A 70,476-nucleotide genomic window follows, 5' to 3' on the forward strand; every position below is an offset into this window, starting at 1 on the left:
CCCTACCGAGGAGGAAGAGGTTCTAGAGTTTCCCTGTTCCTTCCCAGAAGCAAGTGTAGTTCCCTCCCTTTGAGGGATGAGCTTGGCAGGGGTTGGGGGGGTAATGTTTATCTTTCAGTCTTCCCTCCCTGGTTTCCTGCACTGGGAGGGAGAGAAGGAACCCCTCTCTACCACCTGGGAGGGAGAGAAGGAACTGGGGGGGGGCAGGTTCATTAATAAAGGGAGTATGTGGCGAGCAAGGCTCTCGTGGATCATCTGTCTTAGGTCAGGCTTGGCACTGCAGGGTGACAGGGAGGGATGCTGAGTGGCCAGAGGAGTTCAATCGGGGATAGCCCAGATGGCCCCAGCCCCATGAGGGCAGGAGGACCTAGATCTGTGTGGCCTAATGGAAGGTGAGGTGCTGCCCTCCCACTGTGGGAGCATCCGTAAGGCAAAGCTGGCCCAGAAGAACAGGGTGGAAAGGCATCAGGGCTTTCCGCTGAAGGCCCTGGACCAGCCGCTGGAGAGAGGTGAGCACCCCATCCCGGGGGCTGGGCCGTCCTCAGCCGGAGGGCAGCAGAAAGCATCCTGTAGGTGTGGGGCAGGGAGGGATGGCTAGAGGGTCTCTGAGTCCCCTCCCATTCCATGCAGAAAGTTGGGAGCCTGGTGAGTCACCGCTGGCTCCGGTGTGCTGACTGATGACGCTGTCTTCCTGTGTGCTTGGCGCAGTGGCTCACCGGAGGACACGGCTGCTCTTGTCTGTTCCCACTGCCATCAGTCACTGGGCTGATGGGGCCTGAGGAGGGCCTCCCCAGTATGGAAGGGGGAGCGGACTCCCCGCTAGACCAGGTATCTGTCACACACCCATTCTTGTCAGACAGGACTCCAGTAGTCTCTGCTGTGAGAACTTGGGAAGTATCTCCCCCTCTCTGGCCTCAGTCTCCCCATAGGTAACTCAGTAGTAATAATGGAAGGTGGCCTTTAAAGCCCATATCAGGTGTGAAATGCTGTGTCTATAATTCACTCTTCCTAAGCAAGGTGTTTCAGATATAGAAATATGGGCAAGGGGTAGCAGAAGTTCTGATAAGTCCCCAAAGGTGTGAGAGGGATCACTAGTAACATACAGATGAGTTCTGAGCTGATCTTTCTCTTGCCAAAGGCAAAAAATAGCAGGAGTGTAGGGAAGGCATGCACAGGCTATGGGGCCAGGTTGCTTGGGTTCCCTTCCCAGCTCTACCACCTATTTGCTGTGTGACCTTGGAGAAGTTACTTAGCCTCTCTGTGCCTTAGTCATCTCAGCTATAGAATGAGGATAATGCTAGTGACTACCTCAGAGGTTTGAGCAGGTGAAAGGAGTTAATGCAAATGTATCACTTGGAAGAGTGCCTGGCACATACTGAGTGTTTAATAAATGTTAATCATCAGCAAATAAAGGTACAGCAGTCTGGCCATTCCCGTTTGGAATGTCACACAGGGCTATGGGGATAGAGGTGATACCAAGAGGTGCAAAAACTTGGACACAGGTAGTAAGAAATTTAATAATGGTTAACGCAGGTATAGCCCTCACTGGAACCAGGCTATGCTATATACTCTGTAGTTTACTTACATGAATCTGGTGGTATCACAGAGTAATAGCTCTGAGGTAGGTATTATGATTATTTCTATTTTACAGTCAAACTGAGGCACAGCAAAACTGGCTCGCTTGAAGTCCTAAGGCTAAAACCTCTAGCAAAACGGTCCCCAAGTCCACCACAATAAATGCCAGGGAGCAGAGTTGAATTGTTCTCAGATCAGTTGTAAAAGCCAGTGGCCCCAGCAGAGCCCGGACCCAGGAAAGCGAACCTGGGAATATCAGTGACCAGGTCATCCTGAGTCCGCCATGTGGCTGGGCCAAAAGAGCCCAGTGTCCGTGCTCAGGGAGGGGAGAGTCCAACCCCAGACCACAGTGGCCAGGCCTGACCTTGTCCTGTGTGAAGGTCACTGGCAGGTTGGAGGAGTGCAGAGGAGGGAGGCAGCCGGGACGAGGGGGAAGAGGAGCAGCTGACAGGGCTGCAGGTGGCAGACCCAAGGGACGCATGTCAGAGGGCAGGGGAACCGTGCATGTGGCCCACAAGAGGAGCGGGTTTGGGGCAGGTGGCCAACAGCTGAAGACTCTGAGCACCGTCCAGCGAGGGTGGTGCAGGTGGGTGTCAGGGTATGGATGGGGGGAGGGCAGGAGTGCCAGGAGGGGCTGAGGAGACCTTCGTCTTGCAAAGGCTGGAGGAGGTGATCCCTGAGGTCTCCAGCTGAGGTGAGGGAATGGGAAGATCAAGGCCTGGGAGCTCCCACCCTCTCTCTCACTGGTGAGTCCAGTTGGGCAGGGGGCGGACTGTAGTGGGTCGGAGGGGGAGGGACAGTGAATAAGAGAGTGGATCTTAGGAGTTCTTGTCACAAGAAAAATAAATGTTGTAACTGTGTGGTGACGATGATAACTAGACTTATTGTGGTGATCATTTCATAATACGTGCAAATCTCGAATTGTTACGTTGTGCACCTGGAATTACTATAACGTTATATGCCAGTTATGTATCTCAATAAAAAAAAGAGGGCAACAGTGGGAATCGGGAAGACTGGTCGAGTCCCAGATGAGGCCTTATGTTTGAGAAGACCCCAGCCCCTCCACCCTGCGTCACTGGGCTGCTTCACATCATCGCCTAAGCAGTCTGGTGACAAAGCAGAGCTGGGGGATGGTTGGGCTGGGGCCTCTGCTCCAGCTTGTTTTTAATTCAGTGCAGCTGTGGCCGAGGAAGGAGCTGGCCTGCGGAGAGCAGGCGTGAGCATCCTGCAAGTCTGGCATCCCCGGGCGAGTGCGTGAGCGTGCGCATGTTTGTGCGTGTGTGCCCGTGCCTGAATCCAGATTTCTGACTGCCTCTGTACATCCGGATGCCTTTGCAGAATCAGTGTGTGTATTGGGGCACAGATCAAGAATCTGATAAACACGCGTGAATCTCTGCAATGCTGTGTGGTTGCATCTGTGCGTACCTTTGTTCTGCATTCTGAATGTGCCTCTGCATTTCTGTGAAGGAGTGTGTGAATGCGCGTGGAGTTGTCTGGCAGTCCCTGAAGGAGCTTCCACCTTTGTGTATTCCACACGTGGCGGTGTACTGATGCCTCCAGTGGGTACCCTGGGGATAAACATCTCTCTTTGTGGGGTTGACAGGTGTTTATGCTCTTCTCCGTGAACCTGTGTCTGTGTGTGTGTGTGTGTGTGTGTGTGTGTGTGTGTATGAGAGAGAGAGGGAGAGAGAGAGAGAGCAGAGATAATCAGAAATCAGCCTGCTCTCAAACATGAACTCATTCTCTGCTTGCCTGCTACCACCCACTTGCCCCTAGAGCAAGCAGAGCCGTGAAAGCTGCCTGCTCTTCCGGACCAGCTCTCTTCGTTCTAATAAAGGTCAAAACAAGGCCTTTAAAATCCTACTCTACGTGAGAGTTACCTGGACAGCTGTAAACAACATTGATGTCGGAGCCCCGGCCCCGGAGAGACTGACTCAGCTGGGCCGGGGGTATTTTTTTTTTTTAAGTTTGTTTATTTATTTTGAAGGAGACAGAGACAGCACGGGCAGGGGAGGGGCAGAGAGAGAGGGAGAGGACCCCAAGCAGGCTCCGCACTGCCAGCACAGAGCCTGACGCAGGGCTCGATCCCATGAACTGTGAGATCATGACCTGAGCCAAAACCAAAACTCAGATGCTCAACCGACTGAGCCACCTAGGCGCCCCAGGCCAGGGGTAGTTTTAAATGCTCCTCAGTGGTTCTGTGGGCATCCCAGTTGAGTGTGAGCATACCTGCGGACCAGGGTCGGGGATCGGGGAGCAGGAAGCAAGTGTCCGCCTGTGGGAGCCCCATCCTGAAGGAAGCTGGTGGTGCCTTTGCCGTCTCAGGGTGTCACTGACAGCAGGGAGCTCTCTGCTTTCACTTCTGAGTGCTCTTGCCCACTGTCTTCCTCCAGGAACGTCGCTCTGTGCCCCAGGGCAGAGGCCTCCCCCAAGAGGGCTGAAGCAGCAGCTAGCTCATGTTTGTGGTGGCGCCTTGCTGGGAGTATAGGAGAGGTGGCCCCTGAGGAAGGAGCACTACGTCCACTTGGCGACACGGGCTGTATATTCACTTCCCTTCTCTGGCTCTTGTCTGGGCCCTGCTGGCCACGAGGGAGCTGAGGTGAGGAGTCACCTTCCTCTTGGCTAAGAAAGTTGAGACCCACAGAAGCACGTGGTCTAGATGATGGCTGGCTGCCGGAGGCTGAGGCTGCTGGCCCCCCGCCAGAAGGGCTGATGCAGGTGCTGGGGCTACCTGGCATTGCCCGGGGTGGAGGCCCACCTGCCTTCACATCTCACCAGCCTTCCAGCCTGTCTGACACTGTTGTCGGTGCGGAAGAGGCAGCTCAGATCTCAGAGGCTTTCTGCCTTAGGGTGGCTTCTCTGAGCCCTCCGCTGGCCGAGAGAGGGACAGCCTGCAGCATGTGCTGAGGGGCAGGGGGCCAGACATCCCTCTGTTCCAGCCAGGCGGGCAGGAGTGTCGGCTCCTGTTTCAGCAGACAGGGCTGTAGGCTCCCACGGATGGTGCAGGTGCTTGAGCCCTCTGGGGACCACCAGTGCCAGGTCATTGCCAGAAGCAGCCCGTGATCACCAGAGGTGTGGAGGGCCCTGGGAGTGGGTGCAGAAATTAAAGCCTGCGAGTCCAGCACAGCTGGTGCCCCGGGACGCCTGGGGATGATGGGATCAGCGCTTCCCCAGCCTGCCCAGTCCTTCCTGGCCCGCGAGGGAGAGCCTGTGCCAACACCTTCAGGGCCCCCGGGGCCTCTCAGAGCATATCTTGGGGATACCCAAGGCCTCCCTCAACATCTCTGAGTGGGCCCTGAGTAGGTCGAGCAAGAGGCGGGCAAGACAGGGCCGCCTTTTGTTGCACATTCCTGTGGCTCATTTTCTTTCTCCTTTTTGGGTACTTGCTTGTCACCAGATTGCGCTTGGAGAGGCCAGCAGAGAAGGAGGATGCGTGGGTGCGCAGAGGGCCAGGGGCACAAAGGAACCGGGGTAACGGCAGCTCTGCCACTGTGGGGGGGGGTGTATGCAGTGACTAAGGACGCAGCCCCCACGGGTCTCTGAACCAGGCACCTATGGGTTAGTGGTGGCCCTGACACAGGCCTATGGAATTGTTTTATTAATAATTTAATAGTAATAAAAATAACAATGTTTAAATTACTGTGTAGTATTCCATTGCATGGCTACTGGGACCTATTAACAGTGCCTGCTTGATGAATGCTTTGTTGCTTCGTTTTTTGCTGTTGATGCTATTTTAAGCCATGCTGCAGTGAATACTGTTGCATGTGCTTTTTTTTGGGCAAGTGTAAATATTTCTCAACAGATACCCAGATGCGGAATTGCAAGGTTGAAAGGAATATGCGTTTACGATTGATTTGAGAAGCAGACCAGGCTCTTCCCCTGGGAATGTTCCAGGGCTCCCATGCCCTCCGTACTTGACTCCCTGTACCCTGTCTGGTGCCCACCAGCAGCCCCAGTCCTCTAGAGCCTCCCCCCTTGGAGCATGCTTTTCAGCACTCACTTGGTTTTGTATGTCGCGGTGGCAGAGGCTTTATCCTGGAGGTCAGGTGGGCTGAGGCAGGGTGAAAGGAGGTTCTGTTTGCTAGCGGGCCAGGCTCGGCAGCTGGAACACAGTGACCCTCTGTGGCGAGAGGTTCTTTCTCACGTAGCAGTCCGGCGCTAGGTAGGCCTTCCAGGCTTGTAGGGTCCAGCACTGGGAAAGGGCGAAGGTGCAGAAGCGGAGAGCTCGTGCTGCATTATGGACAGGTGGTACAGAGGTGACACGTGGCCCTGCCAGCTGTATTCCGTAGGTGGGAGCTTGACCGCATGCCTGCACCTGAGAGCAAGAGGGACCAAGAAATGTCCCTGCTGGGTGGGCACACATGTGCCAGATAAAACTCTGTCTCAGTGGAGGGAGATAGGGGGAGACAGTCGTCCCCTGCAGAGGGGAAAGCCATCCAGACCATTCTGGTAGTCTGATGGGGGCCTGAGCCGGTGTGTCCCCAGAGCCTAGCACTGAGTAGGAGCCCAGCAGGTGTTTGTTTGATAGAAGAATAAAGAATGCATGGACAAAGGCGGGGGGTGGGTTACCCTTGGAGACTGAGAGCCTTGCTACAGGTAAGGGGGGGGTGTCAAGAGGAAGGGCTGTCCCTGCCCCTCCTCTGCCACTGGACCCACGGGACTCATGCCTTCCTTTCTCTCTAGCCTGTAGACACCTTGGGGCTGCCCAGCGCTGCTCTGAGTGGGAGGCGAGCAGTGCTGGCCTGAGCCTCCTTCCGGATTGAGAAGCGTCATGGCCAGCATCTTGCAGGCCTCTCTGGCTGCCTTCCTCCTGCTGCCTGTGGTAAGAGCCCAGGACCCTCCCCTCTGTGATCATTTGGAGCCCCAGGCTCATCTGAACCCTCATCCCAGGGAAGAAGCTGCGTCTTTTGTATGCCCTTAGCCAAGCTCAGTTCACCTGGCTGGTGTCTCTGCCTGAACCCCCACTGGGCCATTCAGTGCCTTTGTGTGAATTACAAAGGGTGCCCCTTCCTCAAGACCCTGTACTCATTTGGCCAGAAATTGTGACACAATTTATAAATCTATTATGTTGGTGACATGTGTGGCAACCTTTAGGGTTGTGCAGTATACAACCTGCTTGACTGTATGCAGGGGCCCTAGTCACAGCGGCAGAAAGTATTTTGATCCCAGTCCCCAGCCCATGAGTCTCTGCTAGGTTAGAGCTCAGAAGCCTGCTCTTTGCTCATGCCTCTTCCTGAACACGGGAAGGGTCAGGGAGGAGGGTTCCTAGGCATTGGCTTCTGCCTCTCAACCTGGGAATTTAGACCAGCAGTGGATGCGCTGTTTTCGGAGCCCTGGATGCCAGTCCTGCCTCTTTCCTGCCTTACTGCGTGACCATGGAGAAGCTTGCCTCTCTCCCCGGAAGCCTGCACATCTGTGAATAGTCAAGACTAGACTGGATCCCTCAACATGTCTTGTGCCTGCCTCCGTATTTGCAGACATCCCTTTGAAGAACCATCCCTGCCCCAGAGTTTTAAGTTAAAGTGATAGCATTAGAACACAGCTGTCATGATAGTAATGCATGGGCTTTGAAGTTACTTGGTCCTATGCTTAAATGTAGTACCTGCCGCTAGCTGGCTGTGTGACCTTGGGCAGGAACTTTTTAATATTCTGAGTCTTGGTTTCTGCTTTTGTAAAATGTTGGCAGGACTAAATGAGAGCAGCTAGTAGGTCCCGCTGAATGCAACCACTGCTCCCTTGCCTGCCGCCCCTGGGAGTGCACTTCCTTTCTGAGTCCCCAGAGGAGAGAGAGGATGAGCTTTCTAAGCCCCTTCTGTGTCCCACCCCCTACTTGCTTCCCTAAGGCACACCAATAGCCTCGTGGTCTCTGGAGCCAGACTGCTCTAGGTTCAGAGCCTTGCTGTATGGTGTACTAAGCTGTGTGACTTCGAAAAAGTTACTTAATGTCTCTGTGCTTAGATTCACATCTGTCAAATGGAGAATGATGAAAATAGTACCTACTCTGTAGTGTTCTTGAGGTGTACGTGCATATGACAGAATAACGCATGTGCGTAATATAGTGTTATATATGTGTTTGCTAATATTATTATAACACATGGAAACTGAGACCCAGGGTGGGGTGGAGTCCACCGAAGGCCACACATTGAATTGGTGAAGAAGAGCCTCAGGGAATCTGTGGTAAAGTGGAGTCTGGGGCCCCTGCTGGCCTGGAAATCTTTCTGGCACTATTCCTGCTTCTGCTCCCCATCCCTCACACACTGCCCCTGGGGCTTAGGTAAAAGGGCTTGTACATGAACCTCCTGGCTCGCTCCTACCGTCCATCCCATGTGTCCCTCGCAGGTCACTGCCATGCACTCTGACTGCATCTTCAAGAAGGAGCAAGCCATGTGCCTGGAGAAGATCCAGAGGGTGAACGACCTGATGGGCTTGAATGACTCCTTCCCAGGTGAGTAGGGTGGTGAGGAAGGCCTGGCGTCCCCAGCGTATCCAGCCCAACCTTTGGAAACTGGCGTCCCAGCCTCTGGCCATTTTGTAGAGAATTGTGGAAGGTTCAGGTACCTGGGTCCTTCTGAAAACCCTTCGGGGCGAGGTGTCCTGGATCTGCTCTGGGCAGGACCCTCAGGTTTCCCTCCTCGGAGACAGCCTGCCCTGGATGTCTCATTCTGGAGGAGGCTGTTCTGGGTGGCTGGCTGTGGCCACTTCTTTCCCATGGGGGCTGGTGTCTGAGCTGGGAAGCTGCCGTTAGAGAGCTCATTAGCAAGCAGCCCGGGCCTGGTGGCAGCAGGGACACAGCTGTTGCCAGTGGCCGAGCCAGAGAGCACCTGGGCACCCAGGGCAGGCAATGTGGGGTCATTTCCCTCTTCCTCTGCTCACTCCATCAGAAGCCAGAGAACAAGGCTGCAGGAGGAACCCCACTCCTGGCTGCAGTCCTTCTCCTGGGGCTGCCGTTAGCATTGTGGCGGGGCGGGGGTGGGGGGGGTGGGTACTGCTTTCTGGTGCTGGATGGGGCTGTGCGCTGCGGGATGCTTAGCAGCCAGAGCTCTCTCCGTTAGATGCCAGTGACAACCCAAAATCCCTTGCACCTTTCCCAAGTGTCCTGAGGGCGTGGCATGACCCCTGGCTGAGAACCAGGGGTCTGTGTAACCCTCCCTTCCCGACTCTCCATTGCAGATGGCACACTGAGGCCCATGGGGCCGAGGCACCCTCAGCTTCCTGAGTCCCAGTGGGGCCAGGAAGAGGGTCTGTGTGGGAGCTTGGGGATTTGGGGGTGGGGGCATCCCTGGAGGTCTTGCCGGCCTCACTTGCACCTCAGTTGCTGGAGGCTGGGCTCTCTGCCCAGGCTAGAGGGCTCCACTTTTCCCTCTGGATCCTCCCCATTTATGAGGAGCTCTTCTGAGCACCATCTGTTTAAATACTTGATTAATCGGCAGCCCAGTTAAATGTAACGGTCCCTCTGGGCTGAGCTCCCTGTACAGTCAGTGAACATTAACTGGTAATGAAGCTGCTCCTGGCCATGCTGGCCTTTCCCTCCGGGCCAGGCTCTGGCTGAGCCCTAACCAAGGCCGAAAGTGGATTCTAGGCCCCGCCATCCAGGGAGGCTGAAGCAGGGGTCCCAAATGGGCACAACAGTTGCAGGAAACCAAATGAGTATCTGGTCCAAGCCTTTAGTCCAGGAGATGGGAGGTGGGGAGCCCTGGGGGCAGGGACTCTTTAGACCACACAGGGGTGGGAGTGGGTATCAGGCTGAGGTGCCCTGCTTCCCAGCCCAGGGCAGGTCTCAGATACACTTGGGGTTGAACAATGAGAAGCATCCAGGAGGGAAGAGTAGAGGTGGAGGGTGGGGTGCAGGTTAATTGTACAGCAATTTGTGGAGCCCTGGGTTAGGAAAGGACATGAAGGCCTGCCCACAGGGGTGTTCTTGAAGAAGAAGCATGAGTGAGACAGATGTATCGATGGACTCCCTCCCCAGGGGGAGTGGGGGGAGGGGGTCTCGCTGTCCCCCACACAGTGCTGCTCAGAAGAGGGGGAAAGGAGTTCTCTGTGGGGAAGATAGGGAAGGATTTATGGAAAAGGGGGTATTTAAACCAGATTCTTGGTTCTCAAACCTTGCTGCACATCAGAATCACCAGGAGCTTTTAGAAAAATGTACCCAAGCCACAATCCAAACCAATTAAATCAGAACCACAGCTCATTATAGTCATGATTTTTAAAGGCTCCTCAGGTGATTCCTGAGGTTGAAACCCGTAAGCTAGGCTTAGGGAGGAGCAGACACGTGATGGCAGGTGAAAGCCCAGGGATGGATGAGTGGCAAGAACATTCTAGGCTGAGGGGACCCCAGCAGCAAGAGGAGGGGGAGGGGAATTGGTAACTTCCTGTATCTGGAACCCTGAATTGGAGGGGTGGGCTACAGAGAGGGGGTGGCTGGGGGTGGGCTACAGAGAGGGTCTGGCTGAGAGTCCTAGGGGCCCTGTGAGTCAGGACCCACCACAGGTCACCCTCAAAACTGGACTTGGGTGAGGGACCCCAGGTCTGTGGAAGAAATTCACTCATCCACCCACACACTCATTCATTGACTCATTCATTCATTCCTTCACTTGCTCATTCATTTGTTCATTCATTCATTCATTCATTCACTCATTCATTTGCTCACCCATTCTCTTATTCAGGCAGTTACTCATTTGCTCACTTATTTGCTTACTCATTCATTCACTTATTTGTTCACTCATTCATTCACTCACTCATTCACTCACTCGTTCACTCACTCGTTCACTCTCAGTCACTCTCGTTTATTTCGTTCACCCACTCATTCACTCACTCATTCTTTCAACTCACATGATAAGCTGAAACCTTATTAAGCAAAGTCAAAAGGCAGCCAACAGGTGGAAAAGAAAAGGAGGCTGAGGGCCCAGCCGGACCACCACCTCTGTGGCCCTTTCTTTCTCTGTGGCTTAGAACATTCTCTATTAAAATGTGGGGGTGGGATGGATCATGTTAATAGTCAATATTTACAAAGACTTACCATGTGTTGGTCACTGTGGTAGTGCTTTTCTTCTCCCTCTGCAGCAACGTAGGAGGTAGGGCCTGTTATTACCCCTATTTTATAGATGAGAAAACTGAGGCACAAGAAGGTTTTATACCTTGCTTAGAGACAGTTCAATAAGATGCAGAAGTGAAACTTGTATCCAGGCATTCTGTGCCCTCAACCACTGGGATACACTGCCTCGGAAGAAGGATAGGATACACTGAGGCCTTAGTCCCCATCACCAGCCAAGTGACCTTGTGAAGGGCACTTAACACCTTCATTTTTCGGTCTGCAAAATGGAGGGGAAAATAGTATCTATCAAATAAGATTATTGCACTTAGTGCCAATCGTGGAGAGTGCTAAGGGTGACATGTGACATTTGCTGAGTACTCGGCAGAGATGTTATAGTTACTTAGAGTTGTCATCTTACAGTGTGGACTGCCTCTAGGGTGTCCCTCCCATCTTCTGCTAGATCTGAGTTCTGGGGAAGTGTGGAAGTCTCTGCAGGAAGCAGGGCAGTACATTTTGGAACAATCTGGAAAGGTTTTCTTTTTTTTTTAATTTTTTTTTTTAATGTTTATTTATTTTTGAGACAGAGAGAGACAGAGCATGAACGGGGGAGGGGCAGAGAGAGAGGGAGACACAGAATCGGAAGCAGGCTCCAGGCTCTGAGCCATCAGCCCAGAGCCCGACGCGGGGCTCGAACTCACAGACCGCGAGATCATGACCTGGGCTGAAGTCGGACGCTTAACCGACTGAGCCACCCAGGCGCCCCTGGAAAGGTTTTCTGGAAGACCAGAGGAGGGGCTGGGAACCAGATCCAGGCTGCAGAAGGCTGATGGAGAAGCATGGGAAGGGGAGAGAGACCTCCAGGAGGGGGATGACCCGATAAAGGTAGGAAGGGAACAGTGAGTAGGGTGGGTGGGGACCGTAACAGCTGGCACTTAAATACCAGGGGCAGCTTCTGAATCTTCCCACGCACATCGTTGCATGGCGTAACTCACGTAACCTCAGCCACCCATGGGCTGGGCAGAGTTTTCCCTCCCATTTTACAGCTGAGGCTCCGCAGACTCACAGAAGTGAGCTTGTTAGCCCGTTACCTGGTAAGTCCCGCAGCCAGGGAAGGAGGGGCCGGCGTGTGCCTTTGGTAGTTCTGGAGTCCTTGCTGTTAACCTCTACATTGTTCTGTGGCTCAAAAGAGGTGCGGAACCACACCCTCCTGCCTTGTGCAGTGAAATATCACTTGGCAAGAGGAAGTTGCAATGAGGCTGGAGAGAGAGGTAGGTAGGTGAGGAGGGCCTTCAACGTGCCCCCAGAGGCCTGTACTTCACTTGGCTACAAAAAGGCTAAAGGGCATTTGTGTTTCTAGGGGCCAGGATAGCATGAGGCCTCAGCTTCCAGTGACCCGCTTGGCCGGGTTGCCCAGGCCCCAGCGCCAGGGCCGTGGAAGGAGAGACCCAGGAGTGTCCAGCCCGGTTCACTGCAGGCCCGTGGTCAGCAGAGTTTTCCCCTACAAGCTGAGGTTGGAAGAACCCCTCCTCAGGGGGCTTCAGAGCATGTGGCCTCTGGGCATCTTTCTAGTGTCGAAGTTCTGGGAGAGCACCGGTCTTGCTGTCAGCAGACAGGGGAGAGTTTGCTGGCCCCTTCATTTCCCCCGTGTGTTCCATTTGAGCCTCAGGTCCTTGCGGCATCCTTGTTGCTGTGCAGCCGAGCCAGGCTGCTGGACCTTCCGATTCAGCCTGCTTGTGAAATACAGGCAGCAGTTCGTCTCTGTGCTGTGTGCAGTGCGTTAGAAACCCCGGGGGGCACTTAAAGATGCTGATATCCAGGCCCTTCCCGGGCCCATGTGATCAGCATTTGGGGGCAGGGAGGGGGAGGGAGGTTATTAAAAGTATGTGTTAAAAGCCTTCAGATGATTCTACAGGATATCCGAGTTTGAGAACCATTGGTGTGGGCAGAGGATAGCATCCACGGGGTGCCCACGTCGTCTTGGATGAGGGAACAGGTCCCAGAGCACAAGCAAGCCAGGCTGGGAGCTCATTCTTAGCCAAGAGTCAGATGTAACGGAGAATTGGCAGTTGGCATGGGGTTGCCAGTCCGTGCTTGGGTGAACTGAGAGAGGCCAGCCCTCTCGCTGCACCCCTTCTTTGCCCCTCCCCTGCCCCTTCTGTCCCTAAGCGCACGATGCACTTGCAAATGGAAAAAGATCTGTCGGCTTGTTCCAGTAACTGTGAGTTGTGAACTCACAGTAATGCACTGACCTGTTTTAGAAATATATTTATATGTATTTCGTATGTTTCCCCATCATCTTTTAAATCCAGTGAAGTGAGTGCATTGGAAGGAGGACACTGGTCTGCTGGAGGTGAGGTTGTTCCATGCTACTGTGCGTGTGTGGTTGGGGCTGTGGGCAGCTCCCACGAAGGCAGCTGTTTCTGGTCAAATCCTTGTCTGTCCCTGGGACACCCCAAAGAGGACATGGTAATGCACAGAGTGGCCTTCGGAGTAGAAGCCAAGGGACAGAGAGATGTAGGGGTGGGATTGGGGTAGCGGGGAAAGGTACCGGAGCTCAGCAGACAGCTGAAGAGGGTAGAAAATACAGGTCAGGCCACAGACCACTACGTGGTTTTGTTCACAGCGTCCTTGGTGTGTTTTAAAGATGTTTATTGAGGCTGTTATTGAGGAGCTATATTTAATGGTTTTGTACCTCATCCTAAGCCCTGAAAGCTCAATGGGGCTTGAGACAGCACTGAGTCCAGCTCTGTCACATGACACAGGGAGAGGTCGAGGCTGGAGGTGGCAGTCACTGGCTGAGTCACACAGAAGGCCGGAGCCAGCTCTGGGACAGGACCCAGGTCTGCCCTTCTAGCTGGGGGGGTGCCCTTTGTGCCGCAGTGCTCTTGTGCCCAGAGAGAAGGAGAAAGGACTCCTGTGCGTGGGAACGGTGTCTCCACTCTTGACAGTCCCCGGGACCCACACAAGTCACAGGCGCAGCCTGCTGGGTTGGTGGCTTTGTTCTCCTTGCTCAGCCCAAGTGGCCTGCCCGTGCAGGGTGAGTCCAGCCAGCACCTCCCCTTTGCAGGGCTGTGGGCTTCCACAGCCTGGAGGCCCTCTCTGCATTTCAGTGGGCTTTTTCGGTGTGGTCCTCCTTGGGGGTGCCCCCTACTCTGGAAAAGATGGAAGAGGCCTACGGTGGCCATGGCTGGGGCAGGAGGGAGGAGGCTTGGAGGGAAGATGAGAAAGCCTGCTTGTTGCTATTCTGATCCAGTCCCTGAGGCCTGTCCTGGGTGCAAAGTGTTGCGTCTCAGCCCCCACCTCCACTCTCACCAGAAGAGGAGAGGCCCGGAGGAAGGGGGGCCACTTCAGGGCTGGGCCCAGGCTCCTCACCCCAGGAGCAAGATCAGCTTCTTGACTGTACCTCCCTGCCGCTCTGAGATTGAATGGGCCCTCAGCATGAGAAGTGGGGTCTACAGGGACCCTCACCCGGAGGAATTTACTGCCCCTGTCTGACAAAGGGTTCCGTTTCTGTCCAAACTGGTTTTTCTTTAGTCTTGTAGTTCTCACACTTGAGCCTGCATCAGAACTTCCTGGAAGGCTGTTAAAACACAGAATTACTGGACCCAGCCCCAGAATTTCTGACTCAGTGGGGCTGGGTGGGGCCTGAACATCTGTATTTCTGGCAAGTTCTCTATGGTGTTCCTGGTCTGGGGTCCCCACTTCGAGAACCACTGACTTCCAGAGGGGAGGGCTGCATCTTCAGTCCCCAACCCCCGATGCCCCTTGCACTGAGATCACAGCTGGTCCCCATTTTACGGATCAGAAATATTGGCTGTAAAGTAAATTGCAGTAAATCGAATCATTTTTTACCCTTGAATTGTGTGCTAAAATGAGGGGCTTGTTCTAACAATACCCAAGCATCCTCAAAGGGAGGACGGCGTCTTTGTCTGAGTCCCTTTGGTGCCCCTGGTCTCATGGGTTTTGAGCACTGTGGGGAACTGGACGAAATCATCACCATGACAACCTGCGATTAGCTCCTTATTTTGTTCCAGTTGAGGCTAATGGCCCTGTGTTCTCTCTCTGTTCAGTGTGCCCAAGTGGTCTTTTCCCCTCCTGCTGTTGCAAGGCACTTCCTCTCGTTGGCTGCTTTGTGCAGTGTCTTAGTGGGAGCAGCTCCCCAAGAGTGCACAGGGCTATCCCCTGGAGCAGGAAACTCGAGGTGTCTGAATTCCTCTGACCTGGTGCCATAGAGACTTTGAGTTGGGGCGGGGGGTGGGGGCGCGCAGACTGAGCCAGGAGGGCACAGGTGGACTTTGTAGAATTGGGGAACCAGAGGAAAGGTGAAGCGGGAGGCTTGGGGGCGTCAAAGCAAAGAACTCTCGCAGGGGATAGGAGCCATTCTGATTTTTGACCTCTTCTGCAGGGGGGAGGAGGGGAGGGAAGCAGTGTATGATGTACTTGACCGTGTCCTCCTTGGAGCCTGCTTTCCTGGCTGCTATGTCACTAACGTCTGGTTTTCCCTATGTTTCTGGCCACTCCTCCTCCGTCTTCTTTGCCAGCCCCTCCTCTGAATGCTGGCATGCCTTCTTCTGTTGAGGCCAGGCCCTATTGTCTTCCCTTTTCTTCTCTAATGCACACCGCCTCACGGGACCTGTCATCCAGGTCCGTGGCCCTACCACGCACCCCTGTGCCAACCGCTCCCCGTTCCCTGCTTCCAGTTCCGACTTCCCCTCTGCACTCTGGACTTTTATCTAACCGCCTATTTGAAATCTACCTCCACTTGGCTCTTGGCACCACCTCAAACTGAACGCGCTCCAAACGAGACTCCTGAGCCGCAGCCCAATACCCTCCACCGTTTGCTTCTCACCCGGTTCTCTCCCCTGTGGGGAATGGCGAACCTCTCTAGCCACGCAGACCCTCAAGCCAGAAATCCAGGTAGCATCCTTGGTACCTCCTTCTCTTTCACCGCATTAGTCAAGGTAGCCTAGACTTCTTGCTGCAGTAACAAAAACCAAAAACCAACCAACCGAAAAAAAAAAAACCTTAAAGTTGCAGAGACTCAGCACACACCAGTCTTGATTGCTTGCACACGTCATAGGCCAGTGTGATTGGCAGAGGTGGGAGGTGGGGCTTGACACTGCACAGTCGTTCAGAGATCTGGGTTCCTTCCATCTCAGGACACTGCCACCCTCAACGTGTGGCCTCCAAGGATGCTACAGAGAAGGGAGAGGGAGAGAAAGGGCGCGGACTATGTGAGGGGAGCCTTTGAGAGCAGTTCGTCACCTCCACATACTGTTGGTGAGAACTCAGCCGCATAATGTGGATGAGTGCACTTGCCAGCCGTGTCTGGCCTGTCTGTCACCAAGCCCATCCGTTCTGCCTTCCAGCTCACCTACACACAGAATGCCTTTCCATCTCCGCTGTCCTGGCTCCACATCAAGTCCCTCCGCCATCCCCTGGACTTCTGCCATATCCTAACAGACATGTCTCCATGTTTGATTTGCTTCTCTTGAAATGTATTACCTTCCCACGCAGCTGAATCAGACCATGTGACTCCTTGTCTTAAAACGCATCTGTGGGAGGCAAAACAATGCCCCCACCAATGATGTCCACGTCGTGATCCCCAAAGCCTGTGAATGTATTACCTTACATGGCAAAAGGAACTTGGCAGGTGTAATTAAGTTAGGGATCTTAAGATGGGGAGAGTTACCTGGATTATTCAGGTGGATCCAATATAATCACAAGGGTCCTTATAAGGGAAGGAAGGAGGCGGGAGGGTCAGAGAAGGAGAGATTTGAGGATGCTTTGCTACTGGCTTTGAAGATGGTGAAAGGGGCCACAGGGCAAAGAATGTCTTGAATCTGGAAAAGACAAGGAGATGGACTCACCCTAGAGCCTCCAGAAGAAACACAGCCCTGCAGACATCTCCATTGTAGTCCAGTGACGCCTATATTGGACTTTCTGACCTCCGGAACCGTAAGAAATTGGGGCAGTTAGGTCACTGAGTCTGCTTTGTTGCAGTAGCATAGGAAGGTAATTCATCATCTGAGCCGCCTTCTTAGCATTTAGCATAAAATGCAAAATGTTTGTCATGACCCCCAGACTATAAGCTCTGTGCAGGCAGAGACTAGGGCTGTTTTATTCACTCCTGTATTGCTCTGCAGCGTCTGACTCATAACAGACACAGAGTTTCTTGAATAAACGAGAGAATAAATGGGAGGGTGAGGGGAGAATGCGAAGAAAGAAAAGGGTAAAAGGAGGAGGGAGAAGAGAAGGAGAAAAGGTGTTTCGGTATCCCGAACAGATGGGGATAGAGAAGCTGGATATATTCTGTGGGGGTGGGGGGAAAACGAGTTGCTGTCCTTACTTAGAGAAACTCAAGGCTCTTTCCAGAGCCCAGATCCTATCCTCCTCATCTCCCCAGAAAGGGTTTCTGGGGGGGGGATTCAGAGCAGGCCCCATCAGAGCCCACACCACCTCCCTCAGAGACGGGCTGAGAGGGGGAGCTGTAGAAGTGTGCATGGGCATTCTGGGAAGCCTTGATGTGGCCACTGGAGTTTCCTCCTGCCCCCAGTGGGCAGAGGTCTGTGAGCTCCCGATGGGGTCAGGGACATTCTCCCCTAAAGGAGAACTGTGTCTCTATTCAGAGCATTTCTGACACTGAATATGTGAGTTTTCCACACCAAGCAATTCTCCAGTTTTCTGTGGGCCCCAGGTGGTCTCCCTACAATTTAAGTCACTTCTGATACTAACTACCTGGAGTTAGCATGGACCGTACTGGTTAAGGGTCTTAGTCTCAAGACTGCCCCCCCACCCCACCCCTGCCACTTCACACACCAATTTTGCAAATCATGAGTCCCCATGTTACACACTCTTCTGTCTGACTTGACTACAAATTGGGGGTTCCCATGACCCCCTTGTCAGGTTCAATAATTTGTGATAATGGCTCACAGAACTCAGGGAAACATGTTTACCAGTTTACTCTAAAGGATATAAATGAACAGCCAGACGAAGGGGTTCACAGAGCAAAGTCCAGAAGGATCCCAGGCGCAGGAGCTTCTGTCCCTGTGCAGTTTGGGGTGCACCACCTTCCTAGTATGTGGATGTGTTCACCAACCCAGAAACTCTTGGAACCCCATTGTTTAGGGTTTTTATGGAAGTTCTGTAATGTACGTATGATTGACTACACCCTTGGCCATTGGTGATTAGCCCCGCCTCCTCTGAGGTTGGTGGGTGCGGCTGAAATCACGTGGTTGGTTCCCCTGGCAACCAGCCACAGCAGCCAAGAGTCACCTCATTAGCATAAACTCAGGAGTTGTTGAAAGGGGCTTATGAATAACAAAAGACAGTCTCATCCTCTTGAGGAAATTCCAAGGACTTAGGAGCTCTGCCTAGGACCTGGGACGAAGACCAAACATATAGTTCTTATTATATCATGATATTACAGTCTTCTAAGTCCAGGTACTGGGATTGGGCCCAGTTTGTGGAGCGTGTCTGGCTCTGTCACTAAAATCAAGTTACGGATTTTAGTTCTAGTCTTTCCATCTGCCCTGACGCTGTAGGAATTGCTCCTAGGACCCTTAGTCCCTGGAGGGGAACCATGCTGGGAGCCTAAGGAGGCAAGAGGAGGGCTTTGATAGTGTGGCAGGCCACGGGGAAGGGGCGCACACCTTGGCAGATACCCCTTGGTAGATGTTTGTCTGGGCAATGGGGCCAGGGAGGGCAGCCCCGGACTGAGAATGCATTTCCCACCATGCCTGTGCACCTCTGGCCTCCAACCTGGGGGTCTCCTTCTCCCCTCCTGGCACCTCTGCCTGAGCCCTGTATCCTTCCCTGCCCTTCAGCCCTCAGGACTATGCTCCCTCTATTGAAAGTGGCTTGAGGGGTGCATGGGTGGCTCAGTCAGTTAGGCATTCAACTCTCGATTTTTGGCTGAGGTCATGATCTCTCGGGTTCCTGAGTTTGAGCCCTTCATTGGGCTCCTCGCACTGACAGTGCAGAGCCTGCTTGGAATTCTCTCTCTCTCTCTGCCCCTCCTGCACATGCTTGCTCTCTATCAAAATAAATAAATAAACACACACACACAGAACAAAAAGAGAAATTAGAGTGGTCTGAGACCTTGGGAATGTCAGCTGGCAGTAGCAGCTGGCACTGCCAGGGCCTAATGTTCCACATTAAGGGAACATCTGTTGGCTGGGGCTTCTAGGGCATGGGCCAGACACAGCCACACTCCACAGCCATTCCACCATCAGCATGGACCGTGGCAGCCAAAGATGTGCTGTTGGGTCTCTTTCAAGGACATGATGTCATAAGGAGCCACATGCCGGCTGGATGTCCTGCTGTGAAGGGTGGACAGGAATCGGCGATCACTGGATATTATTGGTGGTCCCAGTGAGGCCTGGGACCCTGCTCCCCTCTGGCCCCAGTGTCCTTGTCTTCTTGGTTTGTTACCTTTCAGAGTTTTCTATGGTGCTTCCAGCTCCCAAGCTTGGTCATTCCAGGAGCAGGAGACTATATGCCAACGTGACTGGGTGTGAATTCCAAAATAGTCAGATCTGAATTCTGAGAGACTGGGTTTTCTGCACTTGGAAGCTTTGGGTGCCTTCTTGTCCAAACGCCTCCCATAAGTCTGTCATGGGCCCCAACAGAGAGGCTGGGAGCACATGAGGCCAGTCCTAGACCCCCTGTCCCAGCTAGTGCCTGCCCAGGCATCCTCTGTGACCTGTTGGTGGCACCCCACTGGCATTTCTCCTCACCTTGCAGGGCTCTGCTGCTTCTCCCTGCCTGGGCCTGTCTCAGGGGAATGATTCTCAGGGACACCTAATTGAAATAATGAAATTAATGACAGTAACAACGGTGAACATGCATTGAGTGAGCCTGGAGTTCTAAGAGCTTTACATGTATGAATTCATGAATTGTCACAATAGCTCTGTGGGGTGGGACACTGTGGGTCACCCACTGGCTGTCTCTTATCTGGTAGAGAAGCCCTCTCTAAAGCCCTTATTTATAGACCCCTCAGCAGGATGTGGGTGGGTCTCTTCCTGAAACTGTATTCTGCTGTCAGACCCGCCCCCCCCCCCCCCCCCCATGCAGCCACCTCTCTCCTCCACCTTTGTCCCCTCTTAGGAATTACATCACCACATGTACCTCTACTGCCCACCTGGTAAATGTGGGATTCCCTGGGGCTCCCTCCTCCATGCCCTTCTCACTTCATGTCCCTTCCCTGGGTGAACTGCCAGGGGAAAAGTGAGGGGAAAGTGAGGGCCGGGCCTTGGGGGCCATATTAAGGACTTGAGGTGGGGTGGGCTGTATGACCAGGCTGGATCTTCCTTTTGGAAAGATCACTGTCACAGCTGTGTGGGGTGGAGGAGACTATGGTCCCAATGAAAGGTAGGTTGCCCTTTAACTAGGTGGGGGTAGGGGGTTGGAGAATAGGGCATGGATTCCACAAATATTTGGAACTCAAACCAACAGGATATGGTGTTCAGTTAGACCTGGAACAAGAAGGAGAAGGAGACCTAGCAAGGGTGGTCTGTTACCGAAACCCAACTTCAGCTACCCTTTGCTCAAAAAGCCAATGCTCGAGAGATGAATTTTGATTGGAAAGGAATATAGGCTTTGTTCAGGAAGCTGGCCACTGGGGAGAAGGCAGCCTTGTCCAAAGGCCACCGGGGAGAAGGCAGCCTTGTCCAAAGGCCAACTCTGAGGTTTCTGCCTGGCCTAGAGATTTTTTTTTATTTTTTAAATTAATTAATTAATTTTAATGGTTATTCATTTTTGAGAGAAAATGAGTGGGGAGGGGCTGAGAGAGGGACAGAGGATCTGAGGCGGGCTCTGCACTGACAGCAGAGAGCCTGATGTGGGGCTCGAACTCGCGGAACTGTGAGATCATGACCCGAGCCAAGGTCACACACTCAACCAGCTGAGCCTCCGAGGCGACACCCCCACCCCCACCACCAACAGGGATTTGTTTAATGGGTATAGGGCAGTTAATCAGTTAAGGGAGTGCGGTGGTCTGTTACATTTCTTGATTACATGCCCACTCGATGTAGCTTTAAGGCAACATTATGGTGCTAGGAGGTTGGCCAGGTTGGTGACAGGCAGAAGGGCTCTGTTCTTTTCTAAGAAAAAATGCGTGATCTACAGATTTATAAAGAGAGATTTAGCTAATTATGCGGGCTAAGGGTGCTTGCTAAAGTTTGAAGACGACTAGGTTAGCCAGAGGGTCAACTGAGGCGACATCAAGTCTAGGTGTCTAGCTGGGGCTGAGACAGGAGATCAGGCTTTAGTAGGAGATGCTGAGTTGAGTCTTGGACATGCTGGGTTTGGATTGCCCCGGACCCTTTATGCTGGGGATATCCAGCCACGGGAGGCTGCTTTCAGGGAGTGCAGGACTCGGGATGGGGAGGTTGTCTGTGTGTAGCTCTGTCCTTAAGTCCATGAACCAGTGGTCTTGTCCGAGGGGAGAGGCCAGGGCCAGGGTGGCCGCCAGCACCTGCATTCACACAGGGTCAGCAGGGCAAGCCCTGCCAGGGTGACGAGGTGGGCTGTGGGCGGCTGGTGGCCCAGGCCAGAGACATTTCAGTGGAGAGGGAGGTAGAGTCAGGAAAGGGTGGGGCATGAAGGGAGGTGAGAAAGTGGCCACAGGGAGTGTGGGAGCTGGAAGGAGAGAGAGGATGCATGGTGGGCAGAGGGGCAGGAGGGTCTGCTGAGCCCCCAAATAATATCTGGTTCGTCAAATAATATCAAATTATATCAAGTTCGTCATGCTCCCAGCAGTGCATGTCCAGTGAGACCCAAATCTGGATGATTCCCAGACACCCCTCAGCCTGTCCTTGCTCCCTCCTCCCTTTCCAGCTCTCAGTATTTGCCTGAACTGGGCCCGTGTCCCCCCTGCCCCCACACTGCGTCCCTTCACAGTCCCGGGCCGTGGCCATGCAGGCCTCTGCCTGGATGCCTCTGCCCTCCTCCTTCAGGTGTCAGAGCCTCGCCATCTGGAAGGCAGGTGCGGCCCTGGAGCAGCACCCTCAGGCCAGCCAGTTCCCAGCCCTCCCCTTAGGGGCAGGGAAGGCCCACCAAGGAGGCCGAGCTGAAGCTGGCCCCCAGAGTGATAGTGGAGGCCTGGAGGACTGGGGGGAGCTGGTGCGGGATGATGGGAGGTTGCTGTAAAGACCCCCGGCCTCTCATGCTTACTGATCCCGCCCTGTCCTGTTGCTGCTCTGTTTCTCTCTTCCCTGCCGTCCTGCCAGCACCGTGGGGCTGTGGGAGATGCAAAGTCAGATGAGCGCTCCCTCCCCACCCCAGGAACTCCTAAATGTCCCAGCTCCTCTTTGAGGGGTGTTCAGGGATGAGGCTGAGCCCTGCCTCACACAGTAAGCCTCACCTTCCCTCCAGGAAACTCTTCCCTCCCACTGCAAGGGCCTGGCTCACAAGGGTGTATGTGTGCATGTGTGTGGTGTGTGTGGTGCGTGTGCATGTGTGGGGCTGGGCCCCCCTCACCATGGCTCTCTTCCGCACAGGCTGCCCCGGGATGTGGGACAACCTCACGTGTTGGAAGCCTGCCCGTGTGGGGGAGATGGTCCTCGTCAGCTGCCCTGAACTCTTCCGAATCTTCAACCCAGACCAAGGTGAGTTTCCCCCTGGGACCTCTTTAGGCCTCGATTGGTCTAGTCTGCTCCCCACACTTGGGCCCCCGACCTACCTGGGACACCCTGAAGGCCGATATTGCCCACTCCAGAGCTCCCATACTGGTGGGAGGGTGAAACCACAGACCCTGGTCCACACGGGGCCACGGAGGCACCTGCAGACCGGGCCCCCAGGTCGACGTGGAGATGTGCCGTATGCGTGAGGCAATGTGCTCTCAGATGTGGGCTCCATCACTTACCCAAGTGGGGCCTGGAGCAAGGCAATTCACCCCTCTGTCCCTAGTCTGTCAAATGGGAATGTGGCATAGTGACTGGGGAATCAGTGGAGGAATGCATGTGGTAGTCACTCAGTCCAGGCCTTGACACATTTTAATGGTCAATAATGTTAGTTGGTGTTACTATCAATATACTTCATGCAGGGATGCTCAGAGGCTCAGAGAGACACCCAGATATGGACACACAACAAGACACCCTTAGGCAGCTGGATGTAAGACTCTTCGCCCATGTCCACACTCACATACCCACTTAGATACTGGGTATGTTGTCACAAAGAGCTCAGTTTGGGACATGTCTGTGTTTCAGGTCTTGGGGGGCCATTGATATGCTATGGAGATACTCAGGGGCCCCAGACCAATTTGAGAGTCCTAGGGGTGGGCAGTGGCTGAGTTGTATGACTCAAGACGTAGGGACAGGAGGGGTGCCTGGGTGGCTCAGTCGGTTAAGCATCCAACTCTTGATTTTGGCTCAGGTCATGATCTCACAGTTTGTGAATTTGAGCCCCACGTTGGGCTCTGCGCTGATAATGTGGAGCCTTCTTGGGGTTCTCTCTCTCTCTCTCTCTCTCTCTCTCTCTCTCTCTCTCCCTCTCTCCCCCCTCCCTCCCTGCCCCTCCTCTGCTCACGCTGTCTCTGTCTCTCTCAAAATAAATAAACTTAAAAAAAAAAGATGTAAGGACAGGAGGCAGAGGAGAGGGGGCAGTGCTCTGCCTAAAGGCACAAGGCCTTAATGACTACATCTCCAAGGGCAGGGGTCTGAGGAAAAGGGGATCATGCAGATCTCTTCTTTGGGGGTGAGTCCGCTGGGCTTTCCAGGCCAGTTCCCACCTTTCAGCTAGGACCTTGTAGCTCCTAAGAAAGGCTGCTGTCCAGCCAGTCCACACTGACTCTGGGAGGGGCCTATAGCCAGACCCTGGTCCTCACCCTACCCCTTGTGGCCATCAAGGGAAGCAGGGCACCAAGGTAGTGGGGGCAGGGAGAGGAAGCAGGGCTGGACTCCAGGCAGGTGATATCCTGAGAACTGGCCCACTGACTGCTGAGCCCTGGGTTGGAACCTTGTTTAGAGGAGGATGGAGGGATTAGAGGGATCTGAGTCACTTGTGTGGTCATGCACAGGACCTTGCCACCTGGCCCTCAGCTTCCTGTTTCACCTGCCTAAGGCTTAGGCCAATGTCCTTCTAGAACTGGAGAGTTCCAAGTTCCAATCCACTAGGGAGTCTTGCCTACCTCCGTGCCCCACCCTGTCTGTGAGAGGCAGAGGCATATTTTCTTTTACTCTTGGGACTTTTACTCTACAACATCCCTGACCCTGCCCAGAGGGGAAGGGGCTTGCAGAAGGTGGCAGTATGTTGGGGTGCAAGGCCCCATGCAAAGACCATGGAAGCAGGGTTTAGCTACAATGCCCCACCTCCCCTCCCCCCCACTTCCCCTTGTGGAGCTTTCAGCCACACCTCCCACCTCCAGACCTGCCAGCCCAGAGGGAGGGTGGCAGTTGGGCTGTCTCATCCTGAAAACTGGGGGACTGGGCGTGACCCAGAGCAGGACAGGAAATGAATTTGAAAGAGGAGACAAACTCAGGAAGCGCTGGGGTGTGGGGTACCATGTGCATGGCGGGGCATCAGGTGTGGTGACCGCAGGTGACTCAGCCGCATCTCTGATGCGTTCCTATGGAAACCACCTTCATCACTTCCTCCGTGCACGTATTCCTCTCATTCATCGTTTACTTGAAGTTTCTTACACATCCACTTTGAGTCAGGTACCATGGCAAGACTGCTGCTTTTCAACAACAAAAAAGGCAACATGAATCAGCAGTAAATTAAGATTTTAAGATTTAAGACCTTCACACTATATCCCTCCCTCTGGCAATTGCATGATGAATGTGTTATTTACATCTGATTCTTAATGGCTCATTAAGGCAGGGCCTTTTAGCATCTCTGTTCACAAAGCTGGATCAGTGAGATTTGCCTTAAATAGTTAGAAAGTTGAGAATGGCATTTCTCCTTTTGTTTTGCGGTTTCCAAGGCTGAATCTGTTCGCTGTAGTAGTTGTTGCTTTGCAGGTTATTGAAGATACAAGAGCACTAATCTCTCTCCTCCTCTCATTTCTCCTTAACTGGGTCCCGTGTCTGGCCCACCCCCAGCCTGTAGTCCTCATGGCCTTGGGTCCCCAGCAGAGTCTGGGAGTAGGGAGCAGGAGAGGGAGGAAATCGACAGGACCCAGTGAGAGCAGACTCACCATTAGCCCCCTTGTTCACCTCTGTGTTGTCTCTCTTTCTCTGTTTCAGTGTGGGAGATGGAAACCATTGGTAAGAGGAACCTTGGAGAAGACAGGCTGCTGATCATCTATCTGTCCATCTGTCCATCCAGCGAGAGCCCAGTTCTGACTGCTGGGAATGGGTGGGGGCGGAAGCAGAGGCTTATCAGAGACCAGGTTCTCCCCACACCAGCCACCTTTGGCCATCCGGGAGGTGGGGGACACAGGCAGATGGAAGGCACAGGTGCCTTGGTGTTGGGTGCTCACGGGCTGATTTGGGAGTATGAGACACACGCATGGAGGGGTTGGAAAACGAGCCTACCCGTGTGCCCAAGCATACATACAGGCCTGAATGTGTGTGTGAGCCCACGTAGATACTGACATCCTCGGTGGCTGTGAAGTTGAAATGTAGGGTAGGCTTGAGAGCATGGGAGACCTCGCTATGCAGTATGCAGGCGGGATAATGAGTAGGTCCGGAGAGGCTTCCTGGAGAGGGTGGCATGTCAGCTACGTGTTAAAAGCAGGACTTTGAGAAGTGGAAAGGAAACGAGGGTTCATTGCCAGCAGGGGATTCTTGATAAGAAAGGATGGAGGTGAGAATAAAGAGTCAGGAGAGAGAAAAAAAAATGTCTGAGGATGAAGTCCTGGGCTCATCCAGGATGAGATAGGTTTGGGTCTGAGATGGAGGCTTGCAGACCAAAGAAGAGACCCAAGGCCGGGACCCATATTGCTGCTCCTTGCCTTTTTCTGGAAAAGGGCCAGTCATCCTTTTCCATTCCCCTCCCAGTCCAGAGGCCCTCCCACCTTCCTGACAATATCCCGTTTCCACTTCCTGTTGCCCAGTGGGGAGAACTGAGTCATGGGCCATCATTAGCATCACAGAAATACAAAGCAAATGAGATTGATGCTAGAAGGCATGGTGTGTCAGAGCGGTGTGTGGCTGCCATGTGCGCTGAGGCCTTTTGGCCAAGACCCCACCTCTGGTGTCTGGACCAGGGATGGCCTTGGGCTACCAGGGTGGAGAGTATACCATGCATGGCCCCACACGTGGATGGCTGTGTGTGCTGACTCATGCCCACTTTTGTGCTTTGCAGGAGAGTTCGATTTCCCTGACAGTAACTCCTTGGATCTCTCAGGTGAGGTTATGGGTAAGCTGGGGCCAACCAGGGGCTGGCTGGAGGGAGGGCACCTGCTGACACGTGAGCTTGGGGGCCCCTATTCCAGGGCAGTCAGTGCCTTTCTGTGGCTGTGTGATCTTTGACAGGTCGCTCTCCTTCTCTGAAAAAGCTGTGGATTTTCTCCAGGGAAACTTGCACTCGTGTGCTCAGATAGAACATTGTGCATATAATTTCCGGGAGTGCAGATGTCTCAAAGCTTCATTGTGGACTCCCAAGTACAGATCCCCTAGATCAGAAGGCCCCTGATAGTTTGGAACTTCCAAAGGTGCAGTGGTGGTTCTCGAACTTTCACTGTGATCTGTCACCTAGTGAGCTTATAAAAACTCAGATTCCGGGACCCCACCCCCCAGAGTCTCTGATTTAGTAGGCCTGGGGTGAGGCCTGAGAATGTTCATTTCTAGCCAGTCTCCCAGTTGCTGCTTGATGGGCTGGTCTGGGAAGGGTGCCCACTTTGAGAACTACTGCCCTAAAATTCTGTGCTCCTATGAAATTGCTGGGGCAAAATAGCCTAGTGAAGTAGGCACAGCCACTACAAGTTTTTGACATTCTGGAGAGTACTCCATCTTCTGGAGATTTCCATCAGAACAATAGAGTGGCAAATTCGTGGAATAGTTCTGAACAAAATGGTTTACACGCTTCTGTGCCCACACTGTCTTATAAAAAGAAACAGAGAAAGAAGGAAAATAAAAGAAAGGAAATGGCTTCTACCTCTAGGACACTTTTACAAAATTGCTTTTCAAAACAGCTTCCCTTTCCTCTTCCCACCACCCTGATGTGGGCAAAGCAGAGAGGAGATGAGGTCCAGAAATGAGAAGGGACTTGGCCAAGGCCCTGATTCCCCCAGGACATGCAGACTTTCAGTGGGACTTGGAAGGAGGTTGCCAGCCAGTAACAGCCTGACATAGATTTGCTGGAAGAAAGAATTTGGCATCAAAATGTGGGACAGAAGTGACTCCTTCTTTCCCTGGGCCTGGCAGACGTCCTCCTCATCCTGTGTCACAGGACTCCAAACTCGAGAAGCAATGGAAACCAGTAATCCCCCACTCGGGGCAGAGCTGTCTTCTATGGAAGGGGTCACCCACCCTCTGCTGCTTCCCAGAGTCCCAGGAAGTATGTTTCTGACTCTCTTGGTAAAAGAGAATTGGCCCCAGCTCTTCCAACTCAACTGGCAAGGACATGAGGTTGGAAAAGTGCGGAGGGCTTTCTGGTCTTGGTCTCTGCCCTTTCCTCCTTCCTGAGCTCCCCAGAGGTGGCCTTGGCCACAGCAGGGGGATCCTTCCAGAAACATGGGTTCTGGAGGCCCCTTTTCCATAGATGTTACCTGTTGTACACAATTTTCTGGCCCCTGAATCCTGTAAAAGAAAAAAACATTCCCATGTGTCCTAATATACCAGGTAAGTTCCCAGAAAGCCAGTCTGGGGACAGGGGACAGCCTGGGGCCACACTCAAGTGCAGGAATGGAGGCAGAGGGTGCTGCTTGCCTTCTCCCCTCCATGGGGTGTCTGTGGTTCACCCTTACAGACAGTCAGGAGAGGGGAGGATGAAATGAGCAATCATTAAAGGCTAAAAGGCCCCAGGCGGGGCAAAAACCAATCTAGATTCCACTCTGTAGACAGGAAATGACTCCCTCTGCTTTGGTGTCCTGCAAAATGGCCTTTAAAGTCTATCAAAAGAAAATTAAAGCGCATTAGTGACAGAAAACAGACCTCTAAACCTGGGAAGACAAAAGTTTTTTTTTTTTTTTTTTTTTTTAAACTTAAATACATATCTTAATAAGATCTGGTGCTAGGTTAATGGAGGTCTGGTCCTTGTTAATTAAGCAAGCTGTGTGTCCCCTTTGTGCGGATATTGCTGCTGGAAGGCTCGCAGCTCCCCATGTATGACAGGAGCTCCTACATCACAGACACCTGAGGTGGTTACTGGACCAGAATCTGGGGGTTGGAACACAGCGGGGTTTGCAATGATGACCTCACATCATTCTTTTCTGCCCATTGCAATTTGACAAGTGCTGACACAGGGCCTAGGCAAGGGGCTCAGGCCTTTCCCGGGTGAGCATTTGCTAGTTCCAGAAGAGGAGGAGGCTGGACTCAGCCTGGCTCGGTCCCCTTACCGCTTGTTAAGAGATCTGCAGTGCCTGGTCCTCCCCAGTGTCCTTTGTGTAAAGGCTTAAGGGCACCAGCAATCACTATTTTCCCTCAGACAGTGGAAGATTTTGTGAACCTTCAGTCACCATGCTTCCCGGATGGGCATATGGGTTTCCAGAAATTCCCACTGAAGAAGTAATTTTCAAGTGAGAATTTCAGGGTCCTTTTAAATCATTTCTATGCCTCACTGAGTTTTTGTTCTACTGCAGACATGAGGGTGGTGAGCCGGAACTGCACTGAGGATGGATGGTCGGAGCCGTTCCCTCATTATGTGGATGCTTGTGGGTTCGATGAATATGAATCAGAGACCGGGGACCAGGTGAGTTATCTGTCCCCACCTGGAGGTGGTGGGGGTGGAGCCGAGGAGGCCTGTGGCGGGGTGTTCCCAGCAAAGGCCTTGGCTCCTATTGGGACTCCAGGAAGCTCAGGTCCCCAGGCAGTCCACGAGCACCTGCTGTGTACCCAAGGCGGATACACAGAGGGCAAGACTTTTATTCATTCATTCTGGGCCAAGAAGCATCTGGTTTGCTGTCTGAGTTCCTCCAGCCCCCACCACATGTCCCCTACCTCTCTGGCTACTCTGCTAGGGTGCTCATCCTTCCTGTGGCCCGACAACTGAAAGGTTGATGCTGGGCTCAGCAGGGGGCCTCCTGGATACTTCTCCAGGCTAAGGCTATTCTGATTGGTTGGTGCCCCTCTATTTAGCCAACATTTACTGAATGTCAGCAGAAAACAGACGCTGCAGAGGGGAGTAAAAAATTCATGGGGGATGGGGTGAGGGGCAGAGTAGTAGAGGGAGAGGAGGAGGCAAGAAAGAAAGGAGGAGCTGGGTAGTGGTCCCCGAGGTGGGAAAGCCCTGGCCTGAGGGGGCTGGGGGATTGGGGCAAGCCCCGTGTGGAACGCTGAGTATTTTGTGCTTTGCTCCAGGACTATTACTACCTGTCGGTCAAAGCCCTGTACACAGTTGGCTACAGCACATCCCTTGTCACCCTCACCACTGCCATGGTCATCCTGTGTCGTTTCCGGTAAGACCCTCCCCCAGCAGTGTTTGAGCTAGTGCAGCCCACCGTAGCTCAGAGCCCTTTCTCTGTCCTACCCACCCCCCACCCCTGCCCCTGGATATCAGCCCTGGAGGTCCCTTAGAGGGCAAGGACATTTCCTCCACCCCTAGGCTAACAGATGGGAAACTTGACCCCAGAGACAGCCACTGACGTGTCCAGGGCCACCAGCAAGGTAGACCTATGTTCTTCACTTTTATCCTAAATAGACAGAGCTCACAGGAGGGGAAAGTCTGGCCTCTCGGAATAGTGGAGCCAGGCAACAAAGGCCTGGCAGTGAATGAGGCTTTAGAGAGGTGGGAAGGAGGTGGCAAGGTGGGGACCCCCTGAGACAAAACCGTGGAGTTGGCCCAAAGCAGACCACAGAGTGGAGGGGTGGAACAGGTTCCTTGCTTCAAGGCCTCTTCCTCCCCTGGCTTGCTGGCGTAGGAAGCTGCACTGCACCCGCAATTTCATCCACATGAACCTGTTCGTGTCATTCATGCTGAGGGCCATCTCCGTTTTCATCAAAGACTGGATCCTCTATGCGGAGCAGGACAGCAACCACTGCTTCATCTCCACCGTGAGTGAGCCGGGCCCTGGCAGGAAGGCCTCCTGCCCTCCCAGGACTCCCTTCCCTGCGACACCCGGTCATCCAGGTGTTTTTCTGCAGGTTAAGGCATTGTCCCCAGTGAATGCGGAAATCTGGGAATGACCGTGAGGTTGCTAGTAGCCAGTGAGATCCCCGTATGATGTCGTTTCCTGTCCCTCTCTCTGTACATGTACTTGGCAGAACAGATGTGGAAGGGAGAGTGGAAATGCCAAGTCCCACTTGCCCAAGAAGGAAACTAGGTTCAAAGAGAGGGCTGGCCTGGCCCCTGGGCATTTAACTAACCCGTGACAGAGCCAAGGGGCTGCTTGGCTTGGATTTTCTCCAGACTACCTCCCCAATTGTCATACCTTTTGGAGGTAAGCAGAAAATACAGGCTTTGATGGAATAAGATGGAAAGAACATCCCAGAGCATAGGGTCTTGACCCAGGAGGGCATACTTGGAGCCGGGGGGTGGGGGGGGGTGGGGGGCGGTGTCTCTCTGAGATTTCTGGGGGCCAAGAGCATTCCCCCTTGATGTCCAAAACCTTTATTTTACCAAGGAGCCTCCTGCAGGGTCCTCTGTATCCACCTTACCTGGAGGGGCTGGAGAAAGAGCAGGAAAGACCTGGGAGAATGAGCCTGGGGAGGGGAGAGAGTCCTGTGCTCGCCCCCAGCCCAACTCTTTTCTGGCATGTGTAGAGTTGCCTCCTTGGGCAGCTTCGACCCAGAATCATAGGATGCTACATTTTTAACTCTTCGAATCCAGGAATGTTGAGTCTTTCAGCCCCATGGGGTGTTTGAATCCCAGCATGTCAGAGCTGTAGGGCCTTCAGGATTCTACCCGGTCCTGTTGGGCTGGATTTCCAGGGCTGGGTGGGGGCCAGCAGTGGGAGCTTCATGCCTCCCTCACCCTCCCTGCCCTCTTTGCAGGTGGAATGCAAGGCCATAATGGTTTTCTTCCACTACTGTGTCGTGTCCAACTACTTCTGGCTGTTCATCGAGGGCCTATACCTCTTCACCCTGCTGGTGGAGACCTTCTTCCCTGAGAGGAGATACTTCTACTGGTACACCATTATAGGCTGGGGTAGGTCACTGGCTGTGGCCTGGACAGGCTCAGGCCTCATGGCCAGGTACGTCCTTGGTCCCGCGGTCAGGGTGTGTTAGGTCAGAGGAGGGAGGCCCTGTCCTGCCCTGCAGCTGATGGTGTGTTTCTGGTTCTTGGACCCTTTCTTGCTTTTCCTGCCCATAGAAACCCACCATCAGAAAGAGGTGATAGGCTCAGGAGTCCTTCTGAGAAGTGAGATAAACCAGGGTCTTATGGGTACATGAACCCCCAGGAGGCACTTAGGGTCCCCAAGACTCCAGATCTAAAAGGGAGACCTGCCCCATGGGTCAGAACCCCCTGTCTGAGTGGGGACAGCGTCTTCTGGGAGCCTCAAATCTGAGGGGAACCCAGGGCCCGTGGGTTTTCCTGTTATCACCGAGCTTCTTTTCTTGCTCTCCCAGGGACCCCAACCGTGTGTGTGTCTGTGTGGGCTGTGCTGAGGCTCTACCTCGACAACACAGGGTGAGTACATACCCGAGGGCCAGGGCAAGAGCCCTGACGGGCCTCAGTGGCTACTCTGACCTAATATTGACTGCCCACCCCCACACCCTGACCCTACCACAGGTGGACCACATGGTCACATCTCAGCCAGAACCTAGTGAGAATGTGCAGGGCTTCGGAGTCCCTCTCTACTTTTGGGCCCAGCTCTGAGTGTCTTTTTTCCTTTCAGGGAGAGGAGGAAGAGTGTTGGGGGTGAGATCACCCCTCCACAAGCCCTGGGCCTGAAGGGCGAACACGGCCCTTGCCCAGGAGCCCATTGGTGACTCCAACTCTTGTGCTCCACTTCCTGCCTTGAGAGGGAGCAGAGGGAAGTCCCGGGGCACTAGAAGAACCAGAACTGGGCTCGGATCTGCAAGCATGCCTGAGCACTTTCTTTCCAGCCAGCCCCTCCTCAGAGAGCTGTAGGGGAAAAGTGCCACAGTGGGGCCAGGGGCATTGTCCTGTGGGCATCCCAGCCCTGAGCATAATCTCTCTTCTTTCTCTCTGTCTTTCAGCTGCTGGGATATGAATGACAACACAGCTCTGTGGTGGGTGATCAAAGGCCCTGTGGTTGGTTCCATAATGGTGAGTATCCTTGAGACAAGGAGGGGGGAAGAGACAGGGCCTGGGCAGAAAACAGGAGAAGAGGAGAAATACAGAGGTCGCATTACAAACCATCCTCTTTCCTTTTCATGGCTACATTATATTCTGGAACATGGATACACAAGTTGTTTAGCTATCCCACTAGTGTTGGACGTTTGTATTATCTCCTTTTTCCTCATAACAAAATATGCTACTTGGAGCAGTTGTGTGCATAATTTTGAGCATGAGTATTTCTTTAGAATAAATCTCTAGAAATGGAATTGCTGGGTCGGAACGAGTACCTCTTATCATTGTCTGCACTTAAAATATCAAACATTTACATTTTTGCATACTCTTCTGGGGAATAATGGTAGCTCATTGTTTTAACGTGAATCTCTCCACATTGCTGGTGCAGTGAAGTATTTTTTTTGCAAGCACTCATTGAAAATTTGTTTTTATTCTGGTCATTACCTGTTTATTTCTTTTGCTCGTTTTTCTTTTACTTGCTTTGATCACTTGTCTTTCTAACTGTTTGAAAGATAGTAATGCTTTGTCGGTTAAACACGTTGTAAGTGTGTTTACAAGACTGCATAATTTTATTACAGTCAAACTATCAGGTTTTGTCTTCATGAATTCTGAAACTTATTTCTTGTTTGTGGAAGTCTTTTCCCATCCTAGGATATAAAAGTATTTTTAACTGTTTTATACAATTTTATGGGTTGGATTATTATATATATGTCCTTAATTTAGCTAATTTTTTAAAGTTTATTTATTTTGAGAGAGAGAGAGTGCATGCACAAGTGGGGGAGGGGCAGAGAGAGAGAGAGAGAGAGAGAGAGAGAGAGAGAGAATCCAAGCAGGCTTCATGCTGTCAGCACAGAGCTTGACGTTAGCCTATGAAACTGTGAGGTCATGATCTCAGCCATGATCAGGAGTCGGACACTCAACGGAATGAGCCACTGAGGCACCCCAGTCAAGCTAAATTTTTATTTCTTTGTCTAATCTGAAATGATATCTAATCTTCCTTAGTTTTTTTCCCCCAGTTGGATAGACATTCCACCCTTTTAATTTTTATTAAATAGACCATCATTTCTCTATTATGTTAAAATGTTACTTTTATCATGAACATTCAATACATTCTTCTTGTATTTAGTTCCAGACTTTCTATGTTATATTACTAATCTATTAGGCTATTTCCATGGTGAATGCCCTCTTGTGTTTGTTATTATTAACCTGGTAGCAGGTTTTGAGATCTGGTATGTTAATATCCCTTTCTTTATTCTTTTTTCCTTCAAAATTTTCTTGCACACTTACTTGTTCAAGTGAACTTTCAAATATCCTTGTCAAATTGCAAAAAAAAAAAAAAGTCTGGTCAAGAGTTTTAGAGAAATTGCATTGAATTTATAAATTAATTTGGAGAAGTGATTTTCTTAAAAATATGGAATCTTCCTCTCCAAGAACATGACATGATTCTCCATTTATTCAGCCTTTCTCATAGAGTCATTTGTATAGCTTTTTAGTTGTCTTGTCCAATTTACCTGCAAGGTATTTTCCATTCTGTGCTTGTATTGAATCTGGGACTCATTCTATCATTGTATGTTCTAATGGGTTACTAATAGGGAAACTATTAGTTATTGTGTATTTTTGGTTACCTTTTCTTGGTTACCTTTTTAAACTTTCTTATTAGTTCCTGTCTCTTTTCAGTTGGTTTTCATGGGTTTTCTAGGTAGAACATTACATAATCTGTAAATGAAAATAATTTTACTCTTTCTAGTATTTATATCATTTATTCCTAGGTTTTGATGAGGATGGTGTTTGCTATATAGTTTTGGGAAGTTATTCTTCATTGAACTAGGAAAGTTCCTATTCCTGGCTTGTTTTAGTGTGTATTTTTTAAAAATCAGGAAATTCAATATGTTTTGGAAACATTTTCTGGAGTGATCCCTTCCCTTCGTGATGGACGTTTATAATATTCCAATTTGTCTTCCTAATAAACAATGCTACAATGGATATATTTGTGTGTATCTTTGAATATGTGTGAATATATCTTTTAGAATTAATCTCTAGGAGTGGAATTTCTGGGACAAAGGGTACGTACATTTAACATTTTCATAGATATCAAATGAACAGAATACAAGAGTGCTCATTTCTCATGTCTTTGTTGATGTTTTGATTACTGAACTATTCACCAATCTTATGGGGGATAAGGGTAGTTTATTGTTTTAATCTGTTAATGTAACAAATATTAGTAGATTTGTTTTTTTTCCCTTGAACTTCCGGTGTAAAACCTTTATGGCCACGATCTGTTTGTTCTTTTAATACACTGCTAAATTCTATTTGTTAACATTTTGTTTGTAGTTTTTGCATTGTTCTTTGTATGTTCTCTAGTGTGTGGTGTGTGGTGTGTGTGTGTGTGTGTGTGTGTGTGTGTGTGTGTGTATTCATATGCTTTCTTCATTGTCCGGGATTTGGAGTAGAGTTTTGTTAGCCTAATAAGTAATTTGTGAGGTTTTCTTTTTATTTGCTTTTAAACAAAAGCAAATGAGGTAGTTTGTAAGTTACATCTTCCCTGAAGGTATTAAGAAACTGGTCTGTAAAGTTATCTGCATTTTAATGCCTTTTAATGCATCCATCTTTGATTAGTTTATTTAAATTTCTCCTAAGGACATTGCTCTACTCAGATTTTCCACATCTTCTTTTAACGTTTTTTAAGTTTATTTATTGAGAGAGAGAGAGCAGAGGAGGGGCAGAGAGAGAGGGAGAAAGAGAATCCCATGCAGGCTCCATGCCACCAGCACAGGGCCCCACACAAGGCTCAAATTCATGAACCACGAGATCATGACCTGAGCAGAAACTTGAATCAGACCCTCAATTGACTGAGCCACTCGGGCACCCTCTATATCTTCTTGATTCGATTTTGTTAATTTCTGTTTTCCCATTTTGTTTGATTTTCCCTTGTGATTTAAAATATTCTATACATCTGTTGTCTTGTCCTCCTTCTGATCCCTAAATTTGTTTAGTTGTATTTTCTCCTTTTGGATTGACTAACATTGGCAGTGAACAGTGTTCTGTGCTGAATTCCAGGTACTGTGTAGACGCTGGGCTTGTAGTGGAGATCATTGAGAGAACCCTGACGTCATAGAGCATGTTTTATCATTCTAATTGATCTGTGGAAACAAACAAACAAAAAAACAAAGCCCCCAAATAAAGTTTTTATTGATTGTCTACCTTTTTCCTATTTCTTTATAATGCATTTTTATCTTTATTAATTTCCTTCTTGTGTAAGTTAAAATTGTGGCACTTTCCCCCTAGCTTTTGATTTGAATGCTTCATTATATTATTGTCGATATTTACTACGTTTTAGTAAGTTAGTGTCACGTTCTGCCTTTTTCTTTTCTCCAGGCACTGCTTTGGCTCCATCCAGATGATGTCACTGTATGGTCCTTTCATTGCACCTTGTTTCTATTAGTTTGCTCCCTGTCCTCCCCTTTCTGTTTACAGAGATTTTGTCCCTGATCTTCATCTGAAGGTAAATGCTGTCATTGTCGTTCCCAGGCAGCTTTTTAATTAATAATACTTATGGTTGTCCTTTCTGGTTCCCCATGTTCAGTTACTCTGAGCTTGGAGTTTCTCCAGAGGACAGCTCTCACCTCGGCAGGAGCCTCTTCTCTGTCTGTTTGGCATTGTTTTCCATCACCCCGATCCGATTTGCTTTCTCTTCTAGAAATTGCCTACTTTTCTGGCTCAGTCATGAGCCAGAAATACTCAGTTTTTCTCAGTACTCTTATGAAACTCTTTTTCTTCTATCTCTTCTGTCATTTCAGCAATAGTAAATGGGAGGTAAACAAGTGTTCTCACGTTGCCATCCTGGATTCTAAGTCTAGATGGGATTTTGACTGATCAGAGAGGGTCCTTCTGGGGCAGCAACAGTCCATGCAGAGGCGAGAGCTCTGGCAAGTCTTTGCCCAGAATCATTTCTGTCTTTTCTTTGTTCTTCAGGTTAACTTTGTGCTCTTCATTGGCATCATCGTCATCCTCGTGCAGAAACTTCAGTCTCCAGACATGGGAGGCAACGAGTCCAGCATCTACTTGTAAGTACCATTGTGTGAATGCCATAGTCACTTCCAACAGCTATGTGGGCCCTGCACTGAGGTCACAGGAGAAGGCCTAGGTTTTGCTGACAGGGTAAACCAGCAGCGGTATTTGCAAGACTTCTTTCTGATCAAAATGCCTTTAAAATGTAGTTGCCTTGCCTATCCTTTAGCCAGCCCAGGAGCTAATCCACATGGTGATTACATGGAAGGGAAGAGAGAGAGAGAGAGAGAGAGGAAGAGATGGTCAGACCCTGTGTCACACGAGGAAAAGCAATATGGAAGACACCAGATTCCTTAGGGTAGTTAGGGTCTTAGTTGTTCGCAGTTGGATTTCCTTTGGGGATCTTGGTTCTGTGGGAAGTTCATGAATGCCACTGGATGCACTCTTGCCTGATGTCCCCACCCCAGCCCAGTGGGGCTGAGCAAGTTGCTCAGCCCCGACTAGCGAACCAGGTGGACATTCTTGCTGGCTATTGGAAGAGGGGATTCTTTCTCTTCTCCACCTTCTTTCAGGGAAGCTCTATCTTCGGGCCTGGTCTTCCTCCTATAACTCCCTCCTCCATGACCAGAGGGACAGCTGATATGTTTGACATAGCTGGGGTTCCCCAGGCAACACTTACCATTGAGTGTAGGGCTTTCTCCACCTCCATGGCTGTTTGGCTTTGCTTCCTACAAATCTTTTTGCAGTCACGTCCCTAACAGCTTGCCCTACTTGCTCTGCCACCCCTCTCCCAGCCTTCCACTTATTCTGAATCAGACTGGGAAGCTTCCATTTCACCCTTCTTGCCTCATGATCAGGAGAATGACCAGCTGGGTGTGTGGGGTGTGGGGACACTGCTGGGGGTGGGGGGAGATCGAACCCCTGTGGTTGGCTGGTGGGGTCAGATGGGCACAGAAAGTCTGAGGGCATTCTCTGGGGTCTGTCCATGGGCAAGGTGGAAGCCATATGTGTTGCCTCTTTAGTTTTTAAAGAAAAGAGCAGATTAGAAGGAGCTGAGGTATTCTCATGGCGTCAGTGGGGGCTTGGTCCTGTTTTCATTGGAGACTCCAACCCAATGGGGCTCAGAACCTTGAAGGCTGCCAGTGGACAAGTAGAGCAGCAGAGAGACCCCACCAGAGGGTTCTCCCTACCAGCCATTCTCCTGGATAGACGGTGTGGCAGGAACTACCCAGAGACCCATCCCAGATCCTTAGGGCTTCCCCAGAGATGCAGAACTTGCCCTGGGTCTGTGTGGTCAGCTTGGGCGCCTGCCTTGTAGAAGTCCTTCCCGTGGGGCTGGGGGATCTGCATAGGGCCTGGCTTGGTCAGCCTTGGTTTCCCTGCTTTTGAGGATGATTACATTTCATTGGAAAAGACCCCCTACCTTTTTTTTTTTTTTTTTTTTTTTTTTTGGTGTTCATTTACTGTCTTTTTTTTTTTTCATGTTTTTGCAAGTGTTTTTTGTTTTTGTTTTTTTACCAACCCCTGCTTATCTGTATGTGTTTATGTAGTCAAAAATTTGTCATGCATATAAGTCATAAAGTCTCTAATGCCTTGCACTGGGGGACCAGTGGGACTGGCTCCCTGTGACTGACTAACTTCCCTAGAGGGATCATTCCTACCTTAGTCTCTAGCACCCACAAAACAGAGCCCTGCCGCTCCCTTCACCTCCCTGTCTGGCGTCAGCTCTCATGTCCTATGTCTAGCCACACGGGGGACTGCTCTAGGGCTGAATGCCTCCCATGCAGTTGTTTCTGACATCTGAAGCTACTGGTAGCTAAATTGGCCTTTTCTTTCCTTTGAGCTCCAGCCTTGGTCCCCCTACTCTCTGCTTGCTGCTGGGAAGGGTTTCTTCTTCTGGGGTTTCTGGGATCTCTTCTCTGGGAGGCTCCCCCTTCCTTCCCTCCCACAGGGACACACACAGGGGTCCAACTGCAACCTAATAAGGACACTCTACTGACCCCAACGCACCTTCACCAGCTAAGACATCTTGTGGTAGGCAGCCAGAAGCTCCCCAGGTCTGGTAGGAGGGAAGTGTGGGGTCAGGGTTTCCGAAATATTCCCAAACTGGGAGCTGTAGGATCCTGTCTGGCCTTCCTAATGCATAGACAACCATTTGTAAGAGTGATTTATACATTTAAGTACATTTAAGAACCAGCTGGTTGGTTTGCTTCTGCTGTGGACCAAAAAAATCCCCTTGCAATCTCAGAGAATCCTCTTTGGTGCTAGTCTCAAGCCCCAAAGACAAAAAACTCAGGTGCGGTTGGCAAGCCAGGTGGGAGGGCTAACACAGGATGCGGGGCCCTTGATCCCCTGACATTTAGCAACCTACATGAGTGTTTCCAGGGTCAAGGAGACCCTGTTGGTGGAAGGTGAGGGATAATCAAGGAGACGGTGCTGCTGAGGACTGCAGGCTTTTTGCAAACACTTGCAACTCTGTCCACGCACATTTAGTGCCCACGAACACCCAGTGATCTGGTGGGCTGAGTAAGCATCCCTTTTTACAGCTGAGGGAACTAGTTGTCAGTGTAGTGCAATGAATCCAGTAGGAGCAAGTGAAGCCATAGCTGTGGTGCCGCCAGCCCTTGGCTCTAAGCTTGACTACACCATCTTTCCTGTCCTCGAGGAAATGACAGATGAGAGATGGTGTTCAATAAGTGTATAAGCAAGGCTTCCTGGAACAAACGGCCCCAATGGGATCCAGCCTTGTAGAGAACTGCCCCCCTCCCAGAGTGCTTTGGGCTGGGAGGTGTCTGCTGTGGGGGGAGGGGAGACTATCGGGGGGATGGGAAGGGGCAGGACCTGGTGGGAGAGGAGATTTCAGGGCTGTGCCTGAGTCCCCTTGGGCCACCAGAGCTATGTGTGGGGCGGAGAGGCCCCTTCAGATCTGCCCACAACAGCTTTCCGATTTTTTCCTCTGTTTCCAGAACAAATTTAAGCCTGGGAGTCCCCAAGAAAGCCCGAGAGGACCCCCTGCCTGTGCCCTCAGACCAGCATTCACTCCCTTTCCTGTAGGTTGGTTCCAGCTGCTTAGATGATAAGGGTTTGAGATGGCGCTTCTGTTGGAGGCTTGGACCCCCGCAGGGGGTGGTAGCACTGAGCCACCCACACTCTTTCACCTGGTGCTCCTGATGAAATGAGTCGCTGGCACCAGGACTTGGGCAGGGGCCAGGCGTGGAGTGTGGGCCTGGGTCAGGGCTTGGCATGTGCTCTGGCTCATTGTGGTCTGGGGTGGGGGTTAGGGCTCAGCCTGAGGCTGGGATCAGGGTTAGTCTGCTCTTTCCTGCCCTTAGCTTTGCGAGAAGCCGGCTGGCTCAGAAAAGGGAGGGTGAGTTCCCACACAGACATGGACTGTGCTGAGACCGTCTCCAGGAGCTGGCTTCACTCCCAGCTGTCTCTCCATTACAGGATGGGCATTGGAAGCTGGGTCTGGGCTCGGGGAGAGAACCCCCATCTGTATTTCCCTCAGGGACCTTGCAGAGCAGGTCTGCACAGCCCCTTGGGTGAAGGAAGGAGATGAGAGCAGATACCATGATGTAGATAGCAGGGCTGTGACATACCCAGCGTCTGAAGGATGACCTCGACTCCACAGACAGGCTCTGTACTGGCAGAAATGCAGCCAGGAAGCCATCAGTCCAGGAACTCAGCCCATAGCCTAAGGCTTCCAGTTCACATGGGGCTCCATTTTCCACTTCCAAAGCACCCCTTCTCTGTCTAGGAGGGCCCCGTCCTCACAACTCCTGTTAGGGATCAGCAGCGGGGGAATGGTTACTCCTATTTTGCAGATGAAGAAACTGAGTCCCAGAGAAGGAAAGTGACCCCACCTGAGACCACCCAGCAAGTCAGTGTCTAGACAAAGCCTTGAGCTCAGGTGCCCTGACCCCCCAGGCTGGGGAGGGGGCACAGAGGGTGAGCTTGTCCTCAGTGGTGGGGGAGGAGGGAGAGGTGGGCAGAGAAGCTCCAAGATCTGCTGAGCTGAGCTGAGCTTCCGGCCAGAGTACCAGCATGGTGTGCAGCGCTTGCCTGGGGGCTGGGCCAGGGTTCTGGGGCTTTACAGCATCTTGCCATCATGAGAGACCCTATGGAGAATGTTCGGTTCAGACTGAGACCTTCTGTAGGCCTGCCAACTATCTCAGTGCTTCAGTGATCACTAGGAACAAGGTGAAATAGAGAGGGGTGCTGCCTCAAAGCCGCCCCACCACCACAGGATGGGGGTCTAACATTCTGTCGGGCATTTCCTGGGGCTACAGCAGCTTTGCACACAAAAGTCACCAAAGCTCCAAAGCTTCCATGGAGTTTAGCCTGTGACCAAAACAGGGGTCGAAGAAACCATGTGCTGCCTCCCTGGGTTACAGACTGAAGTGCTGAGACCTGGAAGTGGCTTTGACCTTCCTGAAGATACACAGCAAAGCCTTGGCAGAACCAGGCCCGGGAGCCAGGGCTTCCTGGTTTCCAAATGCAGCCGTGGGCCCTGCACCTGCCATGGGGATCTCCAGCCTTCTGATTCAGTTCCCGCCCAGCACCCTTGTCTGAATGTCTTATCCTCCCTTGGGTCCAAATCAGAACTGAGTTCACCAGCCAGTCTGGGTTTATGTCTTCCTTTTGATTAAATTCCTTTCACTAATTGTAGTGACTTTTTAGAGGTCATGACATGTCTTCCTTTCGCACATCTATATCTGGCTTTTCTGCCCCTCTCTTGTGTCATTTCAGTGGGTCCCTTTGCACAGAGCCATTGAAGGTTTGGGAGAAGTGGAGTATTTGGGAAGAAGGCCACTTACCTCTTTCCCCAGATCCTTCTCCCAAGAGGCCTCCCGGGCATCAGGTCCCCCCACTTTGTTTACCCTTCCCCGTCCGAGACCCACATCTTTACGAGGGGTCTGATCTCCCAGCTAACTAAGTGGCCTCTAAGGAAATCAGAGGAGTCTATATTTACTGTGTCCAGGGCCCAGGAAGGTCAGGGACAACAACTTGGGAGCTCAGAGACGGAACAGTCTCAGAAGAGAGTAGCTGAAGCTTTAAAATTCAGGGTGAGGGCTTAAGCCTGGTGGGGACGGGGTGGCATCTGAGGTTTGGGTTCCTGGGCCCTCAGCCAGGCCATGGTTGAGGGATCAGGCCACTGGCTGTAGGAGAAAGTAGCCAGCCATTCAATCTGGACCAGGTAGAGAATAAATTTAGAGGCTACAATGGTTCCCATTCCCGAGTACCCAATTAAGTTGTTTTAATTTGTGAGAAAAAGCATACTTATGTGTCCATCTGTCTATTTGTATGTGTATGAAACAGACCTTTGACATTCACTGAGGACACATGAAGAAACTTCTCAAATATGGGACTTCCTCATGACAGTGTGTCTAGAGCTTCGATTTGTATGTGGATCACCTAGGGACCTTGTTAAAATGCAGATCCGGAGCCAGCAGGGCTGGGGCGGCACCTAAGATTCTGCATCTCTAAGAAGCTCTCAGGTGGTACTGATGCCGCTGATCTGGATAGCAGAGCCTCACGCAGGACCTCACATCCCATGTCTGTAAAGTGGGCCAGTAGTGCCCTCACAGAGGGGTGTGAGCTGAGAGGTGCCATTTGTTAAGTGGGAACACCACGCTTGACTGTGGCAAGGGTCCTGGGTGGACCTCGGCTTGCCTCCTCTTTGAAGTGTGTGATTCACATTCGTGCCTCAGCAAAATGACGTGTCTCCACATGTCAAGGACCTTCAGACTTCCTCTCAAAGATCGGGAATCATAGATTACAAATCAGTGAATGCCCAAGGTCTGGTCTCTTCATGTGTATTTGTTCTCATGTGTATCAGATCCCTGCAGATAGATCCGTTCACCAGCAGGTGCCAGGAGCTCGATACCTCATGGTGCCTGAGGAGGGTTCATGAGGGAGGCTGCTCTTTTGAGGTCTGATGAGAGAACACAGCTCTTCATCCATGTCTTACATGCTTATCAGAGAAGGAGAAGAAGTGTCTGTGGCTTGTCCCCACCCACGCAGAAGCAGGACCGTGATGAGCTAGAACAGACGGAAATTCCGCCTGACCTCTCTGAGGGGGTGGAATTTCTCAGTGCCTCACCCAGGCTAGTAGGGCTAACCCGGGGCTCACCTGTGGATGCCTCGGTGTTTCTGCAGGCAGTGGGGCGGTACCAAAAGGTGCCCTTCTCAGCCTTCAGCCCCTGCCCTTCGAACTTCAGAAAGTCTAGCCCAGCGCTGTGCTGTAGACCTCTCAGCAGGGACAGCAGTGCCCTAGCCTGTGCTCTCCAGTATGGGAGCCACTAGCTGCACGTGGCCGTTGAGTCCTGGCAAGGTGGCTAGGGGAACGGAGGAAAGCGGATTTCTAATTTGATTTAATTTTCATTCCAATAGCTGCCGATGGGTAGTGGCTGTCCTATTGGACAGTGCAGATCGAGACCAATTAACAGTCTCTTCCAGCCATCCCGCCTCTTTTCCCCCCACCCCGTATGCCCGCACTGAACTGCCTGGGGTTTCAGAGAGGACGAGGTGCAGGCAGAAGAGTGAGAGGTGTAGAGGAGAAAGACCAGTGGACACCCAAGCCCAGGACTGGCCTGATTCAGGCTGGGTGGGCCCGGGCTAGGCAGCACGAGGTCCACGGGATGTGTTTCCGGCTGCCCACCTGGCTGAGTGACCTCCGACAAGGCCGTGCTCTGAGCCTGGACCTGACTCAGCCAATTTCTGGGGCCCGTGCTTGAGACCTAGCCCCGCCCCCACCTTCAGAACACACGTTCCCGCCAGCTCCCCTTACCTGTCTGTGGACCCAGCGTGAGCGCTCGTTGCGTGCACGTGTGTTCGTGCACACACCTGTACACGTATGGGCATGCATTTCTGTGTCCAGAGCTGACCATGTCTTGGCCCCTGGCTTCCTCATCCTCTTCCATGTCACTGCCCCAGCCCTGTCTCCATCCCTGGGCTCCTCTGCCCTCCCCTGAGCCTTGTCGCTCCAGGTCCACCTCAGTTTCTTCATTGCCCGATGCCCCCAGCTGACAGAAGTGCTGATCTTGTCACACCCAGCAGCTGCGTGCAGAAATGCTACTGCAAGCCACAGCGGGCTCAGCAGCACCCTTGCAAGATGTCAGAACTGTCCACCATAACTCTGTAAGTGTGCGTGGCGTGGCTGTGGCCGGGAGGCCCAGAGGGGAGGGGGCCGCATGCTGCTGCCGCTGCCCGGAGCTTGCATCCTGCCGGCTGGACGAGAGTGGAGAGCGAGCCTACGCCTCCAGCCCGGCCCTTTCTGCACTGTTGCATGTTGTTGTCTGTGTGTCTTGTGAGTTCTCTGCAGCCTCGAGGCCCTCGGGGCGGGGTGGGGTGGGATGGGGGGAGGTCGTGGGGATGGAGTGGCAGGGCTGAGGCCTGGAAGCCTCTCCTGCAGCCGCCCCGATGTGTGGTCTTCCCAGAATCCCCCACTTCCCTGGGCTCGTCTTTGCAGCTGCCAAATCAAGTTCTAAGACCCTTAGAGCTTGAGTTCTCAGAGACTGTCCCCCTGCACGGGACAGGACCCTCACCCTGAGGAACCTCACTCACGCTTCATGTGCCAAGTGGCTTAATCCCCACACTGACCCTATGAGATGGGTTCTTGTAGAAACGCCATTTTACAGATAAGAGAACGGAACGCAGAGAGGTGAAGTACTCACTCAAGGTCACATAATTGGCGTCTGTAAGTGAAGCTCAGTCTTAACTTGGAAATTGCTTGAAGTGGAGGAGCCCACTGTAATTTGGGCAGCTCTGACCAAATTGGAAGGTCTTCTTGGTATTTTTTAGGCTCTCTGCCCATTCATGCCTCTTTCGGACAGGACAGAGGCCGGGCCTGTGTCACTGTCTCTGTGGCTTAACCAGATCATAGGGTGATTCTGTGACTGACCTCCAAGGGGTCCCAAGGCTCACACCATATGTCCCTATTCCATGGCCTCTGGTCAGCTCTGAAGTAGAGAGGTCCCAGAAGTATGGGCCCTAGTGGCCTCCTCATCTGCCCTCTCTGCCCTGTCTACCAAAGGGGTCACTGGGATGCCCTGGGTCCCTGACAGAAGTCCCCGTCCATTCCAGGGGACGGCTACAGGGCCACCAGGGAGGAAAAGTGTTGCCCTTGCTGCCATTTGGCACATGGCCAGGAAGTTGGAAGGACCTGAGCTCGTGTCTGAAAGGGCCCTGCTTCTCACACGATGGGCCCATCCATCCACTGCCACCATGAAAGCTGGAGAGGCTTGGCCTTTTGTTTCCAAGACACTTTGGAACTGTAGGGTCAAGTCCCTGCAAACAGGCCCACGTGTGTAGAGGAGGCAGGGAAGGAGAAGGGCAGGGACAACAGGCACACCCCAGGGCTGCCTTCCCTCCTGAGCCCCTTCAATTAAGCTTCACTTGTAAAGTAACCCCTTTAGGCAGGGTTGCAGAGTGGTTCCCCAGGCGCCCACATACCTCAGTTCCAGGCCACTTGCCTCTCCTTTTTGGACCTTCATTTTTCAGCCATCACTCCCTGTTGCCTCTGGTGCTAACCACTGGATGCACAGAGATGAGTAGGACCCGAGCCCCAGGTCGTGGTCAGGTTTCAGAGCTCTGAGGCTTTCGTACGGTCTGGACGTTTGTTTACCCTTTCACGGGCAGGCAGGTGCCTTCTGAGCGGGAAGCCCCCAGCCTGGCATGTGCTGGGTGCTGGCCAGGGAAGGTAACTGATAAGCACCATGCCTACCTCCAAGGAGCCACAGTCTGACAGAGGATAGACCACTCAAGAACCACACCTGGGCTCAGAGTGGGACCTCCTCACATCCTGTTGGCTCCAGCCCTGGTTCTGGGGCACCTGGGTCCTACAGAACGGGCTGCCTGTGAGCAGGGACGAAAGGCATGGGCACTGGCTCTCTGGGGGGCTTCTTCCTTCCAGGGCTGAGTGGTGGTCCACCTGAAGGTCTTCTTAGGCTACACCTCCTCTTTCCTTTGTGTCGCCTTCTCTGCTTTTCTTTTTTCCCTCCCCCCTCCCTCCTTTCTTCCCTCTCATTTGAAACTGGGAAGCCAAGGGCCTCACTCAGACTTCACCTTCTCCTAAAATCTGGAGCCCCCACATGCAACAGAACATTCTCTCACAAAGGCTGGGATGGGGAAGAGGACAGGGTACATATGTAACTGCCCCAACTCAAAGGGCCATCCCACACCCGGCTGTCCATCCCTGTGGACAATAACTGAGAGGGAGGGGAGCCAAACCTCCCACTTATCCCCGACTCCGATGGCCCAGGGGGCAGACTGCACCTGCAGGGCAGGGCAGGGCTGGCTCTTCCAGAAGATCCAGAGGGAGCTAGTACACTGGGGTGGGCGAAGGTGGGGTGCTACTCTTGGAGACTCCCTGGGAGTACCCCTTCTGATAGAAGAGGACCCACAAGGATATGCAATATTTACCCTCCAGATGTCATACCATGGCTCTGTGACCCCGCCCATCAGAGCAGAGCCCCACCCACTGGGCTTAGCAGTCAATGGCCAGCAGCCTCAGGGGGCACGAAAGTCCCTTTGGTCCTGTCTCTCTTTAACCCACAAGCTCCGAGCAGATAGCCTCCTCTCTCTTGATTGTTTCCCTGGTGGCAAGTTCCTCTGGCTTAGTTTTTGCTTGTTTATTCCCAGTGTCAGTAAATCCTTCCTAAGATCCCTCCTAGGTTTCACCCACTGAGCACCGCACCTCTCCCCGCCCGCCCCCCGCCCCCCGCCCCACCCTGGGCTGCACTTCCCCATCACTCTCCATGAGTGTCCTGGCAACCCCAGCCTCAGAAAAGCCCACTGCCTCTGTGGCCCCTTAGGGGGTTGTCTTTTTAGGCACGCGGAACTTCCTTCCAGAGCAGGAGAGGGTTTGCTTTGCTTGAGGGTCCCTGATGTCATTCAAGCCTTCTGAATCCAATCCCTCTATTTGCACTGACTTCACTTTTCCCAGGGGGTTTGCGCCTCCCACAAGGGGTGTCTGTCAATCACACACTCCCGTGTGCATTTTTAGTGACTTTACAGGATACGGACATGGCCTAGAGGGATGGGATGTCCCCCGAGAACCTCCCAGGGAGTTCTGGAAGGCCTGCTCTGTTGGCCACCATTCGTCCCAGGCCCCATTCTTTCTAGGAAAGAATCGCAAGAGGGTCTTGGACAGCAGCCCCAGCCCTGGGGGAGAGCAGGGAGCTGGGACCGGCGTCTCTGCCCTCCCTGGTTCCAGCATCAAGACTTGGCAGTTCCCCAGAACAATATCTTGTTCTCTCCCGACAGACGGCTAGCCCGGTCCACCCTGCTGCTCATCCCGCTATTTGGAATCCACTACACGGTATTCGCCTTCTCCCCGGAGAACGTCAGCAAGAGGGAGAGGCTTGTGTTTGAGCTGGGGCTGGGCTCCTTCCAGGTAGGTGTGGCAGAAATGGCAGGTGGAACTCGTGGAGAGCCAGGGAGGGCCCTGGCCCCTGACCTGCCAGCGCTTCTGACTTCTTTAACCCAGTCTCAGCCTCGTGTTTCTGTCTCTGAAATGAGTACTAGAAGAGAGGGGAGCCGGGCGAGCCCCTTCTGCCGTGTACCCTGTGGGCTCCCGAGAGACCACACACTGATGTCTTGTTGCCGCATCTGGGCGTTCTGAGCAAGGCCTCCCTTGGGTGCCCATCCCTCACCTTCAGCCTGGGACGTGAGCAGAGTGCTCTCCAGAGACCTCTGTGTCCACAGCCTGACTGCAGTCTACAGACCATGTCTCTTCTGAGCGCTGGAGCTCGGTCTTACCCCGGTTGGGGTCCCCAGCACAGGACCTGGCCACAGAGAGCGGAATGAGCTGAACAGGTAGATGAGCAAAGAGGTGCATAAATGATCCAGGGACTAGCAAGTGGGGAGCCATGAATCCATGCATGGAGGCATAGGTAGGTGGGGTTTTCAGTATGTGAGGGAAGGAGTGAGCGAGTTGGTATGAGAATACACAGTGACTGCATTAACAGATGGCAGCCCAGGTGGCCAGGGAAAGTAGCAGTGGCAACCTTGGGTCCCCAGGACAGAGCACCTCTCCCTAAGCCAGCTGTTTAACCCAGCTTCTTGATGGTCAGAAGGTTACTCTGTGTATCTGACTTAATCTCTTCCCCCACCCCGCCCCCATTTTAACCCAAGGCCATTTCACCTCTTAGAGTTCTTAGCCTGGTGAGGCTGGGAGTTGTACAGACACAGCCCCAGCTTGGGAGTCAGAACCCAGGGCTTCTGTCTTAGCACAGAAAATTCTAAATGCAAAGAATATGCGTAAAGGTAGGAAGAATAGACAGCTGCCTGCTCTGTGCCGGGCATTTACTCGTGTGTGTTGTGTGTGCTGTGTACAAGAGGATCTGGCCAAAGTGGGGTGGGATGGGGAGGTATCAGGGATAGAGACATAGGTCTGTTCTATCCTGGAGTAGTGCCGTCCTCAGGGTCCTGCAAACTGGTTAGGGGGCCCAGAGAACATCCAACGGACATCTAGGACAAGCTTCTTGCAGAAAGTAGGATAGAGCTGGCCCTTGGGAATGGGAAGGATCTGACCTAGGAAATGTGAGATCCAAAGTCGGGGTGTAGCCATTTGGCCTCATGGGGACGGCCATCTTGGTTCAGCAGAACTTTACCCATCTTACTGCAGGTTCCTGGGCAGGTGGCCTCCTATCCAGTTCATTATATTTTTCTGCCTTCTAGGGTCATTCCCCTTTTCCTCCACCTCCTATACTCCCAGTGCACAAGGTCCCTTGCTAGCATTCTCAGGTTATTTTTGCTCTTTCTCCCTAGGGTTTTGTGGTGGCTGTTCTCTACTGTTTTCTGAATGGGGAGGTAAGACTCTGGCCCTCTGACTTCTTAACAGTGGAGGTGGGGATTGCCAGGGAGCAGGCAGGTAGGGACATCGCCTGCTGCCTACCAGAGCCGATTCCCTAGACCAGGGCAATGCCAGGCTCCCAGCACCTGGACGAGGGGGAAGGCAGTGGTTCTAGGGTCCCCTGACAGCCTCCACCCCGTGCCAGAATCTCTCCCACTTTGCCTACTGTGCAAGGCATCAGCTGTGCCTGGAAAGGCATTGCCTGCTGAGCACAGCCCTTCCTGGCAAGGCTTGCATAGTAAGACTACCTTAGTAAAGAAAAATGGAAAGTGAGGAAGGGTGAGGTACAGACAATGGGACCTATAGTTTATGAGGCTGTGATGAGCAGGGCTGCTGAGGAGGGGCTCTGGGGACTTGGAAGAGACCCCGGGAGAGGCCTAGAACCTTCTTGTATTGTTCCATTCCCAGGATGATGCTTTTGAATAGAGCCCATAACAGAGGTGCTGGGATAGGGATGGGGACTGAATGGGTGGGATGGGTTTAGAGAGTGGGCAGGAATCATTGCATCTCTGCTGGCATCTTGCTTGCATGACCTCAGCAGGCTCCCCCTCTTTTTGCATGTGAGAAACCAGAAGGTAGGGTTCAATGATTGCCAAGACAGTCTATGGGAAGGTCAGATGAGGATAGATAAGGAGACAGAGCCCTGCAGGGGGTGGCTGGGAAGTGGGAGTGTGTGGAGCTTACCAGGAGCCTGTGGGGGAGGTGGAGGCTGGAATTGGAGGGCTGGATGCTGGTACCACTCACTTCTAGTCGTGCAGTTCATGCACTAAGCAAACGTGCTGGACTGAGGGGGCATATGGAGGCTGAAACTGGCCATGCCCTGTACTTAACCATGCTAAGAGCAACATGGGGGGTGTGTTCAGCCAGAGAGTGCATTATTTAGTGGTCCTCAACCCTGACTGCATATTGGAATCCACTGGGAAGCTTTACAACCTATGGATGCCTTACCGCAGAGATTCTGATGTAATTGTTCTGGGATATGATATGGGCATCTGGACTTTTAAAGCTCTCCAGGTAATTCCAATCGGCAGCCCACTGTTAATGGTCTGAGAGAGTGGGGCTCCTTGCCCTGATCTGTCTGACCCAAGGGCCTGCTTTTTAAAGATCCCGTGAGCTGGTCTCTGACTATGGAGCACCAAGGCCCAGGAACAGAGGCCCACAGAGAACAAGAAGCCACTGGAGGGTCTTGCTCAGTGACTTGGGAAAGGGGCTGAGGTCAGCCCCTCAGAGGCCTTCTTTCCCATTGGTGGCCTTGAGGGCTACAAGTGCCATTTGGGGGTTGCTGGGTACTGTAGGAGGCGGCAGGGCCAGCCTGGGAGGGGTCCCGGGCAGAGCATTCAGGTGGATGAGGCTAGAGAAGGTGTCTGTCTGGAAGTGACCGTCCAAGTTGCTCCCTGCAGGTACAGGCGGAGATCAAGCGTAAATGGCGGAGCTGGAAGGTGAACCGCTACTTTGCCGTGGACTTCAAACACCGGCACCCATCCCTGGCCAGCAGCGGGGTGAACGGGGGCACCCAGCTCTCCATCCTGAGCAAGAGCAGCTCCCAGATCCGCATGTCCGGCCTCCCAGCTGACAACCTGGCCACCTGAGCCCGCGCTCCCCTCCTCCTCTCCTCCACACGCAGGCTGGGTTTGTGGGCAGGCGCCGGCCCACGCATGTTGTGCTTCTTCTCTCACTTCGGGCGGGCCTGAGGCTGGAGGCTGGGCTCCCTGAGGTGGGAGAAGGATGCAGGGCGCAGATGGGTTATTTCCTCTCCCCGTTTGGCGCTGGCCCCACCCACCGTGGGCCGCTGGGCCCTGATCCAGACATGTAAATACGCCACAAATTTTGAAAAGTTGTCTCATTCCCTACCCCTTCGCCCACTGTCCCTGCTCACCTCAAGCAAGTCCCCAGCTTTACCCTGCCCTGTTTCCACCAGCCTCAGTGATCTCCTTGACCTTGACCTTGTCAGTGAGGCCCTGTCAACTGAGGCTGATGACCTTGCTTTGGGGGCTTGGGGTGGGCATGTCCAACAGCCACCCCCCCCACCAAGTGTCTGACTTTCAGCGTGGACTCCTTGAATCTTCTTGCCACCTGAGGCCCTTCTCAGACCTGGCCCAGTGTCTGAGGCCTGCCAGAGGTCCAACTTGGGCTCCCAGAGCATCCTTTAGTGCAGGCGAGACCTGAGTCGAGACTCCTTCATACCCTCCCCCAGCATCTTGGTGTCTAGGTGCCCAGCTCCTGGGTACAAGGGCAGTGGGATAGCTCCAGAGTTTTTCCATTCAGAGACTTCATTTTGGGTGTGGGGCTAAGGGTCCCAGAATGTTCTGGTGCTCTTCATTTGGTAGAAGAAAAATTGCCAAGAGCCAGAAATGTGGATGTGATTGGAAAGGAGATGGAAAGAGTTTGGGGCTCCCATGGAAGAAGACCTTCACTGGCTCCATTATTTTACCCCCAACTCAAGGTGAGAGGGGGTTCATCTGGTAGCCTCCCTTCTGCCCCTCCCATCCCCAGGCATCAGCTGCGGACTGTGAGAGATGGATGCCTCAGAGACACTGCTCCCTACCCATGCCTAAGCCTTCCCCCTCCTCATTTCTCCTTAAGTTAAAGCCATGATTAGGATGAACCAGCCGCCTTCCTGTGATGTCAGTGAATCCTGAAACACCTTATGCCTCCATGTGCCCGAGTCCAGGGCCTAGATTTCCCCCTCACCCCACCCCCATGGACAATGAGGATCCCAGCCACCAGCTCTTTCGGCTTGGGCTCAGCTACTGAAATATCTCTGAGACCTTTGCAAAGACTTCCCTCTGTGTATTCTTGACGTTGAATCACCACGGACGCTAGAGTGTCCTAGAGTGTTGGGAGGGGAAGCCACACGTGCCATGCCTGTTAGCAGAAGCTGCAAATGGGAGTGATGGCAGATCCCCAATGCCTATTATGGTTCTCCAGATGCAAATTGCTTGGCCACAGTCTAGGAATTCAAGATGGGGTGCAACTGGGTTGAGGGAAGATGGACAGAAGTGCTAGAGTGCCATGGCCCGTGTGGGGGGCCCATTTCATTCTATGTCAACTTTTGGTGGTGTTCCTGTCCAAGTGTGTTTGTGGACTTGTTTCATGATCATGTTCTGGAATGCTTGGGGAATTTGCGTGGAGAGGAAATATTGCTTAGCTTGGTTTTATAAAGAGGAAGGGGCTTGGGGGTCTGTTTTTGGAGAGGTCTTCAAAGTGACTGGAGAAGGACTTAGTTGCTTTGTTTGGAGACAAGCCCTGTGTCCGCGGCCAGTGAAGCACTGTGGGTCCCTGGGTCTTTGGCAAACTTAGAATCTGCCCTAGTTGGGCTCAGACTACTGATATTGTGGACATGCAGCTCCCTGTTCTGGGCCTTGGTTTCTCCATTTGTGGGATGCAGGGACTTCTAAAGCTTCTCTAGGCTCTGTACTTCAGTAATTCTCCAGTTCAAAAGTAAGCAGATAAAAGGGCATGCGTCATTGTTATGTGTATCATCTAAGGTTTTGAAGTGTACATGTTTGTGTATATGTGGAGGGAAGGGACGATGCTGTTTATTTTCTCTTTCTTAGAAAGGAAACATCTGTTTCTTCCACTGGGACACCCCAGTGGAAGCTGGTGGGCCAGAGGGAAAGGTCATGACAGGGACAATTGGACAGGTGCCTTGGGCGTGATGTGCTGATCCAGCCGTGTGCCTAGCCAGGGCAGGGTGCCATGGCTGCTTGGATAGTAGCCACCTCCAGATCCTAGGAGCAGTCCCTTAACTGAACCCCATTTCTTCACCCCTGTCCCCACCAGCAGATCTGCTTCACTGTGGAAAAAGAGACTTTGATTTTATATACACATACATACACACACACACACACACACGTCATCACAAAACAGCAAAAACATCATCAGGCCTGAATTCCATGTGCTGTGCTGTCACCTGAGCCCTGGGTTGCATCCTTGTAGAGGTTCCAGGTTCCCATTGGTCTGTGGTTTGTTTTTCTGTCTGAATGAGTTATTGCCAGTCTTGTGAACTAGATGTACCCAATGTATTTCGAATGTTCCAGGAGGTTAGGCAGCTGGCTTAAAGGTCACTGGCAGTGGGTGAGAAGCATAAGGTTTGGGTAAAAACCTTCCCTCTCTAGTCTTGGTTTTCAAATCTGTAAAATGGGAAGTAAGACTAGATGATTGGTGTAGCCCAGTGCATGTTTGGAATTCTCTGTCTAAATACCAGCCATCTAGTTGCTGGGAATGGGCCCCAGGCAGGGATTGTGGTATTTGCCTGACTGGAAAGGATAAGAAATCCTGTGCAGCCAGCAGGGGTTTGAGGGCCTTGGGAATGGTTAGGTTGGAGAAGAGCAGAGGTATCCAACTCCTTGACTCTAGAAGATCATTACCAGGAAGGGTTTTTTTTTTTTCTTGTTTTATGCAGTCCTAAAGGGCAACCGTCACCCAGGGGAGGCTGAATTCTCCTTGGAATGAAGCGATTTTTCAACCTCTTCCATGAATGTCCCGCCATGGGAAAGGCCGTGTTAGGAGAGAGTCTCCAGCCCTAGGGGAAATGGGATTTCAAGTCAGGGATGCTGAGGCTGTCAGGGAATCTGAGAGGGAAGTGTGTGTGATTTGGGCAGGGGGGAGGGGTTCAGTGGCTTTTTGGTGGTACCCAGCACTGTGGGCTTCTTAACCCCCTACTAGAGGCTGGGCTACTTTTCCTGTCTCGGTGGGTAGCTCTGTGGCCCTCCTTGACATATCCAGTGGCCTGCAGTGATTCCTTCTCTGACCCTTACCCCTCCCCAAACCAGCTTCTCTGGGGATCAGGGCCAGGCAGCTGGAGCTGGGCCCAAGGCTCGAAGTACACATCATCACTCACCAAGTGTGCTCATTCACCTCCTTCATCTGACCCTTTCCCTTCCTGGAAGGAAAGCTAGAAGAGGCTTTCTTTGTGATTCTGTGAGTACCCTTGACCCCTTCAAGGTCACTCCAAAGTGAAAGTAGTGAGTGCTTTGTCATCGTAAATTCCTGCCTGAGCCCAGTGACCATGGAAGCCTGCCAGAAGAGCTCAGAGCAGGGAGTGGGGAACCCAGGCTTCTCCCAGCTTTGCCACTGACCTGGCCTTGACCCCATCCCCATATATCTTCAGGGAGACTCACGAAGCACTAGATCTGGGAAAGAAAATGGAGATCTGCAGGTCAAACCTCCCCGTTGGGCTGATGAGAAATCACTTACCAGCAGGCCTAGCACAGTGCCTGTATTGTGTCGGGATCCAATATGCTTTACAAACCTGAGTGAGAAAATGGGCCCACCAGCATGTGCCCAGCCCTGCACGTGAGCCAGAATAAAGTGTCCGTACGGAAAACATTCAGCCTTGCACAAGAGAGAGGCTCTGGCTACAGAAGTTGTTAGGACTCCATATTGCAGGAGGAACAATGGCGTCAGTGTGGCATGGGGACACCTGTGTTGTAGCTCAAGCCTTACCACCTGCTCTGTCCTCCAAGGTTTAGCCTCTTTGAGCCTCTGCTTCCTAATATGAGACATGGGAGGACATGATTTGCAGCCTGCTCCTCAGGCCAGGGATAAGGTTGAAATGAGACATTCTTGTGTGTAAAAGGGCTTTGGAAACTACGCAGGTAGGGGCTGGTTTCTGGGGTGAAGATCCCTGAAAGGGATCCCATGCTGTTTGTCAACTACTTTGAGCCCTCCTGGGTTAACCTTTGCCCCACTTGTAAAACCACCAGCACCGGGGGTAAGGGGAAGGCCAGTGGGCTCTGACAGACACAGAATTCCAGGCTTATCTCTGCCAACAACTGAATAGTTTGTTCCTGGCGTTAGGATGGGAGAATTTCATGTGGGTGGTGATTTCCATGTCACTTGCATGGGAATCCTTCAAGGATCTGGGATATCCCTGAAGTGGGCTATGTGGCCCTTTCTTCTTTCCCTAAATGTGAAGTCCTGGGATGCGTCTGTGCTTGGCCATTTGTGTCTTGTCTTATGTCCGTGTTTTATAGTTTGCCCTGTGAGGGCTGAAGTGGGGCAGTCCCCAGCATCCCAGACGTGGCTCCAGGCTTGCTTGTGGAACCAGGCTCACCTGTGTTTCATCTCCCACAATAAAGATAAACCCCGCAGACCTCACTGCTATTGCTGCCGCCATTAATGCTGTGCTCACAACCTTGTCCTGGATTTTAAGGATGTCAACCTGCTGTAGATAACTCAATAAATGTATTATCATTTTTCCTGGTGGCTGTAACTTGGCAGAAGTGGAGGGCAGGGAGGAGAGGAGGTAAGGAGGGGAGGAAATCTGATCATCCAGAGTAATCTGGTTTACACAGTCCTGTGGCCTTCTGGATTCTAAGGGAGAGGTGTGAGAACCAGCATAAATGAGCTTAGGTTGGGCTTGGAAGAGTCAGGTCCTAGGATCATGCAAACTGAATGGAATGAAGGTGTCTTGGATGTTTTGGGTTCCTAGAAATGGAAGTAACTCACCCCATGGTCTCTGATGCCTCGTGGCCTTCATATTGTTTTATCAGCATGGCTACCAGATCCCTCAAAACTTGCCTACAGTGAGCATTTCATTCCAGGTAAGCACAGGTGCATCATTGGCTGCCAGAGTCCCTCCCCCTAATCTGGATATTCAGAACCATCATCCCAGGCCAGTCCAGTTAATGAATTCCAGGTAACCTCCGTTTCCTTGAATTTCTACCGATCGTCACAACTTCCAGTGCCCGTTTTTATACGAGTCAGAATTTACAGTTGCCGGCAACAGAAGATAATTTTGATAATTCAGAAAAGGGGTTTAGGAGAAAGATGTTGGGCACCTCCTAGAACTCTCTTGAGGCTGGAGAAAAACAGCAAAGGTGTTTCAAGCTGGAGCATGCCATGGAACTGGTGACAAAGGTGCTGCTTCCAGCCCAGAAGCCTCTTCTGTACCAGCGACCCCCCTCATCATAGTTACCAGTTCTGAGCAGGGAGCTTTGCTGCCATCCTCACCAGCAAATCAGATTCCACGTGCAGCCTCTTAAGTCTCTCACTTCTGAATTGAAGCCTCATGAGTCCATTAGATTGGCTGTGTTCCAGCTGCAAAGGAGGCTGGAAATTTGACTTTTCTGGATTCTACCTTAGGTAAGTCAGGCTCCCCAGTCTAGGAATTTCCTAAAAGCCCTGAAATAGCGAATGCCCATTACAGCAGGCCTGAGGTCTACAGCTATGGCAGAAAGCCCTAGCACCCTGTAGCGATTGGGTGGGCCACTCTGAAGAAGTCAATGACAAGATAAATCCCAACCGGATAACATGTGAGCCCCACAAGCAGAGAGAGGCCTCTTGCCAAATGCACCAGGTATCTAGTGGGGGTGTTCCCCAGCTATTTCTGCTTCCTAGGATTGCCCCTCTTTTTTCCTCTCCAGGTCTTCCTCTTCTTGAACCCTAAAAAATATTACCAGGCTTATGTCTTATAACCCACTTAGCAGATATCTTGAGCTGCTTTCAAAATGGAACCTACCCTCAATGGGTGAAAATCAATCTCTGCATGTCAGACTCTGTTGACCACTCAGAAGACTTCTCTAGTGCCTAGAAGTCTAGTGTCACTGATGTGACCCTGATAAAATGAGGTTCCGTATGTTTCGTTCTTGGAGGTCACATTCCAGAAGCAAAGATAAGGAGCCAGAAGTAACTGGAACCTTGAATTCTGTGTTAGACTTGAATTTCTTGGCAACCGTGAAGATCATCAAACTACTAAATCCTGTCCTATCCATTTCACCAAATCTATCAACTATTCCAGACCTCTTTTCTGCCAAGCCCCTTAAAAGAATGCCTTCAACTCCGGTTATTCCTGATGATGTTCTTTGCTACTGGTAGTGTGAGAAATTCCTCTTGGGTACCCAGTGGTTCTCAAGCATTAGCATGTATCAGAATCACCTGAAGTATTGTGAAAATGCATACTGCTGGACCTAAATTTCTCATCCAGCAGGTATGAAGTAGGGCCTACCTCATATTCTGCATTTCTAAAAAGTTTCCAGGTGCAGGTGCTGCTTTGGTCTGGAGACTATGCTTTAGGAAGCACTGTTCTAGACACTCTACCAAGGACACCAGCTGGACATCACAGTCCCTTTTTGTGAACCTTAGGCCTGGACAATGATCAATTTCCCAAGGTGGGGAGGACAAATGCAGATGTCAGCAGCATAAGCTTTAGTCAACTTTTCTTCCCAGGCCGCTGTCTTAGGGAAAGGAGGCAGAAAGTTCCAAGAGGAAATCAGCCCATAGATGTACTTTTAGTCTCAAAGTGTAAGATCATCTCTGAACCAACTAGGATGGATTTCAGTGGGCTATAAAATAAAAACATAAAAATAAAATATGTGGTTTAACAAAGATAGAAGTTAATTTTTACCACGTTAAAGAAGTCCAGTGGTAAACACTCCAAAGTTGGTGTGGTGGTGGTATGGTCTCTCTGAGGACTCAAACTTCCCTCTTTCTGCTCCCGCGTTCTTAGCATGTGATTTCCAGTCTCAAGGTCACATGATTCAAGATGGCTCCTGGAGGTCTGGACATCACCAGATTCAGGGGCAGTCAGAGTAGGCAAGATGCCCCTCCTCCTAATTTGTTCATTTTGTTTTAAGAAGCCTCACATCTGCTTATATCTTTTTGGCCAACAATTAATCACATGGCCATAGTTTACTGCAAGGCAGGCAGTATTATGCACCCCTAAGAAAATTGGAAGCAGAGAATAGATACTGTCTGGCAAACAGTAATTTGTGTGCTAGTCTCAAACTCCCATAGGTGGTGGTCACTGAATTCATCCACACCTGTGAAAAACCAGAGGCTGAATGATCCCACTGATGTCCCACTCTCCAACAGTGGGAACAAAGTGAGGGATGCAGTCTCCAACCTTGTCCATAGAAGGACTCTGGAGGGCCCCACTCATAATTGAGGGAACTTTTTATGCCCACGTATAGGAAGCTCTGGTGTGAGGCGTGAGGGCATGTCTGCATTGTTTCTGGTTTTCTCCACCCTGCTTGCTCTCTCATGACTACATTTCCTGAGTGGATCTGCTCTGCCATGGATTCTACATTATATATCTATATTACATATCATCAGAGTAGTGATGTAGTTATATAGTTCACTTTTTTTTTTTGTCTTTGAATTTTTGTCAGTCGCTCTCAAGTGAACTCAAGTGAGGTACCTCTGAGCTTCCCAACTTTGTTGGACTGCACCCTGGTGATGCCCATTGCCGCTGTTCTGGTCTGGGTGTGCAGATGGCTTATTCCCCCCTGTTCTGGGTGCAAGATTATGATTTTGATGTGTGAAACTCAGTCACAAAGAGCTCTTCTAATTTTTAGAATACTATCTTGTAAATGCTCATGTAAAGATAGTTTTTCCTTGGCCTCTGAAATAATTGTTTCCTAAATTTCTATATGGGAGAGCTTATGGGTATCAATGTTTTTAGGAGACGGATGATGGCAGTAGGATATGTGCCTTTCATTTGTTTAGTTAACAAATACTTGTTGAGTATCTAACTCCTCATTTAGCAAATATCGCCTCAGTGCTTACTGTGTGCCGGGAACTGTTCTGTCACTGGTAATCATCACAGATGAGGGCCCTGCTCTCCAAGATCTTACATTCTAAATAAGGAAAGAGAGAGATGAGGTGATTTCAGATAGAGAGAAAGTGTTATAAAGAAAACAGCTATTGATAAGTAGAGAGTACTGGGATCGGCCAGCCAGGGGAGACCTATTTAGGATGCAGACATTAAGTACCTGAACATTCTGCCCCTCTCAGACTCGTTAACCCATCCCCTGTGGATCTCTGCAAACACCAAAGGGAAAAGCATTCCATGTAGAGAAACCAGCAAGAGAAAATGCACCAAAGTGTGAAATGCATATTCAAAGAAGGGCATCTACTTTCCTAGGGCTGTTGTAACAGATTACCATAAACAAGTCACTTAAAACAACAGAAATTAATTCTTTCACAGTTCTGGAGGCCAGCAGGCTGAAATTAAGGTGTCAGCAGGGTACCCAAATGCTCTAAAGGCCCTGAAGGCTCTACAGGAGGATCTGTTCTGTACCCTTCTCTTAGCTTCCTGTCTTGCTGGCAATTCTTGTATTCCTTGGCCTGGAGAGGCATCACTCCAGCCTTTTCTCAGTTATCACATGGCTTTCTCCCTGTATGTCTGTGTATCTGTGTCTTCCACTCTTACAGGGATACCAGTCATATTGGGTTTAGAACCCACCCTAATCTAATATAACCTCATATTAACTAATTACATCTGCAAAGACCCTATTGTCACATAAGGGCACATTGACAGGTATCTGGAATTAGGATTTCAATGTTTCTTTTGAGGGGACATGTTTCAATGCACAGCAAAAGGCAAGAAAGTTTGAACCTTCACTGGTTAAGCTAATTCACTGCTTTGACTTTGATAATTTGGCACAGGTAGCGATTGATGATGGAAATGTGGGGCAAAGGTGGGTGTCACAGCCTCCTCTCATCCACAGTTACCCTTCAGCACCACTAATGCATTTGAGTAAAAAAACAAAACAAAACAAAACAAAAACATGCATCAGCCCTGGCCCACCCAGTCCTGGTCTGGTCTTTTGCTGAGAATTTCTCATGTTTCCCATGGAAATTGACTGACTCCTCAGATTCCGTTGCCAGATCACAACCCCCACAGCAGCATCAAAACGCTTAGGGGGCCCAGTCTCAGCAGGTGAAGCTGGATGAAATTCATTCAGGAAGGCTAGACACTGACCTTGTGTCACTGTCCAAATAACCCCAGCTTTCAAAGAAGTTGAGTGCCCATTCCAAAGCAGAAGCAAAAGCAAACTGAAAAAATGACAGTCAGCTACACATACTCATGGATGCCAGACTTGTTTAAAACCATCATTTACATATATTCCAACTCATACAGACTTTCACATGGAGATTTAGGAGTGAAGTCCCACCACGTCAATGGGAATGATCTTTGTTTTGGCCCTCGGGCTTACTCTCAGGCTACCCCTCTCATTCTCTCTCGTTTCCCTTCAAGACAGTCCGTGCCCCCAGTCTATTACAATCTCTTTACTTACTTTCTCACACCCTGGGTCCCTCCTCTCTGCCTTTAATCTAGATTCAGGTATGGGCTGGTGGTCAACATTTTCCTTGAGATAATACCCTTTTTGTGTCCCTGTGTTTTGGGTTTCCTGATATTTGAGAGTCATCTGTGATTTTCTCCACAACCCTCTTCTTCTTAGACACTCTCTCCATGGGCGAAAACTTTCACTTTTATTAATTAACCATGACCTCAGTTGGTCATGAAGAGTTGAACCCCAACTCTTCATCTCCAGGCACAATCTATTGGCAAAGGCAGGGGTTTGTGCCATAAGTACTATGGAGAGAGTTGAGTGAACTTCAGGTCCAGCACCACAGACAGTTCCAACATACTATAAGTACTTGAGAGTCAAATCTTTTGTGGCTAATTTATCCAACTTGTTCAAAGGCAAATCTGGGATTTATAGAGCCTGAAACACATATAATTGGGGGGAGGCTCTTTAATAAAAAACGCAAAATTTAAATTCAAATTTAGTTATAACAATGAGATGTTCTTTTTTAGAATGAGAAAATTGGACAACTGTCACAAATATTTTAAAATCCCCCCAAAATGTATAATATTTATATTAATTACTCTATGACACTTTTGTCTACTTTTTGGGCTATACACTCTTTGGTTATATCTTATTTTGGATAATAATTTTTAAATCGTTCTCTATACAGATAACTGAAATCTAATTTAGTCACACGATTAATAAAATATGTAGTTTACTATTGATAATTTGGTCTCAGTACCAGTAAGAACAGAATCCTCCACTTAAAATGTTACATATCTGGTGCCTGGACGATTATTTTCACAGACCAGTGCCTGGCCCCATGTATGCCAAACTTTGTTTCTCCGCAAACAATGGAGTCACAATGCCAGACACTGTAGGACACTTTCACATTTTGATATGATCTCTAGCCCTCTGTTTTTATATGTAATGCTGAATGAAATATAATAGTATTCCTAGAAGGCTTAGTAATCATCTAACTATATAATGAAGCAACAGTACATTTCTTTTTCTTTTTTTTTTCTTTTTTAATATATGAAATTTACTGTCAGATTGGTTTCCATACAACAGTACATTTCTTAATTGTAACCCAAACTGGATGTATCTCTAACACTACTCAACATGTGACATGGTGCTGCATTGTTAGTCTCTTGAAACATGTAGTATTTTGACTGTTAGAGACACCTGCTAACAGCTGGGGAAGGGGTTTGGTAAGTCAACTTTTCCAGGAGAATTTTTTTTAAGGCTGAGTATTAATGAACAAATGGATAAGAAGAGAGGAAAGAAATACCATTAAAAGCAGCAAAAGTAGTCTGAGCAAAGACTTCCTGACTTTCTTCTGAAAAGCTTTCCATGATCCCGAATCTGGCTAAATCCCCTCTGATATTTTCTCCTAGAATTCTGTACTGAAGTCCTACTGAATGCGAGCATTCATGCAAAAAACATTAACGGCATGTCTATTAAGTTCTATATGTTTTAGATGCCTGGGATAAAACCATGAGTTAAGGATAAGATTTTTTTTTTTTTTCTTGTAGGGAATACATTCTAATCAGAAAAGCAGAAAAAATATAGGTAAATAATAACATAGTTTCAGGTTGTGCTATATGTAGTACTACAAAATAGGGTAATGGGATAGAGCAGATTTTAATAGGGTGCTCTGGACAAGCCTCTCAAGAAGGTGACATTTGAGTTGAGTGCTAAAAGACAAGGGTATGGCCATTCAAAGATCAAAAGGGCAATGATCTGAAGAGTGCAAAGATCCTGAGGTAGGTACAGACTTCGTGGTGTTCGTAGAAACAGAAAAACGACCAGCGTGGCTAGAATGTCTGATGAACAAGGCTGGTAAGCAAACTTTAGTTTCAAATACATAGAAATTATGGGTGAAGAGTGATATGTATACATATGTACATGTTTAGAAATATAGCAGAACTAATGCAAGAAAGGGAAATCTCCAGGGGATAGAAATAAGGAGAGTGGAAATAAGCAATGAGTGCAGCAAGTCCTGGGGAAGGTCATAATGTTTGAGAAGCAGGCAGTGACCGGGTCATGTAGTGCCTTGTAGGCCATGATAAGAAATCCGGAATATTTCTCAAGGGCGGTAGAAAGTCTTGGGAGCGTTTTAAGCTAGAAAGTGAGGTCATGCCCTTTATATGTTCAAATCACTCTGGCAGCCTTGTAGAGAATGGACTGTAGCCTCGTCCAGAGGCAGCTACCATTGTCCAGATGAGAAAGAGGATCTCTCAGCTTGGAGTCGAGCTGTAGCAGTGGACATGGTGAGAAACTACTGGATCAGGGGCATTTGGAGCTCAAGCCAGTGGGAGTTGCTCTTGGGTTGGGCATGGTAAGGGAAAGATGATGATCAAGTTCTTGAACAATGGCTGGGGTGGGGGTGCCATTAGTGTAGATGAAGAGGAGGAGGGTAGACTGTGGGGGAGACTCGAAGAGTTCTGTTACAGAAGGGTCAACTTCTAATGTCACTGACTTTATCAGTCAGGAGTCAGGAAAAAAGAAGCCATTCTGGGTATTCCAAGTATGAGGAGTTTTAATAGGGGGAATTAGAGGCTCAGAGAACACTTGGACAGGCTGAAGGAGTGAGACTCAGCCTGCACTGAATCCCCCGCCCCCAGCAGCACCAGGACCTGAGGCTGGGCCTTGGCCCACAAAGCAGGCACCATGGAAACACAGAGAGTGCAGAAGACCGGTGTCCTGGTCTCTGCAAGTGGCCTAGTGAGTGGACCTGCCTCCTCATTCATCTGCATCACGAGCAGGGAAATACTTAAAACAGGTCACGACCCAACCTGTCATTTAAGCTGAACGAGCAAGTGAGGAAAGAGCAAATATAAAAAGCCCAGGAACTGAGAACCCATTTGTCCCCCAGTCAATACATCTAGAGGCACGTTTCCTGATCTTGAGTTCTTTGGGAGGAAAATTAGTGCATGGGTCTGCACTGCCCCCTTCTGGTCACTTAGTTATCAACAAGGCAGCGCCACGCTCCTTTCTAGAAATCGCAGGAGCCCTTCCCAGCACGGATTTCTCTGCCAACCCGACTTGTTTTTACACAATGACTCATAAATGAGATAATGAAGGGCAAAAGCAAGTTAAAATATTTACTATAATTAACATCGGGATGAAAAACTTACATCTTAAATTGCCTGCGGAGAGACTGTGGCCTAGAGAGGATTTTGCATTGGGTTTAACCCTCTGCATTTTTGGTTGGCAAGAATACACTTACGTTTTTTTTCTCATCATACAGAAAGTTGATTTCTGAAGACCACAGAAATATAACAAACATATGTTCAGTGTCATTTAGGAGGTAGATATGTGCCTAAGAGTTTTCACACTCAGTTGTACACATGAATATACGCGTTTATTCATTCATTCGTTCCTCAGATTTCCACTGAGGTGTCTGCTGTGTCCTGCCTCCCATGCTGTGGGAGACACGGAGGTGAAAGAGGTAAGGACTCTGATCTTGAGGAGCTTGCTGTTTGTAAGGAAGTAAATAACTAAGAAGGCAAACCGGGAGATGTGCCTTAACACACACTATTGGTACCCACCCAGGTCCAGATGCTGCAGGTGTGGGCTGCTGATGGTGTCCCTGCCCCCTTCTCCAGATGGTCGCTGAGGGATGCCCAAGGGGTGATATCACCCTCCCTCCATACTTCCCATCGGGTGAAGCCTGTGTCCAGGGACTGACGGATGGAGGGATAGAACAGCCCAGTCCCTTGCCTCTGTGTGGCACTGTGCAGGGGCAGGAGGGGGCTGATTCTGCTGAAATGACATCTCTGCCCATCCCTTTCCTCCGTCCCTCCCTGTTTTCCTCATTCCACGACAGTTTCTCCCAAGGGCACCCCTCTCCGTAAGTTACTTGCTCAAGATTTCTCCGTTTCAGGCTCTGCTTCTACAGAATCCAGATAAAAACATGTGCCATTGAAAAGGCTCAGGAAAGACCATATCTAGTTTTAGGATCAGGAAAATGTGCCTGGAAGGTTAGGTTAGATTTGAGCACTTTAGACATGATCGTTCATTCCACAAACACATATTGACGGAGTGCCTTCTACGAACTGGGCAGGCTTCCAGGCCTTGGGGACCCAGCAGCAAATATGGTAAAGTCTTGTTATCACTGGCATTTGCAGTCTAGTGGGAAGGGAAAGAAACAAGAAAACAAGTGATGGACAATTAGATACATTGAAGTAAGTTCTGTAGTGAAAATAAAATATGCCAACTAGTTAATGTCACCAAGTTTCTTTCCTACAATTTTCCAAAAACTTGCCCATGGGGACAAATGTGCTAATTCTTTTCATCCAGTGGTTGAGGTCTCAGTCAGTGTCAACTCCCAGAATTCCTGCTATGGATGGTTAGTTTAAACCATGGCATTGACCACTGAGCGTTTTCCACACCGTTTCAAACAAGCACTGTATTTGGTTTCTTGGAACATTCTCTAGGCTTTCCACATTTAAGGCATTGAAGTCTTTCATTTAGTCTCTGGATTCAGAGCCAAGAGTCCCTCTAAAGGACCAGGGATGGTGTAAACCAGTAGGAGACAAGTCTCTGCCATTTCTGGTAGTGAATGCCTCTGGTCACCTGATGAATGGCCCTGGTGACAAAGGCAGGTGGCCTTTGTGACCTAGTGGACCTTGGGTCCTTCTGGGAGCCCAGGCTGTCCTCGTTCTGCATGGCTATCAGTTCCATTCTCCATGCCAGTGTCCTGAGAATACTCTGTCCTTTGATCTAATAAGCCTTCCGAAGACCTGTGGCCTTAAGATCTAAAACTTCTCACTGGTCTGTAAGCTCTCGCAGTAGGGGTGTGTTTTATTCATCTTTCTTTACTGCACAGGAGTTAACGAGTGATGTTTGTGGAAGTGAGTGACTTCCAGGACGCTTTTTAATCCCCATTTGCTTGCCTTACTCATGATCCCCAAAGGCCAGGCCACAGTCCTCTCTCCATTGGACAAGCCTCATGCCCTTTCCAGCCTTTGCTGCCTTTTCTCAGCCTGTTCTCCTGCTCGGTGGCTGTGTGGGGAATTTAAAGAAACCCCTGGGCTTTTGAGATAGCTAGCCTGCAGTGGAATCCCAAAGTCTGTGACTTAGAGCAAATGGCTTCTAAGCATACAGTCTCCCACTCCTGCCTGTACAGAGTAGCTGCTCAACGTATTTCGTTCCCCAGCTCCCATCTTCCACCCCCTTCACATCTGAAATAGTCTGTGTTCCCAATAACAAAAGGACTCACCTTTCCAATCTCACCTCTTCCACAAAGGCTGTCATGATCACTGGGATGGAAGAGTGACCTTAGAGCCAACGTTTTTTTTCTTTTTTCTTTTCTATAATTTGTGTAGGATAGGATCTTCCTAATGCAGCAGTTATCAATCCTATGAAACATTTCTTTCTCATTACACTTTGAGTGGCTGTTAGGGCTTTTCTAAATATTTTGAACCTTCTCTTTATGGGCACACAATTGGATGGCATACACCCTAGTCCTTGAAGTTTGGTATGGCCACGTGACATGGACTAGCCAATGAACCGTGAACAGAAGTGAGCTGGGCCGCTTTGCTATCGAAGCATTCAAGAGCCATGTGAGATCTGTCATGTTCTTGTTCCCTCTGCTGGAGCAAAGATCAAGGCGGAAATGCCATTTGTGCCAGACATAAGCTTTGGCTGTTTTAAATCGCAGAGATTAACACAGAGTTCTTAATTTCTGCAGCATAATTAGCTCATTATGATTGATGCATCCATTATACTTTCCTAAAATGAAATTCACATAGTATATATGTGTGTGTATGTGTCTATATGTGTAGGCATATGTACTTATTAAAATTTTTAAAAAGCAATATAATGGTCTAACTGCAATATAAAAAAGAATGGGGGCATTAAACTGTAATGATATTTATTCAATAAGTACATGTCAGCCCTCAGCTGACAACACTATAGCAGACATACAGAAGTAGATGCTTTTGTCCATGTACATCGTATCACCATAAATACAGCTGCTGCAAAGACAGGCTCTTAGAGATATGCCAGTGACCCAAACGCCACCAGCAGAACTATTGTCATTGACACAATTATCTAAAATTAGGAACACATCCCGGTAGAGTTTTGGACAAGAGTTTAATCTTCCCCTGATTAACAAAGCAGTTGCTCTGCTGGGAAATGTAAAATATTTTAAAACCACGCCCCTAATACTTTGCCTTCAAATATAAACAGGAATTGAGTTCTTGGTCCAGGTTTGAAAGTAAACCTATACTGGCCCAGGTTTTAAGTTAAAAACCTGTATGTTTTTGCCTCCACAAAGGTCCTTTAGGATATTGGAAGGCTGTCCAGGATGTGGGACAATTCTTCAGAGTGCGGACCTGCCCTGGGTATTGCGGGATGTCCACTGTTCTTGCCCCTGCCCAGTAGATGCCAGTTGTGCTCCAGCTCTCATTGTTTTCATTATCCAAAATGCCCCCCACCCAAATTTCCAAAGTAAACTTAGAGATGGGGCTTTTCCTTCCTTGAAAGCTCTTGAGTCTTCCTGAAGAAGGATGCTGCCCTATACTTCTTCAGGTTACCTAACACCACCCAGCACTGACATGTGTAAGAGTAGCTTCCTGACTCTGTTGGACTGATTTTCTAAAGCTGATTCTATTCAGCTGAGTTTTTCTTATTAGCACACGCTGAAGGATTGCTCCTATGGCCAGGTCCTCTAGGACTCTGTCTCTGGTGGCAGCACGAGGACTGGCATATAGGGCAGCACAGTGGTGCGCAGAGGGCTGGGTACGCCATGCCCTGCTGGCCAGCGCCGTAAATGCCGGGTATGTTTCTGGAACATCCTGAACTTTTCCTCACTGGGTTGTTAGAGCTCATGATGCAAGTCATTTCCCCACCTCCAAGGAGGATCTCTGGGGTTTCCACCGCATCCCAGTGCCTTCCCGGTATTCCCAGTGTTAGATGGCCCAGACCTGGTTCAGGACATAGTGGTACTTGGGCTGGGCTGGCTCAGATGAAAATAGTCCATGGGGAATGGGAGCACACTGCGGGCAGCACATGTTCTTAGCCGCTTCTGAAAAGGATGGTGTTCCCAGATTCCTGTGGTTCTCTGTGCCCTCCTCTCCCAACCCACCATTCGCCATACGCAGCTGACCTCAGCTTCACCCTGGAGGGACTTCCCTCGTGCCTTGATTTCCATGGCGATGCTGGAGAGCAAGATCCAGGAGGATTCTGCTCCGCCAAGTGCCGTTATGCTTCAGCAGCTAAGTGTGGGCATTGTTTTGGGAACCAGGAGATGTCTTGGGGATTAGTAATCTCTGACCCCCCCATTTACCAGTTTTGGGGATTTTCTAAAATGCTGACTGACAATCTGATTCTTGGAAACGCTGTACTCTGCTGTCCAATGTCCTAAGCCATGTTGTATGGTGGCCTTGGACTCGGCATCCTGCCTTTACAGTTCGTGCCTCCTAGCACAGGCTCTCACTCTATCTTCCATCCCAGTCCAGTGGTTACTTTCTTGACCTCTGCCTCCGAAGGTTAAGCAATACATTTGTGTTTTGTGGGGGAGGGTAGGACCCATCCGTTCCTGCCTTCAGACCCCATTTCCAGCTGGCATTCCTTGATGGCAACAGGCATTATCTCAGGCAGATAGCAGGGGGCAGGAGGGGGCTGGGGATCTTATGTCTCCCATTTCTTTGGTTCTCTAGCCTGAATCTTACGTCCAGCCGCATTCCCACTTCCTGCCTCTGTTCAGACAGGCTTTAGTATACGTGTGGCAGACTTTTAGCTTTTGCAGTTCTGCAAGACGTTTGATTCTCTGACTTTTTACTTCCTAGACCTTTTTTTTTAGTTCATTTGAGAGTGAGAGGGAGAGAGAGAGGGGAGAGTGCGTGTGTGATCGGGGGAGGGCGAGAGGAGAGACAGAATCCCAAGCAGGCTCTGAGCTCTCAGTGAGGAGCCCGACGCGGGGCATGACCTGAGCTGAAATCAAGAGTCCCACACTTAACTGATTGAGCCCCCCAGGTGCCTCATTGACTTCCTAGACCTTCTTAACAAGGCTGAATCCTGTTTCCATTCTCATTTTGCATAGGCCAGCTTGAACCAAACCATATAGCTTTCAAGAAGAAACTTACTAGATAGAAAGAAACAGGAGGGGCTAAACTATAGTGTTTATGGATATACACTGGTATAAGAAAACTTTAAAGAAGTCAAGGAAATGATTACTATAAAAGTCAAGATAGTCATTAATTTGGGGAGCAGGGACAGGACTGTGATTGGAATGCCACAGGGAGGAGCTTCTGAAGGAGCTAATGAAAGTTCTGGGTGCTGGCTATGAGGGTTTTACCTAATAACTTATTAAAACTATACATTTTTGTATAATTTCTTTATCTGTATTTATCGTACAATGAAAAGTTAGATTAAACAATTCCATCAAAAGGTAGAGATTATCAGATTGCATTAAAAAACACGATCCAGCTACATTCTGGCTACAGGAGATGCACTTTAGATTCTAAGTGACAAGTAGGTGGGAAATAAAAGGATGAGCAAAGGTATATCAGGTGAACAGCAACCACAGGAAAGCTGGAGGGGCTATGCTGATATCAGACACATAGACATAAATATTGTATGATGATAAAGAGGTCCATCAGTCAGGAAGATGTAATGATTACATACGTATATGCATCGAATAATAGAGCACTAAAGTACATGAAGTAAAACTGACAGAAATGTAGGGGGAAATAGTTCAATAGCCATAGTCTTGAAAATATTCATAGCCTTGAATAACACTGTAAACCAAAGACCTAACATGTGTGGAACCCTCTTCCCCACAAGAAAATACACATACTTCCCAGGTACACATGGAACATTCTCCAGGACAGACCATGTGCTAAGCCATAAAGTAAACCTCAATAAATTTAAAAGGATAGAAATAATACGGAGCATGCTCTCCAGTCACAACGGAATGAAATAAGAAATCAACAGCAGGAAAATAATTGGGAAATTCACAGACTTGTGGAAATTCAACAACATACTCCTGAATAACCTACGGGTTGAAGAAGAAATCAAAAGAAGTGAGAAACTACTTTGAAATGAGTGAAAACAATGATACAACATACCAAAAACTTATATTATGCAGCTAAAGCAGAGCTTAGAGGAGAATTTATAGCTATACATTTCTATAGTGAGAACGAATAAAGATTAAAGAAACCCTTATACAAGAATGTTTCTGCAGCATTATTCATAATACCCAAAAGGTAGAAACCACCCAAATGTCTATCAACTGATCAATAGATAAACAAATGTGGTACAGCCATACAACAGAATATTATTTGGCTTTACAACGGCATGAAGTACTGACACAGGCTACAACAGGGATGGGCCTTGAAAATATTATGCCAAGTGAAAAAAGCCAGTCACAAAAGGCCATAGATTACATGGCTTTTCATATGAAATGCCCAGAACAGAGAAATCTATGGAGACAGGAGGTAGGTTTGTGCTTAGGGTTAGGGCAGGACTGTGAATACAGAGGGATGATAGTGAAAAGGTTTTGTGTGTGTGTGTGTGTGTGTGTGTGTGTGTGTGTGTGTGTGTGTGTTTTGAAATGATGAAAATGTTTTAAAATTGTGGAGATGGTTGCAAATATTATTTGAATTATTGAATCATACACTTTAAATAGGCGAATTGTACAATAAAAATTATTGAATTGTACACTTTAAATAGGTGAATTGCTTGGTATGTGCATTGTATCTCAATAAAACTGTTAAAAAGTTAAAAAATGAAACGCTACTAGAGAAGAGAAATGCTGATGTAAGTAGCTTTGAATAATTTGATCAGACATGCATGGGAGGATCTGTAAATTGAGCCTTACCTAATAATAATAATAATAATAATAATAATAATAAATGTAAATAGTACAAATTGAGTTTTTCTTCTCTTTAGCCAACTTAAATTGTGCTTGTTTTATGTAAATGAATACTATCATGGATTCTCTCTTTTATACTTCATCTGCCTTCAGTGTTTTTTTATGTTTCACTTAAGCTTTTGTGATTAGCTATTTTAAAAGGCTGTGCACAATTTTAAGGTGTAAATGGGCTGCAGGTTAGGCCATAACTTCTCCCTACTGTCTGTAAGAAATTGTCTGTTTTTCAAAGGGGCTGTGCCATTTTGCATCTCCACCAGCAACGTATGAGAGTTCCAGTTTCTCCGAAACCTCACCAGCACCTGATATTGGTAGTTTTTTAAAAAGCCTTTCTAATAGGTGTGTAATGACATCCCTTGCAGTTTTAATCTGCATTTTCCTAGTGAATTATACTGCTGAATATTTTTTCATCTGTTTATTTGCCACTCACATCATCCCCTTGGTTAAATATCTGCTCATATAACCCATTTTTCAAAACAACTGGGATATTTGTTTCCTTGTTATTGAGTTGTGAGCGTTTCTCGAAAAAAATCTTCATACAAGTTTTTCATCAGAGATGTGTTTTACAAATATTTTCTCCTAGTCTGTGGCTTGTCCTCATTTTCTTAACAGCATTTTTGGAAGAACAGACTTCTGAAATTTTTATGAAGTCTCATGTATCAATTTAAAAAAAAAAATTAAAAGAGACCTGCTTATGCAACAGGAAATAGATTTTAAAACATTTTGAGGAGGGGAGCAACATATAGAAAAAGACATTAAAAAACACTTGGTCCGATTGTAAACAACAATATAAATTGGAATAGAAATAAATTTAGTATAAGAAAAATCAGCTGCTACAATAAATTCCATGTGAAATAAATGAGGATTTCGGCAAACGTGGTAACGACAGGAACAGCAGCTTATTAAAATTTCATGTCTGCTTAACTAGAATGTACCAATGAGGAACAGAGTTAGTTTCAGCTGGGGTTAGATAGCCCAGAAGGAAATCATGAGTCCTCTGACTGGCAACACGAGAAGGGCCAACATCCTTATTTCCATCTGGCTTATCCCTCAAATGTGCTCCTCCCCCCTTTTTTTGTATCCTGATTTCCTATGCAGTCAGGAAATACACATTTTCTATATGCAATTTAGCCATAATGCTTGTATCACAAACCACCTCCAAACCTCCATTTTGTTTAGCTCGTGATGATTCTGAAGACCAGCAATCTGGGCTGGGATCAGCTGGGTAGAGCTTGCAGTTTCTGCTGGGTCCTCTCATGCATCTGTGGATGGCTTTGCTGGTCTTGGTTGGGCTCTCCCGCATGTCCTAGCGCCTTGCTACAATGGCGTGTCTCTGCCCTGTATGTTCTTGCATGTTCCACGAGGCTGGTTTGGGGTTGTTCACTTGGCAGCTGTCAGGGTTCCAAGAGATTGGGCTGAAGTGTGTAAGGGATCAAAATTGGTAAGTGTTTCCCACTGCATTTTATTAGACAAAACAAATCAAATTCATCCCAGGTTCAAGGACTAAATACAGAGAAGGGAGCAATTGTGGCCATTTTATTACAAACAATCTATTTCAGGGTCTATCTTATGACCTGATCTAAGGTCATTTTTGTGAAATTTTTTGGAAAGAGAGGCATTTTTAGAAGCCCTTCTTCTGAGAGTTGATGGTGGAGGGATTATTTCTAAGACAAACTTTCATGAGGCTCATTATTGCAAAATCTGGGGCCCTTACAAGTGAGCCAGAATTACCATCTAAAGTGGAAATCCCAATTCTGATTATTTGCCTCCCATAAGGATA

General features: G+C 50.0%; 1 protein-coding gene across 2 annotated transcripts; it reads left to right on the forward strand.

The window, feature by feature from the left end:
* Positions 1-6,038: 6,038 nt before the first annotated feature.
* Positions 6,039-53,937, forward strand: ADCYAP1R1 (ADCYAP receptor type I). Of its 2 annotated transcripts, XM_042921499.1 has the most exons (17): positions 6,039-6,397; positions 7,915-8,020; positions 22,111-22,218; positions 24,796-24,816; positions 25,859-25,900; positions 28,296-28,405; positions 29,014-29,111; positions 29,574-29,706; positions 30,646-30,799; positions 31,222-31,282; positions 31,816-31,885; positions 35,882-35,973; positions 38,884-38,967; positions 42,974-43,057; positions 46,184-46,313; positions 47,690-47,731; positions 49,175-53,937. In XM_042921499.1, exons 1-17 carry the CDS (start codon positions 6,347-6,349, stop codon positions 49,361-49,363), a joined length of 1,575 nt encoding a protein of 524 aa, XP_042777433.1. In that variant the 5' UTR covers positions 6,039-6,346; the 3' UTR covers positions 49,364-53,937. The 2 variants fall into 2 exon arrangements, with proteins under 2 accessions (XP_042777433.1, XP_042777423.1); XM_042921489.1 differs by lacking the exons at positions 38,884-38,967; positions 42,974-43,057.
* The last annotated feature ends 16,539 nt before the right edge of the window (positions 53,938-70,476 follow it).

The sequence above is a fragment of the Panthera leo genome, chromosome A2, assembly GCF_018350215.1.
Source record: "Panthera leo isolate Ple1 chromosome A2, P.leo_Ple1_pat1.1, whole genome shotgun sequence".
NCBI classification, from domain to species: domain Eukaryota; kingdom Metazoa; phylum Chordata; class Mammalia; order Carnivora; family Felidae; genus Panthera; species Panthera leo.

Coding starts and splice junctions, on each gene's coding strand:
- ADCYAP1R1 (XM_042921499.1), top strand. CDS start 6,347: ATGGCCAGCATCTTGCAGGCCTCTCTGGCTGCCTTCCTCCTGCTGCCT. Junction 30,800..31,221: donor GTACACCATTATAGGCTGGG/GTAGGTCACTGG, acceptor TTGCTCTCCCAG/GGACCCCAACCGTGTGTGTG. Junction 31,283..31,815: donor CTCTACCTCGACAACACAGG/GTGAGTACATAC, acceptor TCTGTCTTTCAG/CTGCTGGGATATGAATGACA.